The sequence below is a fragment of the Platichthys flesus genome, chromosome 4 (assembly GCF_949316205.1).
Source record: "Platichthys flesus chromosome 4, fPlaFle2.1, whole genome shotgun sequence".
Lineage (NCBI taxonomy): Eukaryota > Metazoa > Chordata > Actinopteri > Pleuronectiformes > Pleuronectidae > Platichthys > Platichthys flesus.
The window spans coordinates 27401567-27473655 of record NC_084948.1 but is presented as its reverse complement, the minus strand read 5'-3'; the positions used below and the strand labels follow the sequence as shown (position 1 = coordinate 27473655).

At 45.3% G+C, this 72089-nt stretch overlaps 2 protein-coding genes and 1 pseudogene across 2 annotated transcripts; all 3 read right to left on the bottom strand.

The window, feature by feature from the left end:
- Positions 1 to 32805: 32805 nt before the first annotated feature.
- Positions 32806 to 36635, bottom strand: LOC133951280 (nuclear factor 7, brain-like). The gene is made up of 2 exons (XM_062385125.1): positions 34829 to 36635; positions 32806 to 34741 (listed from the first exon to the last, which is right to left on the bottom strand). Exon 2 carries the CDS (start codon positions 34722 to 34724, stop codon positions 33330 to 33332), a length of 1395 nt encoding a protein of 464 aa, XP_062241109.1. The 5' UTR covers positions 34725 to 34741; positions 34829 to 36635; the 3' UTR covers positions 32806 to 33329.
- Positions 36636 to 44863: 8228 nt separating this feature from the next.
- Positions 44864 to 46624, bottom strand: LOC133951340 (nuclear factor 7, brain-like). Its single transcript, XM_062385221.1, has 2 exons — positions 46360 to 46624; positions 44864 to 46272 (listed from the first exon to the last, which is right to left on the bottom strand). Exon 2 carries the CDS (start codon positions 46253 to 46255, stop codon positions 44864 to 44866), a length of 1392 nt encoding a protein of 463 aa, XP_062241205.1. The 5' UTR covers positions 46256 to 46272; positions 46360 to 46624.
- An 8112-nt stretch (positions 46625 to 54736) lies between these two features.
- On the bottom strand, positions 54737 to 56703 carry LOC133951290 (nuclear factor 7, brain-like; annotated as a pseudogene).
- Positions 56704 to 72089: the final 15386 nt, after the last annotated feature.

Below are 72089 nucleotides of genomic sequence, written 5' to 3'. Positions count from 1 at the left end.
TTGAAAACACTTCAGGATCCCAGCGGAGGAGATGAAAGAGGAACAGGAGGTTCATCAGGAGCAGGGAGAAGAACCAGGGATCTGCTCCTCGTCACTTCAGACCTCAGACGGATGATTTCATATTCAGTTTGATATCAGAGTGTTGAAGTCGCCCGACACTCGTCCTGAAGGAGCCACAGCTGCTGTTTGCTCCTGATGCCTCTGAATGCATGTTGTCCCCGAGACGGGGAAACTTCCAGAGACCGAGAAGAAGAAGTTCCTCTAACAACCGAATGAGCAGCACGTCACGTATCATGGCTGAGCGACTCCGAAGATTCAAATTACATTTATCTTCTCCAACTTTTCACTGAGAGCTAAAGATCTTTTATCCTAAAGTTCCCTCTGAGTCTGTTCTGTTCACAATCTGCTGCATGAGGAGACAATGAAGCCTCAGTACATGGATAACTCTCATTCCACTGATTCAGGGTGGAGCCAAAATGCAGGAGAAAAGATCAGGTAACAAACAGGTGGGGGGGGGGGGGGGGGTTCACAGGGCAGGAAACAGGAAGTACATCTACAGACACACAAGGAACATCATTTCAAAATAAAACAGGAAGAGGAGAAACTCAAAGAAACCCAGGTAACAGAACCAACACAGTCCCAGTGAAATGAATATGATCCGTCTACTGAGGCTTCATTATCTCCACATGCAGCTTGAGGAGGGAACAGGAGGAGAGAGTCTCAGACTCAGACGGAACAGGAGCTCAACCATGAATAGATTTTAGTATCTGATGAAATTAAACATCTTCCTTGAAGCTCAGACACTTTCAGGACGTGGGGAAAGAAGCATCACCTCCTGTGGCTCGGACTAAACACATGTGAAATAACATTACTCTCTATGAAGTATTGTGTACACTATGTTGTGTTCTTTTGTAAATTGAGTACTTACACTTTTTCTCCCTGGGCCCATGTTCTGCTCCTTGAGTGTAAGGTTTTGATAATTGTGTAATACTTTTGATTTGAGTGTTTATGCAATTGAAAAAACTGTCATATGTTTTGCGTACATGTGTTGACAGAGATTCCAGAGACACAGCATTGTGATGTCCTGAACATGTGGTGGAATTAAAAGATGACTTTGAAATATTCAAACACAAATCACCTCTTTGCCAAAAGGCCTTTTTGAATCTGGATGAGGAGCCGGACTGGTCCACGAGGTAGAAAACCAGCTCAGCTCTGGTTTCCATGTGTTTTTGTTCTACTCACTTGTGGCTCAGATCTGTCAAACAGCAGTGGATCATCAGTCCAGCTGCCATGTGACACATGTCTGCTACATGTATGTGTGTGATGAACATATCTGGGCCCAAACCAGCCGTGATGTTCAGATGAATAATATTAAAGCCTGTATTTTACTTCTCAGACGCTCTGAGTGTGGCAGAGTAAACATTGATGAGTGGCGGGTTGCAGGTCTGCGAGTGGAGCTGAACTTCAGGAGCAGAACCATTACCCACAGAGGAAGCAGACATTTTATTGACATTGCCGAGCCGCCCCAGTCCCCGGACACACAATCAACTCCTCGTGACATTTCACTTCATAACAGAAATGGTTTATGGGGGAGCTGCGGCTGGATCTTTATTTTCTTTTCGCTCAAATGCATTTTTCCACTTTGCTGGTTTTTCGCACTAAGATAAAAATCCCATGACTCAGTTCCTTCTCTGAGAGTCGGAGGAGGAACGTGGACGGTCCCCGATGATTATGCATGAAGCAGTTCAATAAAATAGAAGATAACAACTTTAGTAAATGTTTAATGAGTCAGGAAATGCATTCAAAACATCAGAATCAGAATCAGAAAGTATTTATTGCCAAGTAGGTTTACACCTACAAGGAATTTGCTCTGGTTATTGGTGCTTACAATGAACATAAAAACATAGAAACATAAAAACACAATAAATACAACACACATAAGAAAAGCAACAAGAAGAAACAATATATATTTACTCCCTTTTTCTAATATTTATCCAAAGTAACATTTATTTAGACATAAACATATCTAAATAAAATATAGATAAAATATATAAAAAGTGAAGTAAAAAGTGAAATGAAAGATGCAAACAGTGATGTATGCAAAATCACTTTGATGTAAAGTGTTCACATTATGTGTTTTTGTGTTCAAATGAATCATCTTTATTTACAAAGACAACACGAACAATCCTTTCAATAAATAGTTGTGTTGCTCTCGCACTGGTTCCAGCCGCTGGTCTGTGGGAAGAGTTTAAATTTATCATAACATTTCATAACAGATGTTTCAGTGCCTCTCAAACCCAGTGAACCTAAAGTAAATATTGTGTTGTATAGTTTTTAATAATCATCGGTGATTTGCATTCGGTGACCAGGACTCTGCTCACGCCTCCTCAGCCTCAGCTGGAGCAGGAAGTCTCCAGGAATCTGACTCTGTCTTCATTCACGTTATAAAATAAAAATATAATTAATATATACTTATGGGAGTTTTTTACTTGCTTGTGGGTTTGAATGTGTTTTACGACTTTCTCACTTTTCGCGCTCGTGAACCTTCTGCTCTGGAAAAAAACACAAACGTTTTTCCAAAATAAGTTTGTACAACAAGTAGAAATAGAAAGTAAACGTTTCCTTCCACCTCCTCATTAAGCAGCTGCCACTTCTCTGACTCTCCAGTCTCTGAACCGCTGGATGGAAACGTCTCCGAGGACAAATATAGAAAATGAGAAGAAAGAACCAAAAAAGTGAGTCAACGTCTCGGAATCGACTGAATTATGTCTTGGAATCGTCGGAGGTGTTGATCTATTCTCAGCTTGCTCAGGGTGGGGGGTGCAGGGAGGGTGGAGGTGGTTGGCGTGCACGAAGAACCCCCCCCCCCCCCCCCCCCCCCTCCTCTCCTCCTCTTCTCCTCACAGCTGAACCCTCCAAGCTTTTGTTTTATTATTTTATTATCATCGTTTCCCCACTGATCCAGAATCTGTGTCTTTTCAAGTTTGAGCCTTGTTGTATTTGATAGAGGATCCACACACACAGACACACACAGAGATTCAGCTCACACACACAAAACACAAATACACAGATACAAACAGACAAACAAACCTCCCCACACACACACACATTCACACAAACACAGAGATACTCACAGATACACATTCACACACAAAGAATGCACAAACAGTTACTATCCATCACTTTGTTCTTTGGGAATGTGCACACACACACACACACACACAGACACACACTCTCTCTCCATCCATCACTGTGTTGTTGGGCCTTGTTCTGCAGATGGTTAAATGTCAGAGCCTATAAATAGAAAGTGATGGGTGACGGAGCAGAGACACAACCACACGTCCGTCTCTCTCTCTGCTCCGTCACTTCTTTATGTTACATTATGTTTTATCTCTGGTGTTAAGTGACATTTAAAATTAAAGTGATTTTTTGCTGCCAATCATCCTGTAAATGTCAAAAAAGAGAGAAGCTATTAAAATGTATGACTTGTTCACGGATCCACTCAGAAATGCAACAACAACGATTTTCTTTTATTTACTTTTGACTTCTCGTGGGTTTTACTTTCCTCCCTCCAGCAAAACTCTGGTCCAACTTTATTTCACTTTAAAAATCCTCACTCAGCCGCTCAGTCAGCAGCTTGAGATGTTTCACCTCCAGGCTCCAGCCTCCTCACAGACGTGTTGATTTCATTTAATGATGCATCACCGAGGAGCTGATGAACTGTTGGCCTGATGAAGAGGATGATGAAGAGTTGAGCTCCTGAAGAAAGTGTCTCCACCTTCTTCACTGTCCATGAACCCTGGTTCAGACTGAGACCTCTTGTTTACTGTGGTTCTGACAAAACAAGGAAGTACTGAAAACTTCCTAATACTTTGAACTACATCACCAGTCAGTCATCAGTACTACAGCATCAGAGGGGAAGTTGTGTTGTTCCAGAAAGATGTGTGACGACAAAATGTTGTACTATTCTGACCGACAAATGTGTGTGTGTGCTTGAACACACTTGTGTTTCTTATTGAAGTAGAATGGACCAGGAGCACACATGCTGATGGAATGAAACAGAAGTCAGGGGTCAGGGTTGGAGGAGGTGTGCGGTGAGCACAGCTGCTGATGGAGGAGGCACACGATCTCCAACAGCTCATCAGCCCGTCGTGTGGCACAGGGTCCATGACCTCCGTGAGGCTGCTCCAGATGTTCAGCACCTCTGGAGCCATGTAGACAGCTGCTCTGGAACATGTCCTCTCACGATCTGCTCGGCTGCCAGGACCCGGAGTCGTGCCACTCGAGCAGCACCAGGTTCAGGAGCCTCTTCCATCACCTGAAGGTCGTGTGAAGGTCCCTGGTTCTTCTCCTCTGGTCTCCAGGTGCTCCTCCTGAAACTTGAACTTCCATCTCCTCGCTCTTGGATTATGAATGTGTAGTTGTTGTGGTGTCATGTGAAGGTCCCTGGTTCTTCTCCTCTGGTCTCCAGGTGCTCCTCCTGAAACTTGAACTTCCATCTCCTCGCTCTTGGATTATGAATGTGTAGTTGTTGTGGTGTCATGTGAAGGTCGCTGGTTCTTCTCCTCTGGTCTCCAGGTGCTCCTCCTGAAACTTGAACTTCCATCTCCTCGCTCTTGGATTATGAATGTGTAGTTGTTGTGGTGTCATGTGAAGGTCGCTGGTTCTTCTCCTCTGGTCTCCAGCGGCTCCTCCTGAAGCTTGAACTTCCATCACCTCTGAGCAAACAGCAGATTCGGACTGGAGTGAGTCGTCCAGCATTCCATCACCTGACAGCGTCAAATCTTCAAGCCTCGGCCACTGAGATGACAACACGCTGAACTACACACTGCCCCCCCCCCCCCCCCCCCCCCGCCCTCAACCAAGTTTTTCTCTTTTATGTCACAGCTGATCTCAGATGTTTCCTGTGGAAGGGTTTTCACTCAGCGTCTCTGGTGAATGTTCAGCAGCTCTTTATAGAAACCAGAGATGAACCCGGTCGGAGAGAAGAGCTTCCCCCTGCTCGAGGAGAAACTCAGACGTGCTGATGAACAGCGAGCGAAGAGGCGCCACTCTGTTCTGTTTTCACCCTTCACCTCTGTCAGACTCACTCTGCTTCTTCTCCTGATGCCGTGTGTCTCCATGTCCCATCTCTGACATGTGGACACGCACACACACACACACACAGACACACACACGCACATGCACACACACACACACACATTTAACAGTTTCAACTCTCGGCTATTTGGGCTTTTGTGTGAGTCTCTTTATTTTCAGTCCCGTCACATTCACTCGTGTCATGACAAACTGGGCTTCACAGAGAGATCATCATTTGTTTTGCTCGTAGATTTTTTTCTAGAAAGTTATAAATTGTAATTTCTTCACTAAATACACGAAGCAGTCGGCGGCTGTTGAATCAGAAGATTTAATGATTTGTTTCTTTTCTGCAAACAAACAACAAAGATCCTTTGAACCTGACGTGTGCAGAGCTGATGAGGTTTGGACCCACGGTGTCAAACAAAGGCCTGAGACTCAAACCTGTTGTGTTGCTTTGAGATGTAAACCCATCACTTCAGAAGGTGGGACCAGAGACCAGAGTCAAACTTCTGCATCATGTGAATCTTCTCTGATCCTCAATTCCTCGTATCCAGGAGCAGATATCACACAAACTGACTCTGTGTGATGGCGCCTGATGAACCGGTCAATAATCCAGGAGATGTTTCGGTTCTTGTTGTAACTGCTGACATGTTCTTGGAGCTGAAGTTCTCAGGTGTTCGAGGTTTCTCTGCCTCGTCCCTCAGAGACAGAGTGGAAACAAAACAAGACCTCTGGGACAACATGTGTCCTCGACTCCTCAAATCACAAACCTGCTCAGACTCGACAGCAAGAATCTGCCTCATGACAGATTCATGTCATCTCACATCCACATCACCCCCCCCCCCCCCCCGACACACACACACACACACACACTCCTGTCAATTTCTGCAGCGCAGCCTTAAATAAAGACCATTCTCTCTGAGGCAGGTTCAACAGAATCAAACAGGCAGTTCTCTGACCAGTTTTTTACATAAAGGTCCCTGTGTGTGTGTGTGGGGGGGGGGGGGGGGGTGTATGTGTGTGTGTGTGCGTGCATGTGTGTGTTTGTAAAAACAAGATAACACTGTATTGATCTCTGGATGGAAATTACCGCAGCACAAGAAGAACCAGGCCACACAGAGCAGATACAGACAGATGGAGCCAGTGTGAGAATATAAAATTTGAAGAATTACAAAAATAAAACTGTTTAAACTCTGATTATATTGTTTTAATCTCCTCAGTCTATGAAATGTCTCATATTTTACACTTTCACCTTCATCGTTACATCTGTAAGATGAAAGTTTAGTGTTTGAAGGTCTAAAGTCTCTTTAAAACTTCTGTATGGGATTTGATGGTCAGTGAGTCAGACAGAGACCAGCAGTGTCCTCATGTCCTCATGCCTGAAGAGGACATGTCCTCAGACCTGAAGAGGACATGTCCTCAGACCTGAGGGGACATGTCCTCAGACCTGAAGAGGACATGTCCTCAGGCCTGAAGAGGACGGAGACACTGTGAAGACGAGAGGAGACACAGATGCTCTGGAGCTTCTCTGTCAAGCCAGTGAAGACAAAGAGATAAACAGAATGAAATCAAAATGTGTGACTGTATCTGATCGTCTTCAGAAGCGACGCCCGGCCCCAACACTCCCAATTAAAACGACAGTTCCAGTTTAGAAACAGACTTTCGGGGGCGAAGGGGAATGGAGGTTTTAATAATCTGTGCAAAATTTAAATCATAAACACGAGGGACTTTGAATAACTCAGAGCAGACACCTGCAGGTTGAGTCACTGCAGGACGAGGGTCACACGTCTCACACAAGCTCATTAAGAGAAACACACAACCGCAAAGGACACACAACGGAAACACAACTTTATCATTTCATTCTCTTATACACATATTTGTATTTATTTCTATACTGTGTGAATTTTGATTGATTGCAAGTAACTGTGTAACTGTTACGCCTCAAATACACAAGCAGCTCATTTCACCGACTGGCTTTAGAATCGACCCCAGTAAGGTACTGATTTAATGTTCAACAACTTTTGTGATTGTGTTTCCGTTCTGTGGCTTTTGTATTTGTGTGTTTTTTCAGTCATGCACACACATGACTTGTGAGTGCAGGCACACTCCAGGTTTCCTCAGCTGCAGTAGAACCGTGTTGAAGCAGGATGACCGTTTCCCTCCCACGACATCATTTTCCTTCTGTCGTGTTTTCAGCGCGTGAAAAGGAAACTGCACATCTCAGGAAACATCTGGTCTGAAGAACATCTGGACAGGTTCTCAGCAGCTCCTTCTGAAAGATGCATTTCCACAGAACATGGGAACTTTCAGAAAACGACTGTGTCAGGGTTCAGATCCTCTCAGGTCTGCCAACATGTGACCAGTGGATGGATCAATGATCCTTCTCTGATCCACGAGGGACTTTGGGTTTTACAGCAGCTCGAGTACAGGTTCAAAATACTAGATTCAAGACACAAGGGAATAAAGAATTTTAAGGACGGATTCTCAGGAGACTTGGTTGAAGGACAAGTTGTGGGTCTGGGTGGAACTCATTGAGTTGTGGATCCAGATAAAGAGAATTGTGTTTCACTTTCTTTAACATGGAGGGATGAGCAGGATCCTTGTTGAGGTGCTCTCTGAGTTATCATTAAATCCAATGGGAACAAACACACTGAACCCGTTTCTCATTTCTGTGCTTCATCATTTACGTCTGTGTTCAGCAGAATGTTGGCTGCTGTCAATCAAACACATAATTAATTATTGGGCAAACTATTTATATCTCTAGCATTGCATTAGTGTTTTTTTACAAGCTTCTTTCTCATCTTATTCTACAGAACAAAGCCATGTGCACTATCTCATGTGTGGAGACATTTCAGCCCAGTCAATGTAGAAGGAAAGGCTGTGTTCATTTGCAAATGCTGTGCAAAGACCTAGGCTAAGAACTAAGACACTAAGATGCAGACGCATATAGTCAAGTGCCCAAAGTTTCCTCAGGGCTCAAATCCTCCCATGACAAAACAAAATGTTTATATTTATCTCTGTATATGACAAATACTAACTAAATACAGTTAGTATAAATTATCCACACAGTTTCCAGTTTATTCCTGTTAATTCCCGTTAATTCCCGTTAATTCCCATGGAAAGTTTCCAGCTTTGAATACTCCCGTAATTTTGCAACCCTACACATCACAGACGACACTGAAACACTGACACAGAGACAGAAGGTGCTTCGTTAGAATCTGATCCTGCAAACGAGCATCGAACCTGTGATGAAGCTGCTCGTCAGTCCAGCTCCTGTCACAGACACACACACACAAGTGCAGTGCTGATTCCTACACAGGCTCAGTGTTGGGCAAGAGTCCCTACAGAACTAACCATGTGTAAGGATCCACACACAATGGGTCGCAAAAGCGGGGCCTTTGAGCCAAGATTAAGCCAGCTAAAGTCTCCCTCTTAGATCCAGCATGGAGATTGTATCTTCTGGTGTTAACTTAATCCCTGGGGTCTCCCCAGAAACCCCTGCTCTGCTCCTGGCCCCTCCCACTCTCCTTTGACCTCTGACACTCAATTGGCTAAAAGCCAGCATCATCCCATGACCAGCACCTCAAGGAGGCAGAACCTCTCAGGTAGAATAAAACCACTGAGACATCAATGCTCGCTGCCATTTTTACCCTGCTCTGAAGACATCATGAGGCCCCTTCGGGGCCTCCCAGCTGTTTTAGTTGCAAAAGGGGGTAACCTTAACTTCTAGTTTATCAGCCATTTTTTTCCCTGCTCTGAAGACATCATGAGGCCTCTTCGGGGCCTCCCAGCTGTTTTAGTTGCTAAAGGGGGTAACCTTAACTTCTAGTTTATCAGCCATTTTTACCCTGCTCTGAAGACGTCAACAGACCCCTCCGGGTCTTTCCAGATGATTTAGTTGCTAAAGGGGGTAACCTTAATTATTTTCTTTCATTTCTTTCATTGTCTTTTATCTCAGTCGACGTTTTTATTTTCAAAAGGACTTTTGCTGTTTTAACTTGAAAAGACCAAACAGGAAATTGCACGCGGAACAATCTCAGACTGTTTCACTTTCCCCACGGACTTTACTTTCTTTTCCCCAACAATCTACAAACGGCTTCCACAGCCGTCCCCTGCAGAAGCGCGAGATTCATTCCGCTGAGGAGCACGACCTCCACATCCCTGAAGAAGAAGGACGATGTTCATCCCGTTGAGGAGCAAGAGAATCCGCTCCTATTTCGGCCCAGCCGACGCCGCTGCGACAGAGGAACCAGCGCAACAGAGCTTGAGCGGCCACGATTATTCACTGGACTTCCGAAATATCCGCGCGACACGCGCATGCAACACCGTGAAGGTCACAGTAAGAGGCTTTATTGTCTGGGCAGATGTTAATCTAATACGTAGCGTATTGTTTTAATACTTGAATGTATTTGTTTTGTATGAGACCGCAGAGTCTCCAGTGTTTTAGCGGCTATTCGCCACTTCCGGTTTCCGGTTACGGCCTTGTGCCATAGTTTTTAAGCGCCGTGAGCAGCGTCTCCAGCTCATTGTGACCGTTTGAACAACGTTGAAGATACTTTACCGGTCAAACCTCAGCACACAACGCCACTTGGGTGCTGAGTGGTAAAGTAAATGTAACTTGTCTCTGACGGTGCTTTTAGAGAGCTTTGCTCTCTCCTTGTATTATCTCTCTCTCTCTCTCCTTCTAAACCGACCTATACACACATCCGATCTGTAGTTAAAATACAGTTCATGTGACATAGTTAAATCTATATTCAGAGAGGCTGGACACATCTGGAAGCCATGCGGCCGAACGCCAAAGCAGAGACAAAGAATTCTCTTTGTCTGAAAATCCCTTTGTGTAATTCATGTGACCACCAGTGTGAGCTCCGGCCACATGGTGTCATTAACATAGACTCCATTTTGAAGAACGCAAGTTAAACCACCATTTTGAGTCTATTATTGCCACGCCTCCTCTCTCACTCTCCTCCCATTCTGGCTCTAAATTCATAACGGCTCCGCCATCTTGTTTTATAGTCAATTCGCCATTTTGAGAGTTTTTAGGCCTTGGTTCCACGAATCATGATCGGCCGCCATCTTAGATGTGACGTGACTTCGTCATCGCCACGCCCCCTTCTTTTCTCTCTCTCTCTCTCTCTCGCTCTCTCACACACACACACACACACAGACACAGAGACACATTGATAGACACAGACAGATACACACACACAGATACACATAGATGAATACATGTGTTTTCTAAATTGTGATAAGCGGCTGCTGTTGTTATCTTTGAAATATGGGAGTTTGTTAAAATGATGAATCATTAAATAACACTAATCGTATTTCACATGCACCCACATAGACACACACACAGAGAGACACTTTGACACAGACACACACGCATACCATGACAGACATACATAGGTAGACCGCCGGTTTTACATGTACTTTCTGACTTGTGATAAGTGCTGCTGCTGTGTTTATCTTTGAAATATCGGAGTTTGTTAAAATGATGAAACATTAAATAACACTAACTTTATTTCCCCTTTTTAATAAATGCTTTTGTAATTAAAGTATCTGCAGTCTGTGATTATTTGTGCATATGTATGTGATTGCAGCTGGATTATGATTGCCTGTGCTCGAACTTAGAAGCCTTCACTGTTAATTAAATAATTATTAATATTAAATATTGAGATTATTGATTTGACATTTATCATTATGAGACTGATATTTAAAGATTGAATTGTTGGTCCCTGTAACCAGGGTGGTGCCCCGCGACAATAAGCAATGATTACAGATTTGTATTATTCTTAATTGATAATTTTATTGTTTTCATTAATTATTTTAACTATTATTAATGGATAACCGTATCATTTCTAATTAAATGTGTTACTGTTCTTAATTAATAGCTTTATCATTTTTGATTATTTTTAATAAATAATTGTTAATTTAATAATCATATTTCATGATTATTAATAATAAGCCAACGTCAATTCTACTCCTACTATTGCACAACATCAGAGTGTGTGTTTTATTCACACAGGGTAATGTGCTCTCCTTCGAGTTAAGAATTGAAGGCTTTAGATTTAAGACTTCCTCTAACTCAAGCTGTAAATCTTGGATGAATTCTCTGAGACGGATCATTCAGCAGAGAGAGAGAGAAGCTGTGGATATTCTGAGCCTCACAGACGGAGGCAGATTTCTTCTGGAGCCACGTGGACACTTTATTCCATGTATGATTTATAGCTCCTATGCAAAGTGTGCAAACACTATAGGTGATACACTGGCGTCATCAAAAATGAAAAGGGTAAATCCATTTCATGATCCTTTCACTTACTCTCTATTATTAATACCTGCTGTGAATGATTTAATGCTGTGAATGTGTCGGTGACTTCAGTGAACAGGAAGTCAAAGGGAACAGGAAGTCAGAGTGAACAGGAAGTCAGAGACAGTCCAGATTGATTCTGTTTATACTTCAGACACCAGACATGGGAACTTTCATTCAAAAACATTGGTTCCTTGTCCCTTTAACCACATGGATCTTTGGTCAAGCTGAAATTATTTTATTGTTATTATATTATTATCAGCCTTTGAGTGTGTGTGTGTGTGTGTGTGTGTGTGTGTGCACATGGTCTGCTTATTTTTAAACATATATTCAATGGATGTGGGTCAAAGATCGTTTTTAACAAAAGGGATCAACAAGTTTCAGAAAGATAATTAGGTTTGACACAATTTCAAAAAAATAAAAGCCTTGACATGTGTGTTATGTCTTGATTGAACACACACACACACACACAAACACACACACATACACACACACACACAGTCTCACACATACACCCTTTTCTCTATAGACAAACATGAATCAGAATCTTTCTCCGGTTTGTTAATAAAGTTTTTCCAGCACAGAGTTCCCGGCCTCTGGTTTCCAGCTCCTGTCTCCGGGTCTCTGGTGAGTCTCTGGTGAGTCTCTGGTGAGTCTCTGGTGAGTCTCTGGTGGGTCTCTGGTGAGTCTCTGGTGGGTCTCTGGTGAGTCTCTGGTGAGTCTCTGGTGAGTCTCTGGTGAGTCTCTGGTGACTCTCTGGTGAGTCTCTGGTGAGTCTCTGGTGGGTCTCTGGTTGGTCTCTGGTGACTCTCTGGTGAGTCTCTGGTGAGTCTCTGGTGGGTCTCTGGTGAGTCTCTTGTGGGTCTCTGGTGACTCTCTGGTGACTCTCTGGTGGGTCTCTGGTGGGTCTCTGGTGGGTCTCTGGTGACTCTCTGGTGACTCTCTGGTGAGTCTCTGGTGGGTCTCTGGTGACTCTCTGGTGAGTCTCTGGTGAGTCTCTGGTGGGTCTCTGGTGGGTCTCTGGTGAGTCTCTGGTGAGTCTCTGGTGACTCTCTGGTGAGTCTCTGGTGAGTCTCTGGTGGGTCTCTGGTGAGTCTCTGGTGAGTCTCTGGTGAGTCTCTGGTGACTCTCTGGTGAGTCTCTGGTGAGTCTCTGGTGACTCTCTGGTGAGTCTCTGGTGACTCTCTGGTGAGTCTCTGGTGAGTCTCTGGTGAGTCTCTGGTGGGTCTCTGGTGAGTCTCTGGTGAGTCTCTGGTGACTCTCTGGTGAGTCTCTGGTGGGTCTCTGGTGGGTCTCTGGTGGGTCTCTGGTGAGTCTCTGGTGAGTCTCTGGTGAGTCTCTGGTGACTCTCTGGTGAGTCTCTGGTGAGTCTCTGGTGGGTCTCTGGTGAGTCTCTGGTGGGTCTCTGGTGGGTCTCTGGTGGGTCTCTGGTGAGTCTCTGGTGACTCTCTGGTGACTCTCTGGTGAGTCTCTGGTGAGTCTCTGGTGAGTCTCTGGTGAGTCTCTGGTGGGTCTCTGGTGACTCTCTGGTGACTCTCTGGTGAGTCTCTGGTGGGTCTCTGGTGACTCTCTGGTGAGTCTCTGGTGAGTCTCTGGTGGGTCTCTGGTGGGTCTCTGGTGAGTCTCTGGTGAGTCTCTGGTGAGTCTCTGGTGACTCTCTGGTGAGTCTCTGGTGAGTCTCTGGTGGGTCTCTGGTGAGTCTCTGGTGAGTCTCTGGTGAGTCTCTGGTGAGTCTCTGGTGAGTCTCTGGTGACTCTCTGGTGAGTCTCTGGTGAGTCTCTGGTGAGTCTCTGGTGGGTCTCTGGTGAGTCTCTGGTGACTCTCTGGTGAGTCTCTGGTGGGTCTCTGGTGGGTCTCTGGTGAGTCTCTGGTGAGTCTCTGGTGAGTCTCTGGTGGGTCTCTGGTGAGTCTCTGGTGAGTCTCTGGTGAGTCTCTGGTGAGTCTCTGGTGAGTCTCTGGTGAGTCGGAGCTGCCTCGGCCTCGTGAAGCTTTGGTCGGTCAGCGATTCCTCTCTGTGTGGTTGGGCTGTGACCCTGAGCTGCTCCTGCTCGGCGTCACCTTGGAACAGAGAGGATTATTCAGCCTCGCTCTCTGATGCCATGTTGTCAGAGTCTCTCCGGAGGACGAGCGTCTGTCCCCGTCGCCTCTCAGCTCGGATGTGACACCTCTTTGTTCTGCGGTTTCATTCCGGTGTGAACATTTAACTTCATCATCTGACTTCTGCAGTTTTCAGAGCGTGTGTGACGAGAAGAAGATTCAACTCTCAAGTTCTCAAAAGGCCCAAAAACTACATTTACAAACATGTTTATGTCTTTGAAGAAAGAGACAAATTTGTCAATTTTTGCAGATCTGAGCTGATTTGAATCAGTTGAAGTTTTTACCTTGCTGACTACAGATCAAGCTCTGATGATGGGGAGGTGATGTGTGTTCTCAGCCTTTTCTGACAGTGATATCCCCAAAGTTAGCAGATGGTAGTTTCCAGCATCAACCTACTGGTTATCTTTATTAGAAATAACCTGAAAAACAGTCAAACAAGCAAAGATCAAGACTCAAATACAGGTTGAACGTACAGATCTGAATCGGAGGCGTGAAACTATGTTTTAATGTTGTTTCCATTTTCCACAACCAGAAACATCATCACCACATGTTGCTGTGAGGCTTCGTTCACCATGAAATGAATCTCACACCAACACACCTGAGAACACAGGAAGTGGAACAGCCAAGGTGAAAAGTAAGAGCAGGGATTTCTGTTCAAGAAGCATCCGGGCGAGGAGACGAGGACAGAAGACGAGCAGGAAGGAGGGGACGAGGAGCTGAGGAGTGAAGGATCCGAGCGAGGAGACGAGGACAGAAGACGAGCAGGAGGAGAAATGAGAGGAGGAGGACACAAGGACAGAAGACGAGCAGGAAGGAGAGGAGTCAGAACCACGTGGGGACAGAAAACAGGTCCGTCCTCAGCACCGGGGAGGGACAGCCGGGGGACGTTTGGCTTCACTTGCCGTCCAACGCCCTCCCTGCCGCCGAAAAGAGGATGAAGAGCTTTGGTGAAGGAGGAGCCAGGAGACGCCCGTGTTGTCCCTCACACGCTGCCTGGTTCCTCCTGCTGGCTCCTCTCTGTTCACACATGACTCTGAGACAATGAGACGCTCTCACTCGGAGGAGAGTGTCCAGGAACCTCATCCAGCCTTTTCAAAATAAACCTAACGAGCTGATTTCTGGATCAGAACTTGGTGATTTTAAATTTCTGATTTGAAACCTGAAGGACTGTGGGAGTAAGAGCCTCTTAGATTCAAAGTTCTGCTTCTGGAGAACTTACGCCCATCATGTTTTTACTAAACTTATTCAAACCTTTCACTTCACAGATGAACTCTGCAGCAGTGGAATAGTTTCACACGGTGGTTTGTCTAAATGAATCGTTGGAGGTGAAATAACTTGTGCAGAATTCAATGATCCCTTTAAGACTGTCATATAACTGTGGCTATAGAATATAGAGCAAAGCATTGTGGTTCCAGGAGTAAAATCCAATTTATTTTCTGGAAAGAGATTTTAATAATCAGCCATAAAATTATAAACCACATATCAGATGGTTGGAAATATGTGAACATCACTTATCCACATGCACTCGATCCTTTCACATTGATCGGCCATTTTCTTTATCCAGTTTCTATCAAACCAGCAGCTGCTGTGGTCATAATGGTCGAGTGTAAATCTGTGAAATATTGATTTTGAGTGACCGACAGGCGAGTGGTCCAATCAGCTGAGGCTTAACCCTCGACTTGTCTTCCTCTCAGGCCCCGGGGGGGCTTTGTATCGAGTGATTACTGGTGCTCTGGACGTCCGGTGGGTATCAAACCTGTGATCAGAGGATTAGAGCAGCCGGCGCACGGCGTGTTCACCCTCTGATCCCCCTCGCCCAATCAGGTTCCAGTGGAGTGGAACGGCATTATGGGAGAATTTGACCTACTTGTCCTGAGAGGAGGAAATGGAATAAGTGTGCAGTGCTAAGTTGTGTTACACGTTGGAAAAAAAACACACAAATAAAACCAGATTTAATGTAATGAGTTAACAACCGAGCCCGAGATGCTGTTTAGTGAACAAACACATTCTGCACGCTCTCGTGATGTGGAGGCTCATTCCAGTGAAACTCATTGTTTGAAATAATCACCAATAATCAGAGGCTCACAGCAGGAAAGTGTGTTTGTTCAGATCTGCATCGTAAATCACTAAATTGTGTTTTTCTCCTGTCGCCGACTGAATGTGTCATAAACAGAGAAACACATAAAAGAGGCTGTTTAATTATTTAACCACCTCGATGGAAGCCAGAGGCCGACAGACAATAAAACCAGTCCCCTGCAATTTGTGCCCCGGCGCTGAGTGGCCTTTAATGGACGAGGGTCTGTGGGGGGGGGGGGGAGAGAGAGAGCATTTGTTCCTGCTCTCCTGCATATTGGTCTCATCTGCTCAGTGATGACATGGTGAAGATCAAAGCTAACATGGTAAGTTAGGGGCCGTTTATGAAAAGGTTTAATAGAAAGAACTCAGCTCATTGGTTGTTTATCCACATGGTGAGCCAATCAGCTGCTGGACACTGGACTCAGATGTTGTCTCAATGTGATGTTCAAGCTCCAGAATCTTCACCTGCCTGTTAAACCCTGAGGATCAACCCACTGTCACCTGCTGACGGATCCTCTGCTGAAGGTGAAGGTTCTCTCACAGCTCCACAACAATAAATCATAAATCTGCTCCTGTGTGAAGATACAACATCATCGTCTCTGTATTCAGAGCCACTGAGTGGGAGATGGTGATGAATGCTGCCCCATGTGGCCAACAAGGGGAGGACACCATCACCACAGGATACACAAAAAAAATCTCTTCTGCACGTTGCTTCCAAGCTGCACAAGGATTCATGTGTTTCCATGTGGTGAGGTGCCGGTAGAGAAGGTGCAGAAGGAGCAGCTAGACTCAAGAGATGAAGAGGAGGAGGAGGAGAAGGTATCACCTGATCTCTTTCTGATCTGAACCAATCGAAACCCTTCATCTGATCATATTCATTCACTTCTCAGACAGAAGCCAGATGGTCGTGGGTTTTTAGGCCAAACACAAGAGTCACTTAATTGTGGGGGAAACACACACACACACACACACACACACACCTCGCTGTGAGGGACTGAATCGCACACTCACTTATTAATTCATCACACACTCACAGAATGAGTCACTCGGCTTCTCCCTCATTGGAATCAGTTTAAAATACAGAGACCAGCCTCGGGCCACGGAGACGAGAGAAATGCTAAACAGGAGCAAAAAGACTTTATTATTATTATTATTATTTTATAATTAAAAGTGAACTCTTCACATTGCTATACATTCTTAAAAAGGTTTATTCATTTCAGACTCATCAAGTATTCTAATGCTTATAGAGACTTTTTATTAAAGAGAGGAAACGTGCTTCTGCATAAATTGTATATACATTTTAAAAAGAATAAAAGATTTCTGACATGTTAAATAAATAAGTAACTTCCACTATAACCACGCAAGGATAATTAATACCACAACTTTTCCGTACATATTTATTTTATTTACATTTTATTCATATTATTTTGTTATTTTGTTTGCATTGCCAATGAGAATATTAATTGAAATAAGCCTCCTTCCTTTAAATGTAAATTCTGCAGGAGAAAGAATTACACGCAGCTTCTTCACCTCGATGACAACTGTCGTGGATTTCTCAGGATTAAGAAGAGGATTAACTTTACAAAACTGTTTCCAGTAAACAACACACAACTCTGATATTTAAATAAACAGAGCTGCTAACCTCAGTTACCCCCCCCCCCCCCACACACACACACACACATACATACACACCCAAGAAAAACTAAACCTGGAAAACAAACTAAACTGACAAACTGGTCTTTGAGTTTTGAAAGGTAACCGAGGGAAATCTTTCAAAAAGACAGAATAACAGGAAGAAGGGACCTGAACCCAGAGACAGTGGAGACGCAGAGGAGGACGCAAACAAGAAGGGACAAATGACAAACTCTAAAGAAACACAAAACCAACAACACAAACCCAGAGAAGCAACTGAAGGTGTGGAGCCTCTGACATCCAACAAGCAAGTGAACCAGGAAACCAAACCTACTTATAACCCCCGCGGACACACACACACACACACACACACACACACACACACACACATCATAGTTAGTTGATCTTCTCTTCCACACCGGATGATGCTCTTCCTCCCATTGAGCTGCTCCTCCCAGTTAAAGACGTGACGTATTGATTTGCCATCGGTCACAGTGACACGTGGCTGAACGTCCACTTCACCAGTCCATCAGTTTCACTGGCAGCGTTGGTCCCACTGGTTTGTTACAGGTCCCAGAGGAGACATGAGCTGAGTGGTGATTGGTCCTCTGGGAATCCACTGGTTCAGTTCCACACGATGAAGCGTCAGATCAAGAGGACGGCTGTCAATCACGATCAGGGTCATTAGTGCTGCAGCAGGTGGAGGTTAAAGGCCGTGTTAACCTTTGTTAACCTTTCATATTAAAGCGACACTGTGTAACTGTCACTGAGCAGCAGCGCCCCCTGCAGCCACACAAGGGGATCACATCTCAGTCTGACTCTGAGTCACTTATTTTTCATCTTTAAACAGTTAAATCCCACATTTCATGAAAACTAAATTCAAAAAATCTAAAGCAAACACACTAATAAATGTCGTTCTGAATTATTATATATAAATAATCTGTTGAAAAAACATCTGCAGCAGAGCTTGTGGAGGCAGGAGATCAGCGGCTCATATTCACGACTGAGTCTAATGTGGCTAAACGATGGTTCAGAGACTTCATTAGATTTTGATGTGAGCTCAGTAACTGAGTCATGATAACAAGGTCAGATTCAATCACTCAGCCGACGATCAATTCTCTCTCTGAAAGTTTGGTTCCTCTGACTAACAACTTTGAACAACCTCCAAAAACGTCAAAGAGCTCTTGATCGCCACCGGCTGCAACACACACACCCACACACACACACATACACACACACACACACACACACACACACACACACACACACACACACACACCCACACACACACACATACACACAACTCTCTGGTGTAAAGCTGCCTCAGTCTCTCTCTCTCTCTCTCTCTCTCTCTCTGTTCTGGTTACACCCTGAAACGTGGGTGACTCAGCAAAAAGCATCAACTCACTCATCAAAGTTTGTTCTTTTTGAGGAGACGAGGACAGAAGACGAGGAGGAGGAATGAGAGGAAGAGGAGCTGTGGAGTGAAGCATCCGGAGGAGGAGACGAGGACAGAAGACGAGGAGGAGGAGGAATGAGAGGAAGAGGAGCTGTGGAGTGAAGCATCCGGAGGAGGAGACGAGGACAGAAGACGAGGAGGAGGAATGAGAGGAAGAGGAGCTGAGGAGTGAAGCATCCGGGTGAGGAGACGAGGACAGAAGACGAGGAGGAGGAATGAGAGGAAGAGGAGCTGAGGAGTGAAGCATCCGGAGGAGGAGACGAGGACAGAAGACGAGGAGGAAGGAGAGCAGTCAGAACCACGTGGGGACAGAAAACAGGTCCATCGTCTGCACAGGGGAGGGACAGCTGGGATAAAAACCTGTGTCTCCTGCAGAGTGAAGACAAAAGCCAGATGTCAGGTGTTGCTGGGTTTTTGTGAATGTGACTTGCATGAGGTTCCAAACTGGATGAAATCTGCAGATCTGTTGTTATCTGTTGGATCAGGATCGATCCCGTCTTCATGATCCACTCGGCGTCCTGCAGCCACGAGGGCGATGTTGTGTCCTCTCCTCTCGTTCGATGGTCAGTTCTCCGAGTACCTGATTGTGCGTTTATTTTTCAGTGAGGCCTTTTGTTCCCTACATCCAGGGAGGAGGGCGGATGTCGTGTCTTGGCAGAGTTGACGTGACGGATCTCGGTTGAGATTCTCTGGAGCGGGCAGCACATCTATCAGTGACTCAGTCTGAGCATCAAAAGAAACATTCCCAGACTGAAGTGACTCACTGAGCTCCTGTCATCATCAGGATCCCGTGAAAAGCTCCGACTCTCTGATCCATTTTTTGGTTTATTCAGTTGACATCGTCTCCTGTGTAGAATGCACGAGCATCAAGAAAAACAACTGTCTCTTAAAATGAAGTTTAAAATGTCAGAAATACAAAATGTGTGTGGAAGAGAGAGAGAAGCTGTGAGCCTGCATGGATTTTCAGGAGCTGCAGCCATGATGCTCATGCATAATGCACACCAGGAAGTAGATAGAGCTTTTACAACACACAAGGGTGTTTAATCTGTTAAACAAGAGAAGGTTCGAGTCCGGATGTGGCCCCAGGCATCCGAATAATAAGTTCCTGCTCGGGGGCCCCGCTGGCAAAGTGAGGGCCCCTTGATTATACAGGTTAAGTTTTTATTTAGTAGCCATTATTATTTCCTTCATTGAGATAAAACACACAGTCACCACTTTGTTAAGAGAACCTGCAGAATGTGAACACAACAGCTCAGCAGTAAAGAGACACACAACGCTTCAGCCCCTCCTCCTGATGATGTGAACAATTAGGAAGCTCCTCCCCAAAGTGTGTTTAACGTGTGTTTGATTGTGTAGTTTGAACTAAGTCCCATCTGCTAACATGGAGCAGGCTTTATGAACTATACCACATTTTTACAGATTCATGATAATCACATGTATCAGATAATCACACAGAGGCAGATATAAAGAAAATGTGTGTCGGTGCTGAACCAGCGTCTGTGTGCAGTAGCATTCACTGTGACTTTCAGATTCCTGTGTGTGTTCATGTGTGTGTTGTTTCAGATCAGTAGTTGTGTCCCCGAGTGGTGTGTGTCTTCCTGAGATGAGACGGATCCTCGCTCTGTGAGGCTGAGAGGGAACTGAGAGAGTCGGGAGGAATGCTCGTTCCAAGTCTGAGCCAATTGTTCACTGTGTCCTTGTGTGCTCTGTGTGAGCATTTAAAGAGAAGACTCACACTGAGAGTTCAGCTGTGTTCAGCACACAGACACACACACACACACAGACACACACACACACAGCTGAAGATGCAGCGGGAAGAAATGAGGAAAAGATGGCGCAGATAAAATATTGATTTAAAAAAGGGAAATGTCCCGGCCAGTGATAACAGACGTTCTGCAGAGGTGATGAGGGAGCGTCTGCAAAATGATAAAATGAACTGAGGTAAATAAAAGAGGGCAGAGAGTGAGAGAGGGAGAGAGAGAGAGGGAGAGAGAGAGAGAGAGAGGGAGAGAGAGAGAGGGAGAGAGAGGGAGAGAGAGAGAGGGAGAGAGAGAGAGAGAGAGGGAGAGAACATACAGACGAGTGCAACAGGCAACCAACTTTTGATTTGTTGAGTTTGTTTGGTTCAGATTTTCAGCCTCTTGAGTTTAGTCTGAAGTTAAATATCCAGCTCACCAGGTCTAGACCGACCAGGAAGTGGTCTGGGTCTGGATCCAACTGAACCATGGTTCTGATCCCAGACGTTTGGACCAATCACAGGAAGAAGAGACAACATTAAACAATAGAAGAAGAATGGAAAGTTGTTCATCTACACAATCTGTGAATCTGTACACACGCAGTGGCTTGTGTGTTATAGATATGAACATTGTGTTTTCTCATCTGAGATCTGGACTAATGAGGCCAATTTGTTTCCCTCGCCGACACGATCAGAAGCATTCATTGTGTCGTGTGTTTGTGTTGTGATGTCTGCTGTGCAGCCGGGTCTCACACATCACGGCTCCGGTGTAACAGCTCGAGCAATAAAGGTTTTTTATGGCGTCTCTCAGGCGGGAGTCGAACCTTCACTGCAGCTGGAATGGCCTCATTAACCTTGGCCTGCCCAGACGCTCTGTATTAACATGGAGATTTAATTAACTGTCAAAACGTTACAGTACGAGACGTCTCCACACCAGTGTGAGTGTGAGTGTGTGTGTCTGTGAGTGTGTGTGTGTGTGCGTGTGAGCGTGTTTGTGTTTGTGTGAGTGAGAGTGTGTGTGTGTGTGTGAGTGAGAGTGGAAGAGGGAAAGAAGTGTGCGTTTGTCAGCTGTTTATATAAGTGTACACGTGTGTGTTTGTGTGTCTTGTGTTGTGTTGTGTGTGTTGTGTTGTGTTGTGTTGTGTGTGTGTGTGTGTGTTGTGTGTGTGTGTGTGTTGTGTTGTGTAAGGCCAGACATCAGGATGCTGGACGTCATCCTCGTCTCATTAGAGCATCAATCAGGAACAGGTTGCTTCCTTGCTTCCTTTTCCTCCCTCACTTTCCATCCTTCATCCTTTTCCATGCTTCCTCTCTCCTTTAGTTCATTTCCTCACCTGTCACCTTCCTCTGAGATGCCTCGGCCCCTCCCTCCCTCCTTCCATCCGGTCAGAGGTCAAACTTAGATCCTGGAGTTTGTTTAATTCTCATTGGTTCTGTTCAGATGAAATTCATGAATCACTTCCTGGTTAATTCTTACTTGTGATCACCACATCGGAGAATAACTTGTGATATAAATGTCTGTCTATAAACACACACACACAGAGCGGCTGCTCTGTTTGAGTGCTGCTGCTCTGCCAGAGTCACATGGTGTCTGTCATCGCTCCCGTTAGCTCCGTGATGAAGTGAGCGGGGAAACAATAAAACTGGAAAAGGTTCTTATTTATCGTGGCCTCGGTAGGTTTTCAGTTCAGTGATGTTTTCAAGCAGTTTGTCATTTACCAGCAGATGAGATTTATTCTCCACTGCTCGACAAAGTCCTCACGACGACACACAACACACAACTTGTGGAAACTTGTGTCTTTTACTGTCCACTTCTGGAACACACTTTAAACACAAATACACACGTCCTGTCTGGGAGTGATGAGTCAACAAGCAGCAGCTGAGTCGATCATCTCACCTGCAGCTGATCCCAGCTCAGTTTTCATCTCCTTCATTAAAGTATGTTGAGAACATATAAAAGACGATAGAACCTTACATCTTCAAAACCTTTCCTCTAATACACATTTGACTCAATAAATCACCTTAACCAAGGTTTATGTGTATTTTCTTGTTGTTTATGAATAAATTGTTTCTTTTCTGAGGTTGTGTTTGTTTCTAGGTCACAAACACAACCACAGACCTCAGACCGACCAACCAGCTGAGTTGTGAGCACAGACGTCCCTTCATTAGTCGGCTGAAGAGAAGCTGTGCAGGGTTTAAAACCTTTAAACCATCACTACCAGTGATCATATCAGATAATACCAGTAATGTCTCCTCATGCGTCTCTCAGAACTTCCTGCTTCACCAGTGAATCAGCTGAATGGATCTGAAATGTGGTTCTTCAGCAACACAACATGTGTGTGTCTGCTGTGTGTGTAAACTCTGGACTCATCAGTTATTCATCGCTGCTTCAACGCTGCTGTTCTTCTATCTTTCTTTAACTGAACAGCCCCCCCCCTGTTCTAAAGCAATCTGGACCCCCTCACTCTCTAACTTCTCTTTTTATCTCCAGAAGGTTATTGTGTCTGGACCGATGCTTATTGAGAGTTATTATTAGTTATTGTGATAACTCTCAGTCTGGTTCCAGCTGATCCAGAGACAGTGTTAAGGTAACAGACGAGCTCAGTGCAGATAACAGTGAGAGCTCCGTTCTCCTCCTGCTGGACACGAGCAGACCACTCCATCCTGAACCCCGGGTCCGTCTCTCCTCTTAATTCAACTCTCTTATCTGCTAATAACCATAAACAAGAACTGGGAATAAATCAGGACGCAGCCGCGATAAGCCTTTGAAAATAAATGAGGTTTGAGAAGAGATTTAAAACACAGAGTTTACTGAGGGAACCTCCAGAGGGAGATCGTCTCAGAAACATCAAGTACAGATTATGATTCAACTTTACTCCAGGTTAGAGCTGCACAGAAGTTTGACCTGTCGATACGTCACTGGTTCCCATTCAGACTCATTCTGTTATAAACTGGTTCCCATTCAGACTCATTCTGTTATAAACTCATCTTTAAGAGAACTCGTTCACACGAAGAGGCTGGACTCGAAAACCAATCTATAGTTGATCATTAGTAATGAACAAGCAACAAAATACCAATGCATGGTGGTCAATAGCACACACACACAGACACACACACACACAGACACACACACACACACACACACACACACTTCCAAACATCAACAAACAGTCTTGGCTGTAGAGTTATAAATATTCAGAATCCTGCTGTAATTTGCCCTCTAATAAAAAGATGGAATCTGTTGCTGAATCTGAAGCAGTGACCTGGACAAACACACACACACACATACAGTCCGACACACACACACACACACACACACACACACACACACGTATTTCCAGGCGTCACCGCTCCGCTGAGCGACCTCGGGTGTCGCTGTGGTGTCTGGTTATTAAAACGCCTGGAAACAGCTGTAATGAAATAGTTGTGGATTAAAGTTTGGAGCGAGTGCAGGAAGGAAGCATGACCGCTCCTTCATAATGGAACAAGGCCCAGAAGGCCCAGCAGGTTAGTGGCTTTTATTTGGAGTTGTACATCAGCAGCAGAACAACATGGTGTTTGGTAGCTTCAGTGTTTTTAGCTGATTTTTACCTTTTCTGCATTTGAAGAGACAAGTTTTAAAGTAAAGTCCTTCACCACAAAATGAATATATATGGAAGTCAGAGGAGGCCTGTGCTCTGTCCTCTTGTGCACATGATGCAGAAACTCTTGAGAAGTCAGATCATCTACAGCAGTGGTCAACAGCCTCAGCCAGCTGATGGAGGATCAACCCCAGAACCTCCTGTAGGAGATGTGATTAAAACAATTTAAATCTTCTCTCAATCAAACCAATAACAAAAGACCTAGTTTAACATCTGGATGAAGCAGCGTTGCATCATGGGAGTTGTTGTCCTCTTGGTTTCACTGATAAGGTAATGGAGTTAAATACATTTTGTTATTGAAGGACTCAACTGATTTAATGAAAGTGGAACTTGTGTGATAACTATCTGTCCTCCTCAAATCCCCGGAGCGCTCAGCTGAGGGTCGGTGCAGCAGCCGCAGGCAGGAAGTGTAACTTCTGCAGAGATCACACATTTGTGTCCAAAGCAAATACACAACGGCCCTCATCACCCAATACTGTTGTTGTCTCTCTAAGTTCACGTCTTCCGTGTGTTGGCCTCTCTTTTTAATCTACTTGTGTTCCTATGGTTTATTTATAATATGTTTTTGCACATTTGCTGTTTCAGTGTCGTATGGAATTGTAATTTCCTGAAACATTGATGCATGATCTTCATCAGCCATTAAGTTACCTGAGAAAGAACCAGGTCGTTAACCTTTGACCTGATTAACATTGGACACAAACAGGGGTTTGAATCTACGCTGTGTAGAGAACACGATGAAGATCGAGTCTCAAACCAGAGAATAACCAACGGGCTAAATGAAAAGTCGAAAACGCTTTTCAGGGGGCGGACAGTTCTGACGTTATAATTCTACAGTCGACTTCAAAATAAACTTGGTCTGAGGATCTCAGCAGAAATCTGAAACATGAATTATCCGAGTATCATCAGACACAGTGTTGATGAACTGCTGACAAGTAATCACAGCTTTCTGTCACCTACCCCCCCCCATCCTTTGTTTTTAATGTCAGACTCCAGCAGAATGAATATGATTCCAGTAAAGAGTTATTAAAAGTTATTTTTGATCCAAATTAAAGTTCACAGCTCAGAAATTTTCCTTTTTTAAAGTTTCTGACTCGTTCATTAATCTCTGTTTATTTCTGATTCCTCTTCAGTGTCGTTCCCTCTCCAGCTTCACTTCGGGTTGGCTTTCATTTGCATCTCATTAATACACACCAGTGAGTCAGCACTGCTCCTGCACACACACACACACACACGCACACACACACGCACACACACACACACACACACACAAACACACACGTCATGCAGTGGTAGGATGTCAGCCAGACCGCTGAGTTAACTTCTATGAATAATTAAGAAGCTACAATATTTTATTTTGGTCGACTCTCTGGGGAAATCAGTGGACGGGATGGAGCTCTCTCTCTCTCTCTCTCTCTCTCTCTCTCTCTCTCTCTCTCTCTCTCTCTCACTGAGGTTAATTGGAGTTTAGTTGCTTTCAACGGTATTTTCTCTTCTTTGCTTCTGTGTTTACTTCAGCCTCTGTCCCTGACGCTTCTGTGACACCATCTGATCGGCTTGGTTTCGACCACCCGGGAATCGAACCCCTACCGACGGATGCCAGTGTGTTTTATTAACTGACAGTTTGCTGAAGGATTAGTTCAAACCAATCCCCGACCAGCAGCTGCCCCATTGCTCCCAGCGATCCAGAAACTGGGAGCTGCCACAGTGAGACTCACACAAAGCTCAGAGCGTATTCACAGATCTTACACTCAGGGTTGGGGGGGAGGGGGGGGTGTTATGGTCTAGTTGGCTCGCAGCTCGTCTGAACTTAAAGTTAAACATCTTTGAAGAGAAACTCGTCGTGTTTTTGTTGCCCCCTAGTGGTTCAATCCGTGCTACAGCAATGCACTGGTGCACTTCAGCTCTGACATCACTGGGTGGGAGGAGCTTAAGTTCCATTTACTGAGTCTGAGTCCAGACAGTGAAGCCGTATAGCTGTAAGTAATGAACGATTTATGTGAATTAGTGAATTTTCTAACAATGATAACGAGTCAGAAATGTGACGAGTGAGGCAACGATTCTGAATTTGGGGAATCGACTCGTGACTCAAATTAAACGAGATCCTGATGTGACCTGTCAGAAATTCAACAAGTGCTCAGGAGCATCTCATCGTTCTTCATTCCTTCAGAAGTCTGCACGACCGACATGAAGCTGGAATTGAGTCTAAATCTCATGAACAAATTGGGATTAAATCTCATGAACATCTGGGCTTCATTGACCCATGAACCTACAAGAGAGGAGAAAACTAAATGTGTTGAGACTTCACACATTATCCATCCTCAAGAACCACAATGAAACTTCTTCTGCTGCTTCTGTGAAACTGTTGTTTTCCTTTCAGAGCAGAACATGAACCATGATGATGATGTTGTTGTTTTCTTTGAGTCTCGGCTGCAGCTCTGCCAGAGGGAAGCGTTTCCACAGGACGCACAGATCTAACCTTAGTACCTGAAATGTCTTTAGAGCCGAGCCAATCATTGTGATTCCTCTGCCAGGTCCTGTGTGTGTATGTAAATGTGTCACCAACTGTTTACCAGCAGAGCCAAGCTTTTCACATTAGCACTGATATGGTCCTCAGCGTTCTTTACGACCGTGCCAACCGCTGCCGAGGACCGAGCCGGCATGTCTGTGTAAATCTTATCAGCGTCTGCCACCGGGCCAAACGCTGCACATTAGTGTTGATGCTCCACAACAACAGCATCCAGGGCTGCACTGGTTCCCAACACTGCAAATCAGAGAGCAGTGGGAGCGTGACGGAGGGGGGGGGGGGACAAACAAGAGGGAGGAAGAGCAGAACATGAAACGAGTGAGCAGGGCAAGACAGAGGGAGGAAGAGGTGGAGAGGACGGTGCGACAGGAGGAGAGAGAGAGAGAGAGAGAGAGAGAGAGAGAGAGAGAGAGATGGAGAGAGGGGTGGAGCATGTCCTGGTTCTGTCCCGGCTCCAGACCGGCCAAGTTTCCTCATTAACACTGAAACCAGAGCTTAGCACCATCGTGCTGCTCCACCCGGAGCCAGACAGCAGCTCTGCAGCCAACAGGCCTCTGGGAATAGAACATTATCCATCACAATAACAGGGCCAGGTGGTGAAAGCTCACATTTTGGGCCTGGATCAACTGGGACCAGTGCAGTTATTACCACAGCTATTACATCAACACCAGACTGACGCCTGTCACTGTCCGATATGGAATTTAAAAACGTTTCATGCACCAGAATCAACCTTTTTAAATCCAAAACCCAGACGTTTATTCAAATATGCACAAAGTTAATTTAAAATGAACTGTGGAAAATATCAGATCATAAAAACAAGCGACCGAAATGAGTTTCCTCCGTCTGCTTCACTCACTGGCTCAGGAGGGGAGTGTGGAGTGGAAGTGTTTCCTCCAGAACCAGAACTCCTTGCAGGGACTACATATCCCATCAGGCTTTGGGGTTAACCAGGAAGAGCTGAAAGACACCGCTGGGGACAGGGACGACCACCCGAGCCCAGAGTTCACTGCACACACATGCACACACATGCACATCTGGATATACACAGCATGCTCTCTTTGAATCAAAGGACAAACCTCCATCCCAGAGGGACACACACTGGTCCTGTGAGGTCGGCCCATTAGAACCTGGCAGTCGGGACGTGGTGCTCTTCATGTGTCGATGGAGGAGAAGAGGAGCAGCACAGGGAGCAGATGGAAAACTGTGTTGTGTAACTGTTACAGGTGATCGGTGCAGAGGAGGACCAACACAAACAGTGCAACACACACCATTAAACCCAGCGTCCAGGAGTTATTCTCTTGTTCTGATGTTATAACATGTTACTGGTTTTCACCAACTTTCCACATCAGCCAGAAAAACAACTTTTAAATATAATATATAAAAAACCTAATGGGATTTCAAGTGATGTTTTTACAAGTGTGCGATTGTTTTGCTCGTCTAAGAATAAACTGCAAACAACTGTTATGTAAAAAAACATTTCAACAATACAAATGGTTTCAAATGTTTGTCCCTTTTGTCACAGTTAGATTTATTCCTCTGTTGTTGTGTCTCCTCTCGTTGGACAGAGACTTGACTTCAGTCCTTTAGAGACAGTCAGGTCCTCAGAGGTCGTCTCAGCTCAGTTTGACTTCAGTCCCCATGAGGACGATCGGTCCTCATAAGGGTGGTACTTACACATGAACAGATTCCAATGTGTGCACAAACACATGTTCAGCAGGAACTATCGATCCACAAACACACACACTACTTGTTAATGATTTTCTGGAGCCACACACAAACGCACAGGAATGTAAAGCAGGACAGAGCCACACTTGTAGCCTATAGTAGAGGCACAGACACACACACAGAGATACAGACACACAGACACGCACAGACACACACAGAGAGACACACAAACACACACACAGACACACACAGAATGAGCACATGTTACATGCTGAGGTCAGAGGAGCTGAGGTGTAAATGCAGCCTCACACTCTCCACAGACCTTTCTCTGATATTACAATGAATTATTTATACAGCAGAGGCTGGGGGGGGGGGGGGGAAGTGTGTGTGTGTGCATGTGTATTGTCTGTACGTGTGTGTGTGCATGTGTGAATTTGTACCTTTCCCCCCTCGGTGGGTTAGCAGGTGTGAGTCTGAGCCCTCCATCCATGATTCATGGACTGAATCCTAACCAGAGAATAGGAGGGAGGACGGGACGGGGGGGGGGGGGGGGGACTGGTGTCCACTGAGCGATCGTCTTGCAGAGAGAATATAGAGCGGCCATTTTACTCTAGACTCCTCCTCCCATTTCGACATGGACACATCCTACGAGAACTGGATGTCTCTCGATGTTCTTGAATTGAATCCCAGTCAAACCAGTGTTAGTTCCTCCTCCAGTATCCGTCCCCCTCTGTCCTCTGTCCCCTCCGTCCTCTGGAAACCAGTACAACATGGTTTTCCAATAACACACATTTCTTTTCATCATCAGTAAACAGACGCTCTGTTAGGAGGAGACGTTGATGTGGTGAACATTTCCCTTTTCCAGTCGTGCTGCGTTCAAGGTCAACTCTGTTCATCATGTATTCCACTTGAATGGAGAGGAAGTAAAGTGGACAGGCCTGTTGCATCATGGGTGATCTCTAGGCTCAATGTTGACCGACTGTCTCTCGTCCATCTGTCTTCGTCCCAGTTGAAGCTACAGTCACTTCTACAGAAGGAGTCATTTGATGAAGCAAGTTGAAACAGAGCAGCCGTCTGGGGACACACAGAAGAGAAGAGGAGGTGTGATCACACACATTAGATTGTGTTGTTTAGTCCGACTTTGTTTTGCTCTGTGCGATCTATTAACACTGTGTGAGAACAAACACACAACAAACCGCTGGGGGACAAATTCAACCTGTGTGAAGACAATTATTTGTTTCAGAGTGAAAAACAGCAACAAGCTCACGTGAACTCAACTCGTTAAGTTTCTCCTCCAAACCAGTTCTGGTGCCACTGTGTGTGTGTGTGTTTGTGTGTAGCTTTCAGGAGTCGTGCACAAATATGGACCAAACAAACTCAGAGCACTAACACAAGGTTTGTCCTTTTCCGTATCGAACGTTAATCATAATTGAGCCTAAACTAAAGGAGCTGAATCTTCCAGCGGAAGAAAAGGAGACGTTCAGGAAGCAACACTGCAAAATCCCTGCCTGTAGTTTGTACTGGCTTAACTGGGACCAGGAGAACAGGAACTGGTGGAACTACATGTGAGGATGGAGGGAGACTGAAGTTAGAAAGAATGAGAGAAATAAAACAAGTTGATAAAGAAATGGTGACGGGGGGGGGGGGGCGGATCAAAGGAGTAAACAACCAATAAGATGGAGATGTTTACAGTAAGAAAGATAAAGGGAAGTTTGTGTAATGAGCTGAATATGAATATCATCAGCTGACTCTCTGATTGGACGCTTCATTATAAATGTGCCGTGGAAACGTGGAGACGAGTTTCCTGCGAGATTCATTCTCTGTGGATTCCTGGAGTTCTAATAAAATCACATTCTGTCAGTGCAGGAGAATCACACACAGCTCTGGGGGGGGGGGGGGGGGGTCATCAGCATCTGTGCTCGTGTGCAATTGTGTGTGCATATGTCTGTGTGTCGTGTTCCACTACTATTATAAATTCCATTCAGTAAATCCTATTTAATCTCCCTCAGTAATTAGCTTCGACTTTTTTGTGATTCAAGTGATTAACAAGTTTTTGCAAATATTTCTAAAAGGATCATTTTCATACAAATTTTAGAACAGAGCAGAAAGTTTAGAAGTTTGTGTGAATCGTGGATTTCGTGATTCATCATTCATCCAGATGAATGAGAGTTTAAGATGTAATTGCTTAAGGTTAAAGATATAAAGAGTGTATATAAATTAATTTAATCATACTGGTTTATTGATTTGCAAAGGACGGAGGAAACGTTCACATGAACAAACCAGAACTTCCAGTTCAGAAACCTTTTTAATGGTCTGCACCCAGTTCCTCAAACAAGGGAAGTGGCTTCGTTCCTGTGTGAAGAGTTATTCCCCACGGACGTTTACAAGTCCAAGAAATTCACAGCTTCACACAGAGCGGAAGGAAACTCTCAGGGGGCCAGTGTGTGTGTGTGTGTGTGTGTGTGTGTGTGTGTGTGTGTGTGTGTGTGTGTGCGGACATGTTTGCATCCAAAGCAGATTGTGTGTGTTGCACTTTTCATATACATCATGTACGTGCTGTGTCTATATGTGTGAAGAAATTACTGCCCCTTCCCTGGTGGCTAAACTTTGTGTGTCTGTGTGTGTCTGTGTGAGTGTGTGGGTGTGTGTGTGTGGGTTTGTGTGTGTGTGTGGGTGTGTGTGTGTGTGTTTGTGTGTTTGTGTGAGTGTGTTGAATTATACTTCAACAAGAACAAAACTTCAATTACTCTCTGAACTGCAGTTCTGTCAGACAACTCACGTTTGATCATGTAATATATTTATTACAACAGATTTAGTGTTTGGCGTCTAGGCTCCAACTTAATCACTCCCCATATGATTACAAAGGAATGATGGGAGTGATGAGCAAATACTTGTAACCCCCGTTGGAGCCTACAGGTGGATGCTGGGCCTACAGGTGGATGCTGGGGTGGTGGAGGGACTGAAGCAACAGGTAGCAATACTGCAGCAGCAGTGCGAGCAAGAGGGGTTGATGGGAAATGTCTCTCTGGTTAAATAGACCACCTGATAAGGTGGGTGTGTATTATAGATGGTTGTGGAGATTGAGGTATGTCACATGATGTATGTCACGTGATTGGCGCAGCGCAGCTCGAGTTGCCTGCCAGAACTAGCTCGCAGGCGTCGCCATATTACTGAAATGTATGCATAGCAGTCAGATTGCTTGTGTGTGTGTGTGTGTGTGTGTGTGGTATCCTCTTTTCATCCCCGCCGGTCAGATGTGTGTATCGTATGTTCTCCTTCGTTCTCTGGATTTATCCTCATGTGGCCTCGTTTGTCTCTTGTGGGTTTTTCCTGCTGTGATCCTGCAAATCACATGATCTCATGATCTACATGAGAAACGTCATCAGGATACTTCCTGTTTCATTTTTCATATCTATATTTATAAAACATGATTTCTTAATTACACTGCATACCACTCGGGGCTGAACTTAAATTTGTCTCAATCAAGACGAATGAGTGATGAACACCTGAATGAATAGTTCATTGGTTCACAAAGAAGAAATTCAAAACAGAGTTTTCGCCGTTTGAAATGTTTATATAACGTGATTATAAGAGGATCTGACTACTCCACAGTCAGATCCTCTCTTTTATTCTTTATACTCTTATTCTGTAGTTTCTAATAAGAGTCGTCCTTTCTCCCTCTGAACTGTCGTCTTCCTCCTCCTCCTCCTCCTCCTCTTTGCTCTCAGGTTAGGAGATAAACCACAGAGTGATAATCTGAGCTAAATAGACGACTGATCCTTTAAAAAGCCGAGCGACTGAGGGGAGGAGAGTGTTTACATGGCCTCCAGCTAACGAGCTGCACTACTGGGAAATTAATTAGCCAGCCCAACACTTCCAATCCTCCCCGTTTCACCTCCTCTTCTCCCGGAGACTCTGAGTCTCTGTCTGTCGCTCTGTGATGACTTGAATCTGATGAATTCAGAAAGGAGGAGGAGGTTCTCCACACTGTTGAAGTTTGAGTTGTTATTGATGGAGATGATGTGAACACTGATGGAGGAGAGTCACAGTTTGTCCATTTAGTTCTGCAAATAACTGAAGAGCAGCTTTGGACTTTATGAAAAGTTTATGCCAGAAATTTATAAAATATTCATGAGTCTTCAACAAGTCCTGTGTCTCCAGTGGTTGGTGCAGTCGAGCTTCAGCAGAGTCCGTGTGATGGGTGTGTTCACACTTTCAAATCAGTTATTAAAACTAATGATGATAATAAACACTTTTCTTAACAAATCTACAAACTCTGGTGATCCTGAACTTTGTGTTTTAAATCAAGGCTCATCTTCAGTTTTCAGTTTCATTTTCATGTGAAACCAGTCGTCTCTGTGCACGGTGGGTCCTGGTGGGCTTCAGACCCTGACCCAGGTGGAACCAGCTCACAGGTCTACATGGGTTTCTGCTGCTTGTGTGAGAGTCACATGGTGCAGGCGAGTCCGAGCGTCCCAGAGAATAACATGAAGAATAGATTCATGTTACTGTATGACTGAAAACACTTTTACAGACACAATCATTTCGGCTTCATATTTACATTTCAACTTAAAAAAGAACAAAACTCTGTTTCTGTTTCATAGTTTTTATTATTTTGATCACAATATTAAAATCACATCACTCGGCTGCTGTTGAATAAATACTTTTACAGAAAGAATCATTTTGGCTTCATTACATCAAACAGACAAATGTTCATATATGTTGGATTATTTCACATGTGAACAGACTTTATGTGATTAAACATGAATCATGTCTCAAGTGTGAGTTTTAATAAAGTTTGTTGAATGTGAACAATGATCAGCTGTTATTGATAAATGTGTTTTTATGTGGATCTTCATCAGTTTGCTCGACTTCATGGATCCACACAAAATCTAAATGATAGAAAACATTTTCCATGAAAGTAAAAAACAAACCAAAGATAAAGATCAGAAAATAATCAAATCTTTTTACACACGTGGAAAAGTCGACATGAGAAATAAAAATGAGTGAGAAGTAAAATGAGAAATAAACAAAGCTTTAGAATAACAAGTTTAACTTTTAAATTCAGAAGATTTCTCTTGAAGAAATAAACATGATGAATAAAATCTTTATCTCTAACGGCTCTGATCCAGAGTCACAGAGACTTTCACAGGTAACAGCTTCAATTGGTGATGATGATCATCTCCAGTGTTAAAGCATGGAAACATCTTCTGAGTGAAAGTGTGCATTAAGGTGTGAATGTGTTTGTTAGTATCAGGATCAAAGAACGACAGTTCTCCTCTGTTCCAGTCCAGATTCACTCTGACCCTCTGGATCTTCTGCACAGAGAGAACAGATGATCCTGATGGTGACACTGCTGAGTATTTACCTCCACAGAACCCTATTCCCCGTAATCCACTCAGATCCCCTCCCTTCCTCTGGACAGACTCTGCTGACACACCTAGGTACCAGATTGTACTGTCTCCAACCAGGACGTCCCAGCTATGAGTCCCTGAGTTAAAACCCTCAGATCCCAGGACTGAGGCGAGAGTATCAAACCTCTCTGGATTGTCAGGAAGCTTCTGTTCCTCTCCTAGTCTCAAACTGGTCAGATCTTCAGACAGGACGAGGTCTGTACTAGCAGAGTTAGGGTCCAGAACCACAGGACTGTAGGACACCAAGTCCTTCATCTTGTTCCAGATGTTGAAGCTCAGGTTGCCCAGATGTTTGGCCTTGTCTATCAGAGCTCCTGAGGCCAGCTGTGGATCACCCAGCAGGGGGCGCTGCTGGACTCGTTCCACTGCAGCCTTGTAGTTGAGCAGGAACGAGAAGTCTTCAGCTCTCAGCTTGTCCTCTGTGGTTCTGATTGTGTCTGAAAGAGACGTTATGTCTCTGCTCAGAGACTCAATCTTCTCCTTCATCATCCGACTCTTCTGCTCCTCTTCCACCCTCAGTGCAGCCAGCCTGGCCTCCTCTTCCTCCTCCAGAAACTGATGAAGCTTTTTAAACTGCTCCTTGATCTGCGTCTCTGTGAGTCCGGCCTGGACCTTAATGTGTTTGGCTGTTTGTTCAAACTCGACTTTAACACGTTCAAAACTCTGTAACTTCTTTTTCAAGGGCTCCAGAGTTTCCTGAAGCTGCTTCTTGTGTTGTTGTGCAGCTTTATCATTGGGTCTGAATCTGTGGCCGGTGTGTTTTTCTGAATCTCTGCAGACGAGACACACTGGCTGCTGATGGTCCAGACAGAAGAGTCTGAGTTTCTCTGAGTGCAGACTGCAGAGAGCAGGTGAAGAGCTCTGATCTCTCTCCTGTAAGAAGGTCTCACACAGTTTCTTCAACGCCAGGTTAACAGGTGGTAATGACTTTGAAGATCTTCTCTTACAAAGTGGACACTCTTTTTCTTCTTTGTCTTTCCACCAGCTCTTCAAACAGTCTCTACAGAAGCTGTGGCTACATGCCAGAAGAACAGGATCTCTGAAGACATCATGGCAGACAGGACAGCAGAGATCCTCTTCTAATCTGGAAGCCATTGAGTCTCCAGGTGAAGCTGAAAACAGACAGTCAGTCAGTCACAGCTCCATGAACTTCACTGAGGTTCACTTCCCCTCTGAGTCGAGGTGTTTGTTAAACTCACGGTCAGTGTGTGGAGCGTCGGCAGGTTGTAGTTTGACTCTTCTCTCCTGTAGCTGGACTCACTCAGGACGTTTGGTCTGGTTTGGTTCAGTTTGGTTTGGAAGGTGAATGTGATCGTCTGTTTTTCAGCCTGCGTCTCTTCAGGGAGGAACAGATGCTTCCTGGTTTCTCTGGTGTGTCAGGAGAGGGTGGAGCTGGAGATGCTGGATGATAAAACCTGTAAAACCTGAAACAAATGTAAAGCAGCTCTGCTGCCAGTGAAAAACTATGCCACTCCCTTATGGACTGCACTCTAACACTTTAACCCTGAACTGTGCCTGATTCATCTGCCTGTGCGATACAATCACTACACATATTCTCACACTGCACATATCTTTATTGTTTATACAAAAGTAAAGATAATTTATGTTAAACACATCAGCCTCCAGGTGAGCTTCCCTCGGACCAGCACACGTTTATAGATTTTGTGATGAAATGTTTTCCAATGCTGCAGTAATGCGGTTGGTTTTATCTCAATGTGCGTACACACACACACACACACACACACACACACACACACACACACACACACACACACACACACACACACACAGACACACACACTCACCTGTGACCTTTTCCCAACAGCAGTCTGGTTTGTCTTTAATGGTCGTTGATGGTCACTGACTTTTCTCCCATACCGACAGCTGCACTGTCTCACTTTACTTCTTGAAACTCACATTTAACTGATGATTTACAAACTGTACAAGTTGTCAACTCTTCATTAAACCAACAATCTCCAGTAAATTACAGCCTCGTCTCCTGATATGGTCTCACACTCATGTCTGATCCTCTCAGGGTCAAGTTCTTAGAAACATCAACTCTTCAATGCAACAAATAACCAAGTTTCACTGTCGATGATGAAGCGGAGCTCAGCCCTCGACTGCACAGAGAGAGAAATGGACGTGAGAGCAGTAAGGGCAGCGAGCAGCTCCACAGTGATGAGGGAACCATATTGTTTATAACACACGGAAGCTCTTTGCAGTTCAGGAGTGAACATGTTGGGTGGAGCCACCTCCTCTCAGTCCCTGTGAGCCAGAGGCTGATTCACAGAGAGGAAACACAAGACACTGATTCAAAGAAAGTGTCATAAACTATCTTTAAAATCAAAGTTATTATTAATCACAGGTTTAAAGAGGAGAGAAGTTGATGTGTGTGTTTGATTCTGAGAGATTAAAGTAACAAAGACAGATAATTACTTAGTGACTAAAAGACCATCATGCTTTTCATACTTTAGAACATTATACAACAAGATATGAAAACAGAGATGTGATATCAATGAATATGAGGTGACGTGAACTCACTAAACAACATTAATACATACACACACACACACACACACACACACACACACACACACACACACAAATAAACACACATGCACACACACACACACACACTTACATACAAACCAGGAGAGATTTAAAGAGAAACAAACACAAATGAGTAAATTAGAATGAAATAACATCTAAAGTGAGCAGAGGAATAGTCAGCAGCAGGAAGTGAACACCGTGGAAACAGTCCCATGATCAGGTGCTTTGAACAGAAGGAGCTTACACACTGAGGTGATGATGATGAGCGTCGGCAGGTTGTAGTTTGACTCTTCTCTCCTGTAGCTGGACTCACTCAGGACGTCTGGTCTGGTTTGGTTCAGTTTGGTTTGGAAGGTGAATGTGATCGTCTGGTTTTCAGCCTGCGTCTCTTCAGGGAGGAACAGATGCTTCCTGGTTTCTCAGGTGTGTCAGGAGAGGGTGGAGCTTGAGATGCTGGATGATAAAACCTGTAAAACCTGAAACAAATGTAAAGCAGCTCTGCTGCCACTGAAAACTCTTCACCTCCCTTTTGGACTGCACTCTAACACTTGCCTGATTCATCTGCCTTTTGCAATATCAACAGTTCATGTGTGATACATTCACTGTTCATATTCTCACACTGCACATATCTTTACTGTATATCAATTATTTTAATTACATTCACCTATTTCCATATTCCTATATTCCTTACAACTTAAGTATAACATGTTTCTTATAACCTGCTGATGTATTTTTTACTCTTGCTGCTGTAGTACTACAAATTCTCACATCTTTCGTCAGCTCATAGAATTTTCATTTTCTGTTATCTGATTTTTCATGTACTAATTCTCAGGTCGTTTCAGAATTTAGCCACTCCCCCCTGCTCTGCATCACCCCTTCCCACAGATCCCATTACCTGCCCCAGCCCCAGACCCACCTGCTTTCCATCAGTCATCAGTCACCCAGTATATATACCGTCCCATTTCCTCTGTTCTTTTCCAGATCATCTAGTGCAGGGGTCTTCAATGTTTTTCAGGCAATGGACACTCAAACTGATAGAGAGGGAGCAGGGACCCCCTTCCATATATATTGTAAACAAATGTGTTTTATATTAAACTTGGCCTAGTGCCATATATAAACATAGCTACCCTGCTATTGTGCATTCAATACTAAGAACCAGGAATATCTTACAAAAGTGATTGCAAACAGATTCATGGGTGAACTAAATGTCATTGTTTTTGAATTTGTTATTTATACTCAAGGTCGCCGTACAACAGTCAACAATACAGTTAATAAAAAAATTTAAAATGCACAAAGCAGAGCAGCAGCAGGAACATAACAAGTTATATGCCTGCCTAAACAGGTGGGTTTTGATGGTAGATTTAAAAAGAGTTTGAATTTGGGTCAATGTTCCTGATGTGAGGGGGGAGGGAGTTCCAGAGGTGAGGGGCAGAGTGGCTGAAGGCTCTAGATCCCATGGTGGACAGATGGACTCGGGGGACGGTCAGGCTGGTGGAGAAAGCAGACCTGAGCGACCGGGTTGGGGCATTGGTATGGAGGAGGGCAGAAAGGTATGGAGGAGCGAGGTTATGGATGGCCTTAAATGTATGGAGGAGGATTTTATAGTCAATGCGGTTTTTAATAGGAAGCCAGTGGAGTTGATGTAGAACAGGGGTGATGTGACTGATGGATGGTGTTCTAGTGACGATATGGGCAGCAGCATTCTGTGCCAGTTGAAGTTTATGGAGGAGTTTGTGTGGGACACCAAAGAGAAGGGAATTGCAGTAATCCAGGCGGGAAGTGACAAGGGAGTGAACCAGGATCGCGGCGGTGTTGGGAGTGAGTGAGGGGCGGAGGCGGTTGATATTGCGGATGTGGAAGTAGGCAGACCGGATAGTGTTGTTGATGTGGGTATGGAATGATAGGGTGCTGTCGAGGACGACACCAAGGCTCTTAACCTGAGGAGAGGGGGAAACCAAGGAGTTGTCTATGGTGAGGGTGAAACTGGGCTGTTTGGTGAGGGTGTGCTTGGAGCCAATGAGGACTGCCTCCGTTTTTTCACTGTTTAGTTTGAGGAAATTGGAGGAAAACCAGGATTTGATTTCCTGTAAACAGGCACAGAGGGAGGAGGGTGGGAAGGTGGAAGTGGGTTTGGAGGAAACGTAGAGCTGGGTGTCGTCCGCGTAACAGTGGAAATGAATGTTGAATTTACGGAAGATCAGTCCAAGTGGGAGGAGGTAGATGATGAATAGGATAGGGCCAAGGACAGAGCCCTGGGGAACACCAGAGGAGAAGGGGGATGGGTGAGATCTGAATGATTTTAACTGGATGAACTGAGTACGGCCATAGAGATATAAGCGGAACCAGTCTAGGGGTATGTCAGTTATGCCAATGGAGGCTAGTCTGTCAAGGAGGGTGGAGTGGGATATGGTGTCAAAAGCCGTGCTCAGGTCAAGGAGGATGAAGATGGATAATAGTCCGGAGTCAGCTGCCATCAGGAGGTCATTTGTGATTTTGAGGAGGGCTGTTTCTGTGCTGTGGCGGGGGTGAAAACCGGATTGGAACTGTTCATAGAGGTTATTGTTGGAGAGATGAGCATGGACCTGTGATGCCACTTCCTTTTCCAGGATTTTTGAGAGAAATGGCAGTTTGGAGATGGGACAAAGGTTATTGAAGTTGTTGGGGTCTGAACCAGGTTTTTTCAGCGTCGGTGTCACTGCAGCAGATTTAAGAGAAGATGGGACAGAACCAGAGGTCATGGAAGAATGGATAATGGCAGTTATCGGGGGCAGTAGAGAGGGGAGGGAGGCTATAACCAGAGAGGATGGCAGGGGGTCAAGTTGGCAGGTGGATGATTTGGATTTCCGGATGGCATCTGATAATTCGGCGGGAGAGGGGAGTTGGAAGCATGAAAGTGGTACAGAGAGGGGGGAGTGGAGAACTAGAGGGGGTGGACAACTAGACATGTGAGGGGTCAGTTGCTGGTGGATAGTAGCTATTTTTGTATTAAAAAATGACATCAGGGCGTTACAGTGGTCAGTGGAGTAGAAGTGTGGGGGAAGGGAATCTGGGGGGCGCAGTGTGTTGTTGACCACTGAGAACAGGGCACTTGTGTTCCCAGCACCAGCAGTGATTTTTTCTGTAAAGTGTTGGGATTTGGCTGAGGAGAGGGCTTCTTTGTATTTGATGATGTGGGCATGATACATCTGTTTGTGGATAGTGAGTCCAGATCTTCTGGAAAGCCGCTCCAGCTGACGTCCTTTGGCTTTCAGCTGACGTAGGTGAGAGGAGAACCAAGGTGCAGGGTGGGTGAATGAGAGTTTTGAGGCGAGCAAGTGAGTTCAGCAGAGTTTGGAGACCATTATTGTAGAGAGAAACCAGATGATCCGGGGTGCATGGGTAACTGATGGTGGGGAAATTGTCAATGCCTGTTCTAAAATCAGCTAAATTAATGTTTTTTATGTTACGGAAGGACATAACCTTTGACTGTTTGGTTTTGGATAGTGTTAGAGTCAATTTAAACGAAACAAGCATGTGATCAGAGATGGGGAGATCGACAGCAGAACAGTTAAAAGGAGTGGCACCTGAGCAACAGACCAAGTCCAAAATATGACCTTTAGAGTGGGTAGGGAAATCAATATATTGTTGGAGGCCAAAACTGTCCAGGCAAGAAGTGAACTCCTTAGTGAAAGCATTGTTAATGTTGTCCATGCGAATATTGAGATCACCCAGAACAATTATATTGGATGAGAGTGAGCAGATGTGGGTGAGAAATGTGGTGAATTCATCAATGAAATCCTTATTAGATTTAGGTGGACGGTAAATGTTGACTAAGACAGTTGGAGTGGGTCCATTCAATTGTAGAGCGACAGATTCAAATGACTGGAACACTGGCACAGTGACAGGCGAAACCTTCCAGGTCTCCTAGTGAATTATCGCGAGACCAACTCCTCTGCCGGTGAGACGGGGTTGAGAAGTGTAAACAACCCAGGTGGGGTAGACTCATTCAGTTGAGAAAAGTCATTGGGTTGCTGCCACGTCTCCGTTAGACAAAGAAAGTCATACTTGCGGTCGAGGAGGAGGTCCTGTAGTAGTTGTCCCTTGCCAGTAAGGGAGCGGATGTTAAATAATCCAAGATTGATGTCACTGTGTTCGTTGGAGAAGCCAGCGTTAGCCGACCTGGCTAGGCTAGCTAACGCGTTGTGGTCCACCTTTCTGGGGGCATTTCTCGGAGGTCAGCAGCGGGATGAGGACCAGAAGGAGCCGATGGCAGTGGAGTCATCGATGTGGTAGCTTCGTCCGGATCCACGGTGGGAGTACCTCCGACAGGGAAGGCGAGCAATGTCCGGGAAGTGGTGTAGCACCGGCAGGGAAGCGGACCGGAGGGACCGAAATTGGAGGAGCTCCGCATTCGTGTATTGGATCAGGGTCAACGCCAGTCCCATTAGGAAGGACAGGACAGTCCAGAAGAGCACAAAGCCCAAAGAGAGTCCGCAGATCCACACGATGAATGGGCAGATGCCACGTTCACCGAGCAGCAGGAGCAGTGGCCAGGCGAGAAGAAGCCAACACGCTACAGGTACATTTGAACAGACTAAAGCAGGATACTGACAAAACCGATCGTATTGACAGTAGGATCGGGATAAAATCAACAGTACCACGTTCGCCGAGAGTAAATGGTCTGCTGCAAACTGTGCTCCCTATTGGATTTGTTTGCTACCTCTGACTGTCTGCCTGTTTTTTTACCTCTGATAATCCAATAAACCAGAACTCTTGCTACTCCCATAACCACTCAAGTGTCGTGTCAGCCTTCTCTGATGGTCTCCGGAAGGTTTTTGACGATCCTACCCCAAGCCGAGAGGCTGTTCGTGAAATTTTCAACCTGATCCAGGGGAGTCGGCGAGTGGTGGATTATTCTATTGATTGCCGGACCCTCGCTGCTTACATCATCAAGGATGAGCTGGCGGCACGGGATCCTCTTTCTGATTTGGACACACTCATAGCTACGGCTAACCGCACCGACGGACGTCTCCAGGAACAGAGGCGAGAGAGGGCGGTGACAAGTAGTCATTCTAGTTTTCTACCATCTTCAACTCCGGACACCTCGTTTGCATCAAACATGAGCTGTCCAACAGGGGGGCCACTATGTGTCATCTTGTCTCGTAAAAGACCGGGCTCTATTCCGAGGGTGCTGGTGAGCCACATCACAAGTTCTGAAATGCCCTCTCGTCCCCTGCTCCACGCCCAGCTCTTCTGCAAATGACAGTCTAACACAGTCTCGGTCTTTATTGACTCTGGGGCCGACACCAACTTCCTGCACTGTAAACTTTCTGTTCAGCTTGGTGTTGATCAGGAACTTTGGATTCAGTCCATTAAACCCACTGCCCTGGATGAGCGCCTCCTCTGCACAGTAACCCACCACACCATCCCTCTCCGTCTGGTCATGTCAGGTAACCACACAGAGTTTATCACGTTTCAGCTGATTCATGCACCACAACAACTGGTTATTCTAGGGCACCTATGGTTACGAAGACATAATCCTCTCATTGACTGAGTTACCGGTTCCATTTTACAATGGAGTAACCAGTGTCATGCTGTCTGCCTAAAATCTGCTTCATCATTTCCCTCCAGCCCCTCTGCTCTTAATGAGTTTCCAGATCTTTCAGGAGTTCCATCTGAGTATCAGAACTTAAAGGACGTGTTTAACAAACCCATTTCAGTGATTGAGTCGTGTGGAGTAACTGAACCGAAACCGTTGGCTGCTTTTCCTCTGAGCTCTCTGCGCACACACACACAAACACACACACACACACAAATAAACACACACACATAAACACACACACACTTACCTACAAACCAGAAGAGATTCATAGAGAAACAAATACAAATGAGTAAATTAAAATGAAATAACATCTAAAGTGAGCAGAGGAATAGTCAGCAGCAGGAAGTGAACACTGTGGAAACAGTCCATGAATCAGGTGCTTTGAACAGAAGGAGCTTCCACACTGAGGTGATGATGATGATGATGATGAAGGAGCCTGAAGATGGGGCCCCATTGAGTCCAGTGTAAACCCAGGATGGTTCACCTACAATCTGAGATAACATTTTTCCATCTGTTAGAAAACTGCTGAAAGAAGAAGTAAATAAAATCTTCCGGAGACTCTTTCATGTTTCATGAAAATGTTCTCTCTTTTAATTTGTAGTTGTGACATTCTTATTCACCCTCATATGAAATGTTTTGTTTGTTTATTTATATAGTTATAAATTTACCACATCCTGGGTCCCAGCACCAGATTAATCATTTTTCACATCTTTCACCGTATCCAAACCCACTAGAGCCACTGGTAACACAGCATTTAAAATATATGAAAATTATATTTAGAGATTTTGAAGAAAACTTAGTGAAACAAAGCACAAAACTTAAACTCTGTATTTCAGATTGTTGTTGGTCTGCGTCTTAGCTCGAGTTGTGTTGATGTTGAACTCGTCCCCAGAAGAAGTCAACCGAACCTAAAGAATGTGGCTTCTCACAAACTGAACATCGTTTGAATCTGAATCTGGTCCAATTATAAATAAACATTAAACCAGAGTCAGAGTCTGAATAAGGAAAAAATCACCAGAATTCTCTAAAATCTCGAATCAGCTCATGATTTGTTCTCTCAAAACGTATTAAATCCAGATTTCAGATCATCAAACACAGACACTTCACCCGAGAGTCTGACTCACGCTGCGTCCTGGAGCTTCACTTCCTCTTCATCTGCCTGATTTGAATGTGTTTGACTCGGGGGGGGGGGGGGGGGGGGGGGGGGGGGTTCGGAGGAGAATCATTTAAAAAGTGTGTTTTGGTGTGAAGTTTTATCTCGACTTTAAAATCAATAATATAAACCAGGTTCTGGAGGAGGAGTCAGCAGCAACTAGGTTAGGAGGAGAAAAACTGAATTAATATCTGAGTGTGTGTGTGTGTGGACATGTAGATTGTGTGCATTGAACTTTTCATATACATGTGTGCCGTGTACGTGCTGTGTCTACATGTATGAAGAAATTACCGCCCCTTCCCTTGTGGCTGAACTTTGACTGTCTGTCTGTAAGTGTGTGTGTGTGTGTGTGCGTGTGTGTGTGTGTGCGTTTGTGTGAGTGTGTTGAATTATACTTCAACAAGAACAAAACTCTCTGAACTGCAGTACTGAAATGTATGCATAGCAGTCAGATTGCATGTGTGTGTGTGTGTGTGTGTGTGTGTGTGTGTGTGTGTCTGGATTTATCCTCATGTGGCCTCGTTTGTCTCTTGTGGGTTTTTCCTGCTGTGATCCTGCAAATCTCATGATCTCATGATCTACATGAGAAACGTCATCACGATACTTCCTGTTTCATTTTTCATATTTATATTTCATAAAACACGTTTTCTTAATTACACTGCATACAACTCTGGGCGGAATTTATATTTTTCTTGGAAAATATATTTTAGAGAGGAATCTTGAATCGAGACGAATGAGTGATGAAACCTGAAACCTTTCAGAAAATGTGTGAACTTGTTGCAGTCGAGTTTTTCAGTCTCATTTAGGTTCACTGTTGTGAATCCTAGGGGGGCAGTGTAGTGAATAGTTCAATGGTTCACAAAGAAGAAACTTAAAACAGAGTTTTTGCCGTTTTAAATGTTTATATAACGTGATTTCTTTATTATTTTACAACAGATATTTAAAAGCCTCCATGTCGTTTTGGGTTTTATTTACATGCCACCGAGCTCCTGTGGAACCAGCCGTATTCTTTATGTTCTGATAACAATGTTTTTAACGTTTTAATTAAATCTCTGCTGAGACCTTATACAGAAATCCACTATCCCTCATATACTGAGTGCCTTCCATGTGTGTTTATGATGCTCCTGTTTATTATCATAATTAGTTTCTCACAAAATAACTGGACCCCTGTCAAAAGCAAACAATGTGTTTGTTAAGCAGCCTCACGTTTATGAATCAGTGAACATTTCTCCTCAGATTGTTGTGTGTCATGATTCACTCGCTGGTTTTAACAGAGACAAAACAAACAAACAGCTCTAATTCACTGATGTTACAGCAGCACACGCCTCAGAGTGACAGGCTCCCCCCCCCCACTGCTGGAACACAGCACATCGCCCACAGTGCTCATTCCACCCGAGGAACCAGACGCCACTCAGGACACGGTCGCTGCTGCGAATCCTGCAGCTCTCACATTAGCTCCAGGTCTTTTTAAACAGAGGGTGTGAGATATTTAATCTCTTCAGGTATTAACTTTGATAACTATGATGAAATAGAGAATATTTCACAGCCACAAACCCACAAAGTCATCTTGTTCAGGACAACGTCGGATTTTAAAGACAATCCAAACTCCCCGAAGATCGTGAAGCCCCACATCCTCCTGTCGATCTTAAAATAGACCTGAAATAGATTCAATGTCTGTCCCACTTCCCCCAGTAACGAGGTCCAACATGGACCAGTTCTCCCAATTCCTCACACACTAACAAGAACTCGTTATACAAATCAGAACCCAGTGGCAACATATTCCAAATTCAGCTTGAATCCAAATCCAGCAGCGTCTAAATCAAACCTTCCTATAGTCAGTGTGTGTGTGTGTGTGTGTGTGTGTGTGTGTGTGTGTGTGTGTGTGTGTGTGTGTGTGTGTCTGTGTGTGTGTGTGTGTGTGTGTGTCTGTGTCTGTGCATTGATCCATCTCTAACGGCTCTGATCCAGAGTCACAGAGACTTTCACAGGAAACAGCTTCAATGGGTGATGATCATCATCTACAGTGCTAAAGATTGGAAACATCTTCTGAGTGAAAGTCTCTGTGAAGGTGTGAATGTGTTTGTTAGTATCAGGATCAGAGAACGACAGTTCTCCTCTGTTCCAGTCCAGTTTCACTCTGATCCTCTGGATCTTCTGCACAAAGAGAACAGAGAATCCTGATGGTGACTCTGTTGAGTATTCACCTTCATAGAACCCTATTCCCCATAATCCAGACAGTTTGTCTCCCTTCCTCTGGACAGGCTCTGCTGACACACCCAGTAACCAGTTTGTACTGTCTCCAACCAGGACGTCCCAGCTGTGAGTCCCTGAGTTAAATCCCTCAGATCCCAGGACTGAGTGGTATTGATCAATCCTCTCTGGATTGTCAGGAAGCTTCTGTCTCTCTCCTCGTCTCAAACTGGTCAGATCTTCAGACAGGAAGAGTACTGGATGAGCAGAGTTTGGGTCCAGAACCACAGGACTGTAGGAGACCACTTCCTTCATCTTGTTCCAGATTTTGAATCTCAGGTTGCCCAGATGTTTGGCCTTGTCCATCAGAGCTCCTGAGGCCAGCTGTGGATCATCCAGCAGGGGGCGCTGCTGGACCCGTTCCACTGCAGCCTTGTAGTTGAGCAGGAACGAGACGTCTTCAGCTCTCAGCTCGTCCTCTGTGGTTCTGATTGTGTCTGAAAGAGACGTTATGTCTCTGCTCAGAGACTCAATCTTCTCCTTCATCATCAGACTCTTCTGCTCCTCTTCCTCCCTCAGTGCAGCCATCCTGGCCTCCTCTTCCTCCTCCAGAAACTGATGAAGCTTTTTAAACTGCTCCTTGATCTGCGTCTCTGTGAGTCCGGCCTGGACCTTAATGTGTTCTGCTGTTTGTTCAAACTCGACTTTAACGCGTTCAAAACTCTGTAACTTCTTCTTCAAGGGTTCCAGAGTTTCCTGAAGCTGCTTCTTGTGTTGTTGTGCAGCTTCATCGATGGGTCTGAATCTGTGGTCGGTGTGTTTCTCTGAATCTCTGCAGATGACACACACTGGCTGCTGATGGTCCAGACAGAAGAGTCTGAGTTTCTTTGAGTGCAGACTGCAGAGAGCAGGTGAAGAGCTCTGATCTCTCTCCTGTAAGAAGGTCTCACACAGGTTCTTCAACGCCAGGTTAGATGGTAATTCCTTTGAATGTCTTCTCTTACAAAGTGGACACTCTTTTACTTCTTTGTCTTTCCACCAGGTCTCCACACAGTCTCTACAGAAGTTGTGGCTACATGACAGAATGACAGGATCTCTGAAGACATCATGGCAGACGGGACAGCAGAGATCCTCTTCTAATCTGGAAGCCATTGAGTCTCCAGGTGAAGCTGAAAACAGACAGTCAGTCAGTCACAGCTCCATGAACTTCACTGAGGTTCACTTCCCCTCTGAGTCGAGGTGTTTGTTAAACTCACGGTCAGTGTGTGGAGTGTCGGCAGGTTGTAGTTTGACTCTTCTCTCCTGTAGCTGGACTCACTCAGGACGTCTGGTCTGGTTTGGTTCAGTTTGGTTTGGAAGGTGAATGTGATCGTCTGGTTTTCAGCCTGCGTCTCTTCAGGGAGGAACAGATGCTTCCTGGTTTCTCTGGTGTGTCAGGAGAGGGTGGAGCTTGAGATGCTGGATGATAAAACCTGTAAAACCTGAAACAAATGTACAAGCAGCTCTGCTGCCAGTGAAAACTATGCCCCCCCCCCTATGGAATGCACTCTAACACTTTAACCCTTAACTGTGCCTGATTCATCTGCCTGTGCAATATCAACGGTTCATGTGCAATACAGTCACTGTTCATATTCTCACACTGCACATATCTTTAATGTCTATACATTATTTCAATTACATTCACATATTTCCATGTTTCTATATTCCTCACAACTTTAGTATTACATGTTTCTTATTACCTGCTGATGTCTTTTTGACTCTTGCTGCTGTAATACTACAAATTATCACAACTTCAGTCAGCTCATCGAATTTTCCTTTTCTGTTATCTGTTTTTTCATGTACTAATTCTCAGGTCGTTTCAGAATTTAGCCACTCCCCCCTGCTCTGCATCACCCCTTCCCACAGATCCCATTACCTGCCCCAGCCATAGACCCACCTGCTTTCCATCAGTCATCAGTCACCCAGTATATATACTTCAATAGTCTTCAATCTTTTTCAGGCCAAGGACACTCAAACTGATAGAGATGGAGCAGGAACCCCCTTCTCTATATACTGTAAACAAATGTGTTTTATATTAAACTGGGCCTAGTGCCATATATAAACATAGCTACCATGTTATTGTGCATTCAATACTAAGAAACAGGAATATCTTACAAAAGTGATTGCAAACAGATTCATGGGTGAACTAAATGTCATTGTTTTTGAATTTGTTATTTGTTCTACAAAGGTGTCAAATTTTTGTTTAAGCTTTCCAGCGTTATCCTTTGTTTCACTGCTCTGCCTGATCACCTCTGACTTGCCATCTGGACCCTGGATTCTCTTTTTGTCTGCTCCCTATCGGATTTGTTTGCTACCTCTGACTGTCTGCCTGGTTTTTGACCTCTGATCATCCAATAAACCAGAACTCGTGTCATGTCAGCCTTCTCTGATGGTTACCGGAAGGTTTTGACGATGCTACAGAGACGCTGCTCGTGGAAATTTCAACCTGGTCCAGGGTAGTTGGCGAGTGGTGGATTATTCTATTGATTGCCGGACCCTCGCTGCTTAGAGCGATTGGAATTCTGCCCCGCTGAAGGATGCTTTCTACAATGGTCTCTCTGACGTCATCAAGGATGAACTGGCGGCACGTGATCCTCCGTCTGATTTGGACACACTCATGGCTATGGCTATCTGCATTGACAGACGTCTCCAGGAACGCCTCGTTGGCATCGAACATGAGCTGTCCGACAGGGGGGCCACTATGTGTCATCTTGTCTCGTAAAAGATCGGGCTCTTATCCGAGGGTGCTGGTGAGCCACATCACAAGTTCTGAAATGCCCTCTCGTCCCCTGCTCCACGCCCAGCTCTTCTGCAAAGGACAGTCTAACACAGTCTCGGTCTTTATTGACTCTGGGGCCGAAACCATCTCCCCCCCGTTACCTCACCACCAGGGGGCGACTCTTCTCCCTGTCTACTCCTGAGAACAAGGCCATGGAGAGGGACATAAATGACTCGCTGGCTGCCGGCATTATCCGTCCTTCTTCATCTTCTGCTGGAGCTTGGTTCTTTTTTGTGGATAAAAAGGAGAAGACCCTCAGACCCTGCATTGATAACCGAGGTCTGAACAACATCACCATTAAAAACAGGAACCCCCTCCCACTAATCTGTTCTGCATTCAAACTGTTGCAAGGGGCTTCAGTGTTCACCAAGCTTACCTCCGAAACGCCTATCACCTTGTTCGGATCAGGGAGGGGGATGAATGGAAGACTGCATTCAACACCCCTAGTGGTCATTATGAGTATCTGGTTATGCCTTTTTGACTTACTAATGCTCCTGCTGTCTTCCAGACTATGGTGAATGATGTTCTCCAGACTAAGTCTGAACTGGAGCATGTTCAGCAAGTTCTCAGTGTTCTCCAGAGGCTCCTGGAGAATCAGCTTTTCATGAAAGTGGAGAAATGTGAATTTCATGCCACTGAGGTAACGTTTTTGGGGTTTATCATCAGGGCTGGTCGTATCCTGATGGACCCCACCAAGGTCAAAGCAGTGGCTGATTGGCCTAACCCCCCCACTCAGAAGAGGCTTCAGCAGTTCTAGGGGTTTGCCAATCTCTACCGTCATTTCATCCACATTAAAGCTCTGTGGCGGCTCCTGTAACGGATCTCACCTCCCAGAAACTCACCTTCCAGTGGTCCTCTGCTGCTGAACGAGCATTCACTGAGTTGAAGTCCAGGTTCTCGTCTCGTCCCATCCTTGTCTTTCCAGACCCAGAGCACCAGTTTATGGTGGAGGTGGACGAATGGGACTCCGGGGTGGGAGCAATCCTCTCCCAGCAGTCAGCTGAGGATCAGAAGATGCATCCATGTGCTCATCCGTGTGCTCTTTTCTCCCGCAAATTGTCACCAGCCGAACAACATTATGATATTGGGAATGGAGAGTTGTTGGCTGTCAAGATGGCCCTGGAGGAGTGAAGGCACTGGTTAGAGGGGGCGGAGCAGTCGATGTGGTTTGGACCTTCTGTTTTGAATCGATGCTCTCGGTCCTGTTCATTTCCCCCCTCATCTCATTTTCGTCCGCTTATTCGGGGTCGGGTCGCGGGGGGAGCAGCTCAAGCAGGGGGCCCCAGACTTCCCTTTCCCGGGCCACATTGACCAACTCTGACGGGGGGATCCCGAGGCGTTCCCAGGCCAGTGTTGAGATATAATCTCTCCACCTAGTCCTGGGTCTTCCCCGAGGTCTCCTCCCCACTGGACGTGCCTGAAACACCTCCCAAGGAAGGCGCCCAGTGGGCATCCTTACCAGATGCCCGAACCACCTCAGCTGACTCCTTTCTAAGTAAAGGAGCAGCGGCTCTAATCCGAGTTCCTCACGGATGGCTGAGCTTCTCACCCTATCCCTAAGGGAGACACCAGCCACCCTTCTGAGAAAACTCATCTCGGCCGCTTGTACCCGCGATCCCTTCTTTTCGGTCATCACCCAGCCCTCATGACCATAGGTGAGGATAGGAACGAAGATCGACCGGTAGGTCGAGAGCTTTGCCTTGCGGCTCAGCTCTCTTTTCGTTACAACGGTGCGGTAAAGCGAACGCAATACCGCCCCCGCTGCTCCGATTCTCCGGCCAATCTCACGCTCCATAGTACCCTCACTCGCGAACAAGACCCCAAGGTACTTGAACTCCTTCACTTGGGCTAAGGACTAATTTCCTACCCGGAGTAAGCAATCCATCGGTTTCCTGCTAAGAGTCATGGCCTCAGATTTAGCGGTGCTGATTCTCATCCCAGCCGCTTCACACTCGGCGACAGCCGATCCAGTGAGTGCTGAAGGTCACAGGCCGATGATCCAATGAGGACCACGTCATCCGCAAAAAGCAGTGACGAGATCCTCAGACCACCGAACTGCAACCCCTCCCCACCACGACTACGCCTCGATATCCTGTCCATGTATATCACAAACAGGATTGGTGACAAGGCGCAGCCCTGGCGGAGACCAGCATCCACTGAGAACGAAACTGACTGGCTGCCGAGGACGCGAACACAGCTCTCGCTTTGGGAGTACAGGGATTGGATGACCCTGAGGATAAACCCCCTTACCCCATACTCCCGCAGCACCTCCCACAGTTTATCCCGGGGGACCCGGTCATATGCCTTCTCCAGATCCACAAAACACATGTAGACCGGATGGGCATACTCCCAGGCCCCCTCCAGGATCCTTGCGAGAGTGAAGAGCTGGTCCGTAGTTCCACGTCCAGGGCGAAAACCGCATTGTTCCTCTTCAATCTGAGGTTCGACGATCGGCCGAACCCTCCCAACCCTACTTTACCAGGGAGGCTGAGAAGTGTGATGCCCCGGTAATTGGCACACACTCTCTGGTCCCCCTTTTTGAACAGGGGAACCACCACCCCGGTTTGCCACTCCTTTGGCACTGTACCCGACTCCCACGCGATGTTGAATAGGCGTGTCAACCATGACAGCCCCTCAACACCCAGAGCCTTTAGCATTTCTGGCTGGATCTCATCAATCCCTGGGGCCTTGCCACTGCGGAGATGTTTGACCACCTCAGTGACCTCCACCAGGGAAATTGACGATGAAACACCATCAACCTCGAGCTCTTCCTCCAACATAGAGGGCGTGTTATTCGGATTCAGGAGTTCCTCAAAGTGTTCCTTCCAACGTCCGACAACCTCCTCAGTTGAGGTCAACAGAGTCCCATCCTTACTGTACACAGCTTGGATGGTTCCCCGTTTCCATCTCCTGAGGTGCCGGATAGTCTTCCAGAAACACTTTGGTGCCGACCGAAAGTCCTTCTCCATGGCCTCTCCGAACTTCTCCCACACCCGCTGCTCAGCCTCCGACACGGCAGCAGCTGCAGCCCTTCGGGCCTGTCGGTACCCTGCAACCGAGTCAGGGGTCCTCCAGGATATCATATCCCGGAAGGCCTCCTTCTTCAATCGGACGGCTTCCCTGACCACCGGTGTCCACCACGGTGTCCTTTGGGTTACCGCCCCTTGAGGAGCCTAAGACCCTGAGGCCACAGCTAGCCGCCGCAGCTTCAGCAAAGGAGGCTTTGAACACCGCCCACTCCGGCTCAATACCCCAAACCTCCACAGGAATGCCAGAAAAACTCCGCCGGAGGTGTGAGTTGAAGATACCTAGGACGGGAGCCTCCTCCAGACGTTCCCAGTTCACCCGCACTACTCGTTTGGGCTTACCAGGTCTATCCGGAAATTTCCCCCATTCCCTGATCCAACTCACAACCAGATGGTGATCGGTTGACAGTTCCGCCCCTCTCTTTACACGAGTGTCCAAAACATGCGGCCTCAGATCAGGTGACACGATCACAAAATCGATCATTGATCTTTGGCCTAGGGTACTCTGGTACCAGGTACACTTATGAGCACCCTTATGTTCGAACATGGTGTTTGTTATGGATAATCCATGACTAGCACAGAAGTCCAATAACAAACGACCGCTCGGGTTTAGATCAGGGAGGCCGTTCCTCCCCACCACGCCTCTCCAGGTGTCTCCATCGTTGCCCACGTGGGCGTTGAAGTCACCCAGCAGAACTACGGAGTCCCCTACTGGAGCCCCATACAGGACTCCATTCAGGGTCTCCAAGAAGGCCGAGTACTCTGAGCTGCTGTTTGGTGCATAAGCACAAACAACAGTCAGAGTTTTCCCCCCTACAACCCTTAGGCGCAGGAAGGCGACCCTCTCGTCTACCGGGGTAAACTCCAACACCGCGGCACTCAGCCGGGGATTTATGAGTATCCCCACACCCGCCCGGCGCCTCACGCCCTTGGCAACTCCGGAGAAGAATAGAGTCCAACCCTTATCCAGGAGTACGGTACCAGAGCTGAGACTGTGCGTGGAGGTAAGCCCCACCAGATCTAACTGATAGCGCTCCACCTCCCTCACAAGCTCCGGTTCCTTTCCCCACAGCGAGGTGACGTTCCACGTCCCCAGAGCCAGCTTCTGCCGCCCGGGTCTGGTCCGTCGAGACCCCTGACCTTCGCTGCCACCCATGTGACTGCGCACCCGACCCCAACGGGTCTTCCCACAGGTGGTGAGCCCATGAGATAAAGAGAGGGGGGGTGCCACGTAGTTTGTTCGGGCTATGCCCGACCGGGCTCTGTGGCAAACCCGGCCACCAGACGCTCGCCATCGAGCCCTCCGTCTGGGCCTAGCTCCAGACGGGGGCCCCGGGCTTCCTCCGGGCCGGGTCCCATCTCCTCTTTTTTCGATATTCATTGAGTTTGTTTTTTTTTAACCATTCTTAGTCTGGCCCCTCACCTGAGACCACTCTGCCATGAGAGACCCTACCAGGAGCACAAGGCTCCAGACAACACAGCCCTCAGGTTCACAGGGACACGCAAACCTCTCCACCACGATAAGGTGACGGTTCCAGGAGAGAACCGTCACCTTATGGTCTTTTAGTTACTAAGTAATTATCTGTTTCTGTTATGTTAATCTCTCAGAATCAAAGACACTTCAAACACAAACATACAAATACATGTATAACACACAGTACATTAGAATCAACATAATACTGTCGTATTCTTATTCATCATCCTCAATGTAGCCCAGTAGCTGTGGAGCTTTTCTTTACTGAAGCTAAATGTGAAGATGTAAAATAACAAAACAGTAAAATAAAAGTGTACCAGGTGAAAATAGATGATTATTCACAAATAACAATGATCTACAGATGTAACACTGGTGTTGGTGGGAAACAGAGATTTAAGTGAAGTGAACAGGACCAATTTTCTCCTGGTACACTTCCAGGTTTCATCCTTTAGAACATTATACAGCAAGATATGAAAACAGTGATGTGATATTAATGAATATGAGGTGACGTGAACTCACTAAACAACATTAACACAGCAGAGACTGGCTCATAGGTTCTATATCTGTATCAGTGAATCAGTGCAGAGAGGTGACTTTTAATACACACACACACACACACACACACACACACAAATAAACACACACACACATTTACATACAAACCAGAACCAGAAGAGATTTATGAAGTAACAAATACAAACGAGTAAATGAGAATAAAATAACATCTAAAGTGAGCAGAGGAATAGTCAGCAGCAGGAAGTGAACTCCGTGGAAACAGTCCTTGAATCAGGTGCTTTGAACAGAAGTAGCTTACACACTGAGGTGATGATGATGATGATGAAGGAGCCTGAAGATGGGACGTCTGATGAAGGCCTCTGATTGGATGCTGAAAATGTGTGAGAGAGAAAGAACTGATGTGATGTGTATATTCCTCTGAGTGTGTGTGACCCAGAGGAAACTCTTCACTGTGTCCTCTCATCACAGCCTCTACGGTTCAGGAATGTGGTTTGAAATCAGACGTATGTCTTCAGACTGCAGCTTCACATTCCTCCACAGGACCTGGGAGATCTGGATGTTCTTCATGATTTCCCTCTCAGCTCCCTGTTGGACGAAGCTGTGAAGTCTTCATATGATTTGTTTGGCTCAAATTCTCTCAAGGCTCCTGAGACACAAAGGTTATTTTGTCCTCGTAGACGTCCCTGTACATGAAGGAGCTTCTTATCCTCCAGTGTCCTAATAGATAAACAACGTTCTGGTGTGAATGTTCTTTAACGTGGAGTTTTGTCATATTTGTTCACAAGGCCTTTCTGTGTGGACTTTAATTCATGAATGTGGGATCAGATGAATGTTTGGCCTGGTGAGATAACGACGCTGTAGCCGACCTCTGTCCTGAAGACAATTGGATAAGAAGGAGTCTCTCCACCTCGGGTGTAAAGACGACCCTCACATGAGATGATGAGAACCAGGATCTACAAACATGGATCTCAGCAGGTTTGTTGAAAGTCACATTTTGTGGATTGAAGCTGTTCCAACACATCAGCCTCCAGGTGAGCTTCCCTCGGACCCGCACACGTTCAAACTGCTGTTTAATCACTGTCATGATGTTTTTCACAGATTCTACGTGATGAGAAATGTAAAAGGAACATGTGATGATCTGTGAAACCAGTCGTCTCTGTGCACAGTGGGTCCTGGTGGGCTTCAGACCCTGACCCAGGTGGAACCAGCTGACCGGTCTACATGGGTTTCTGCTGCTTGTGTGAGAGTCACATGGTGCAGACGAGGCCGAGCGTCCCAGAGAGTAACATGAAGAATAGATTCATTTTACTGTATGAATGAAAACACTTTTACAGACACAATCATTTTGGCTTCATATTTACATTTCAACTTAAAAAAGATCAAAACTCTGTTTCTGTTTCATAGTTTTTAATATTTTGATCACAATATTAAAATCACATCACTCGGCTGCTGTTGAATAAACACTTTTACAGACAGAATCATTTTGGCTTCATCACATCAAAAAGACAAATGTTCATATATGCTGGATTATTTCATATGTGAACAGACTTTATGTTATTTAACATGAATCAGGTCTCATGTGTGAGTTTTAATAAAGTTTGTTGAATGTGAACAATGATCAGCTGTTATTGATAAATGTGTTTTTATGTGGATCTTCATCAGTTTGCTCGACTTCATGGATCCACACAAAATCTAAATGATAGAAAACATTTTCCATGAAAGTAAAAAACAAACTAAAGATAAAGATCAGAAAATAATCAAATCTTTTTACAAACATGGAAAAGTCGACAGGAGAAATAAAAATGATTGAGAAGTAAAATGAGAAATAAACAATGCTTTAGAATAACAAGTTTAACTTTTAAATTCAGCAGGTTTCTCTTGAAGAAATAAAGATGATGAATAAAATCTTTATCTCTAACGGCTCTGATCCAGAGTCACAGAGACTTTCACAGGTAACAGCTTCAAGGGAGCTGCAATGCTAAAGATTGGAAACATCTTCTGAGTGAAAGTGTGTCTCAAGGTGTGAATGTGTTTGTTAGTATCAGGATCAGAGAACGACAGTTCTCCTCTGTTCCAGTCCAGTTTCACTCTGATCCTCTGGATCTTCTGCACAGAGAGAACAGATGATCCTGATGGTGACGATGCTGAGTATTCACCTTCATCGAACAATATTCCCCATAATCCAGATTCTTCTTTTCCCTTCCTCTGGACAGACTCTGCTCTTACACCCAGGAACCAGTAAGTACTGTCTCCAACCAGGACGTCCCAGCTGTGAGTCCCTGAGTTTAAACCCTCAGATCCCAGGACTGACTCGTAATAATCAAACCTCTCTGGATTGTCAGGAAGCTTCGGTTTCTCTCCATGTCTCAAACTGGTCAGATCTTCAGACAGGACGAGTACTGGATGAGCAGAGTTTGGGTCCAGAACCACCTGACTGTAGGAGACCACGTCCTTCATCTTGTTCCATATGTTGAAGCTCAGGTTGCCCAGATGTTTGGCCTTATATATCAGAGCGCCTGAGGCCAGCTGTGGATCATCCAGCAGGGGGCGCTGCTGGACTCGTTCCACTGCAGCCTTGTAGTTGAGCAGGAACGAGACGTCTTCAGCTCTCAGCTCGTCCTCTGTGGTTCTGATTGTGTCTGAAAGAGACGTTATGTCTCTGCTCAGAGACTCAATCTTCTCCTTCATCATCTGACTCTTCTGCTCCTCTTCCTCCCTCAGTGCAGCCATCCTGGCCTCCTCTTCCTCCTCCAGAAACTGATGAAGCTTTTTAAACTGCTCCTTGATCTGCGTCTCTGTGAGTCCGGCCTGGACCTTAATGTGTTCTGCTGTTTGTTCAAACTCGACTTTAACACGTTCAAAACTCAGTTACTTCTTCTTCAAGGGCTCCAGAGTTTCCTGAAGCTGCTTCTTGTGTTGTGGTGCAGCTTCATCGATGGGTCTGAATCTGTGGCCGGTGTGTTTCTCTGAATCTCTGCAGATGACACACACTGGCTGCTGATGGTCCAGACAGAAGAGTCTGAGTTTCTTTGAGTGCAGACTGCAGAGAGCAGGTGAAGAGCTCTGATCTCTCTCCTGTAAGAAGGTCTCACACAGGTTCTTCAACGCCAGGTTAGATGGTAATTCCTTTGAATGTCTTCTCTTACAAAGTGGACACTCTTTTACTTCTTTGTCTTTCCACCAGCTCTTCACACAGTCTTTACAGAAGCTGTGGCTACATGACAGAAGAACAGGATCTCTGAAGACATCTTTGCAGACGGGACAGCAGAGATCCTCTTCTAATCTGGAAGCCATTGAGTCTCCAGGTGAAGCTGAAAACAGACAGTCAGTCAGTCACAGCTCCATGAACTTCACTGAGGTTCACTTCCCCTCTGAGTCAAGGTGTTTGTTAAACTCACGGTCAGTGTGTGGAGCGTCGGCAGGTTGTAGTTTGACTCTTCTCTCCTGTAGCTGGACTCGCTCAGGACGTTTGGTCTGGTTTGGTTCAGTTTGGTTTGGAAGGTGAATGTGATCGTCTGGTTTTCAGCCTGCGTCTCTTCAGGGAGGAACAGATGCTTCCTGGTTTCTCTGGTGTGTCAGGACACGATTGTAAAAAGTAATTCAAGCCTTGGATTTGATAACTGGTCAAAAGTCATTTGGCAGCAACAAGTTCACACAGACAAGAGACTTGGTTGTGAAATAGCTGCTTGAATATGATCGTGAACTGATCAGTGTTCAAAGTTCAGAGGTCGTTCTGCAAGAGTAAAGATAAGTTATGATAAAATATTATCTTTGTCAAGAACAAGATTGTGTCAGATCCTTAAGACAAAGGTCAGGTAGTGCAGGGGGGAGGAGTCTGTGACGTAACTGCAGAGCTGAAGTCTTATTAAAGAGACAGAAGCAAAGTCATAAGTTTGACGAAAATAAATTCATCAAACTTATGAACATATTTTCTCTTCTCATGAGACTTGTGATGAATATTCATGTGAAGTGCTGCAGGTGATGGAAGTCGCGCTTCAGGGAAACCATGTTTAAAATAACACATGAGATGAGATGATGAGAACCAGGATCTACAAACATGGATCTCAGCAGGTTTGTTGAATGAACACACACAAACACACACATACACACACACAAATAAATACACACACACTTACATACAAACAAGAAGAGATTTATAGAGAAACAAATACAATTTAGTAAATGAGAATGAAACAACATCTAAAGTGAGCAGAGGAATAGTCGGCAGCAGGAAGTGAACACTGTGGAAACAGTCCATGAATCAGGTGCTTTGAACAGAAGGAGCTTCCACACTGAGGTGATGATGATGTAATGATGATGATGATGATGATGATGATGATGATGATGATGATGATAATGGTGATGATGATGAGGAGGAGGAGGAGGAGGATGGTGATGATGATGATGAGGAAGATGATGATGAGGAGGAGGAGGAGGAGGATGGTGATGATGATGATGAGGAAGATGATGATGATGAGGAAGAAGATGAAGATAGGGCCTCATTGAGTCCAGTGTAAACCCAAGATGGTTCACCCACAATCTGAGATAAAAATTTTCAATCTGTTAGAAAACTGCTGAAAGAAGAAGTAAATAAAATCTTCCGGAGAGTCTTTCATGTCACAGCAGACTTCATTATTCTCTCTGTGTTTATCTCTGCTGTTCTGCATTATGATTAATTTATTCCCTCTTGTCACATTCTTCTTCCCACTCAACTTGTACGCAGGTGTTAAACAGAGCCATTAGTCATGTCAGAGCATCCTGGGTTTTTTTCTATTGTTGTAAAATGTTCTCTCTTTTAATTTGTAGTTGTGAGATTCTTATTCACCCTCATATGAAATGTTAGATAATTCGTTTCTTTATTTATTTAGTTATAAATTTACCACATCCTGGGTCCAAGCACCAGATTAATCATCTTTCACATCTTTCACCGAATCCAAACCCACTAGAGTCGCTGGTAACACAGCATTTAATATATAAGAAAATTATATTTAGAGATTTTGAAGAAAACTTAGTGAAACAAATCACAAAACTTAAACTCTGTATTTCAGATTGTTGTTGGTCTGCGTCTCAGCTCGAGTTGTGTTGATGTTGAATTCAGCCCAAGAAGAAGTCGACCGACCCTATAGAATGTGTCTTCTCACAAACTGAACATCATGTGAATCTGACTTTGGTCCAATTATAAATAAACATTAAACCAGAGTCAGAGTCTGAATAAGGAAAAAATCACCAGAATTCTCTTAAATCTCGAATCAGCTCATGATTTGTTTTCTCAAAACGTATTAAATCCAGATTTCCCTGATCACTAAACGCAGACACTTCACCCGAGAGTCTGACTCACTCTCCGTCCGAGCGACGTCCTGGAGCTTCACTTCCTCTTCATCTGCCTGATTTGAATGTGTTTGACTGGGGGGGGGGGGGGTTCGGAGGAGAATCATTTTAAGAGTGTGTTTTGGTGTGAAGCCTCAGACGCAGCTCTCCGGTGGAGCAGTGTGACAGTCGGGCTCGGCTCAGAGGGGAAATCTGTCTCCTGAGAGTCAGTTCATTTCTTCGGAACGCTCGGCTCATTTGTCGGGATTTGTAAATTTTTTCAGTTATATCTCGACTCAGAGTGAAAAGTGTTTAACAGACCTGCTGCAGGCAAATGTGAAGGAACAGTAGAAGTGAGATATAGGTTTAAAATCAATAATATGAACCAGTTTCTGGAGGAGGAGCCGGCAGCAACTGGGTTAGGAGGAGAAAAACTGAATTAATATGTGTGTGTGTGTGAGTGTGTGTGTGTGTGTGTGTGTGTGTGTGTGTGTGTGTGTGTGTGTGTGTGTGTATGTGTGTGCGTTCGACCCCCCCCAAGCGTTCTTCCAAAACTTTTCAAAAGGACACATCTTCTTTATGCCTTGGAGGAAAGTGCACTCATCACTTATTGCATGTAGGCCAGTCTATCTTCACGAGGCTGTGACTCATGTTTATTTTATAAGTGAACGTTCTTTACGTCTGTTACACATTCGGATTTCAGCTGATGATGTTCCTGTGAATGGGATGCAGAGAAAGCAACTGGAGGAAGTTGTGTCTCTCCACATCTCACCCTGACACACAACTCACCCCGACACACACATCTCACCCCGACCCACATCTCACCCTGACACACATCTCACCCCGACCCACATCTCACTCCGACACACGTCTCACCCCGAACCACATCTCACCCTGACACACATCTCACCCTGACACACATCTCACCCCGACACACATCTCACCCCTTGCAGCATCTCCACACCCAGATGTTTGCAGGTCTTTCTCCTCAGCAGCTCCTCGGCTCTGGAACAACCTTCAGATTCTGATGAAGCTCCTCCCACCACATTTATTTGAATGGATTTGAAACAATGCTTCTGTTGAGCCAAAGGTACAAGACTGTGAATCAGAGGGAGGGAACCAACAACCCATAAACCTTTGTGAACAATACCTCTCTAATAATTCCCAGCTGCTCCGTTTTATTCAACCTTATCATTTTAAACTTTTCATAGATTTCCTGATCTCTAGAAGCTGCAGCCGGTCAGAAGGAGAAACCAACGTGACACAGAACCATCTGATCTTCAGGGTAACAGTGAGCTCCACCAATCAGAGACATTGTCATTACACCCCGAGGATTGTGGGTAGTGTCGTACGTCTCCTTGACATTGTGAGTTAAACACATTTTGTCTAACACAGTTGATTTCTTGCCGACTTGAGGCTTCTACACGAGAACATACGATGGTTAGTCTCCCTCGGATGAAACAATAATATAACTGATAATAAAATGAATGGGATTTTTTACATCTGGAACCAAACTGTTGATGAACCAATGTTCGGAATCATACAAGAGGAAAGTGACATGAGCTCATCTTCTAATTCTCCTCATGAGCACATGCAGCTGTAGAGGCCTGAGGCTGAAGGAGCAACACACACTTCTCATCACCTGTAAAACCCAGGTTCATCTGGATTCATCTGGATTCATCTGGATCCTCCTCATTATCTGAAGCTGCAGCTCCTGTCTCTGTGTTTTCTGATGAGCAGGTAACAAACCTGGACTCTTATCAGTGTGTTAGCTGAAAACAGCGCCTCCTGCTGGATCTGAAGTGAAAGGCCAATCGTCATCATCAGAAACTCCTCATTCATCAGAGAGACGAGTGATGCAGCTCCTCCCCCTGAAGGGTTTCATTAAAGTGTTAAACACACAGTACTGCATCATAGTCATAACCTTCATTTGTAATGTTGAGTGTATTTATTTAAAGACACTTTAATGAGCTCTGTGATCTTGAATATTTCCCCCATCGTTATCAGCACACTGTTTATTTCCTAAGTGGCTGCAGAGAGAGAGCCATGACTCTACTGTAAATCTGCAAATCGATAAACATTAACATTTAGTGTTTTCCTAATTAAGCATTTAGTGTTTATAATCAATGCCGGAAGAGAAATGAGCTTAAACATCCCGTTGCAGCTGCAGCTCTGAATAATGATTGTGTTATTAGCTGCTGCTGCCGTCGCTCTGCCGTCGCTCTGCCGTCGCTCTGCCGTCGCTCTGCCGTCGCTCTGCCGTCGCTCTGCCGTCGCTCTGCCGTCGCTCTGCCGTCGCTCTGCCGTCGCTCTGCCGTCGCTCTGCCGTCGCTCTGCCGTCGCTCTGTCTCTCGCTGAGACTTCAATCCATCGTTAGAGTTCGGCTCCATGAACCCGAGGATACGTTCAACCTCACCGCACTGAATTCTGGGTAATAAAGAAGCACCATACAGGTTCAGGTGAATAACTAATTTGTATATGAAAACTTTTCACTGAGTTTTCCTCTGTATTTTGAAGGTTGTTCCCAAAAGTGAAGCCTTAACATCTCACTCGCCCCCTGGTGGTTGTTTAATTTAATTCTCACAGAATCGTTCATGAATCTCGATGAAAACTGTTTAGAAGACTGATATTTACTGAGTATTGTAATTTTGGTGCAGATCCAAATCATCTGGATTTTAAAAATTAAAATGTGGCTCGACATGAGACAAGGTTTGCGCTCTAATGAGTGACATCATAGTGAGTTATCTGACTTGATTGACAGCTGAGACTGGGTTGTGATTGGTCAAAGGGGCGTGTTTTTCCAGCACAGCTTCAGCTCTGGATCGTGGGAGGTGGAGACGCGTCGGCCATCTTTATTTACCCTCTGGTTTTTGGTCTGATTCACTGATGCTGCTTTGCTGCTTTGTACAATCGACTGTAGCTGTTTACAGTCAGTGACAGACGGTCAGTGATCTTCAGTCAGTTGTCAGGGTTCCATGATAACATTATGTGACATCAAATCTCACAGCGATACCGTTAAACACCAGTTATAAATATCTATTAGTATGTATGAAAATGAGTTGCAAATTAAAATGAGATGGGCTGCACTGGTTAATTCATCTGTGATATTGCTCTGATGAATATTTAATAAAGCTTCACATTAGTGAAGGTTTCCTTTCTGCCTCCTCCACCCTGACATTTACCTGCAGCTTCATCTCAGAGGGAAACTGGGTCTCATATTATAATAAGAAAAAAACATTTTAACTTTAGATTATTTATAGTTTCCACTTTCCGACAAATAATTAATAACAAATTTAAATTTACTCCCGCTTTACAGACTAAATTTATTATGAATTTCTTTATTTCTATGTAAATTTCTTGAGCACATTGAATGAATCTATTATGTAGACTCGACTTCATTATTACACTTGAACTTCATATTAATCCACTCACTTGTTTTCTCGTCCAGATTGAAATACAAGTAGTTTTTTCTCAGTTTCACCTTCTTCTGTTCTGGAAACTACAACGTGGAGTTCAGAGAAGTTTGATATTTCAGACGTGACATGAACCAAGTCGACTTAAACTCATGAGCTGATCTTCTTCACTGGAAACATGTTCATGTGCTGATATGACAAATGATAGGGTCCAACAGGGAGAGACCACTTTCCTCAGTGAATCAAAAAGTGACTGTTTGTATAGGGTAGAAATGTGTGTGTGTGTGTGTGTGTGTGTGTGTGTGTGTGTGTGTGTGTGTGATACTGGGGCTGAACTAAAGTGCCTCCAGCTGTGTGTTGGTCTTTTCTCTGCAGTGAAGATGTGACTCAGCTGACAACAGATCATCAGAGCAGCTCAGGTGAAGCTTCAGTTCCTCCACTCGACAAAACCCTGCAGCTCAAAGACACACTGCACCGCACAGGACGGGCACTGCAGAGGGTGTGTGTGTGTGTCTGTGTGTGTGAGGAGTGGCACTTCAATGGCTGTTAAGACTTTGTTGCACTGTTGTTTGGTTTATTTTCCTCAGCGCTACAAACATGGCTGCTGCTCGTCTTCCTCGCTCCTTCATCTCCTCTCTGCTGAATGCTGCCTCCGTCCTCTCTGGGTTGTTTCACAGTGTCACTGACTGAAGGCTTCACTGACACAAAACACACACACCTTCTGATCTGCAGGCAGCTGAAGTGTGTGTTGTTAGTCTCATCTCCTCCACGGCTGAACACGTTTTCTGTAACAAGACTTGTCTCTTCAGCTTCACGCGACGTGTCTGTGAGATCATCTGGCAGCAGGTTGTCTCAGATCCAAGCAGCAGTGAGCTCCTCTGTCACTGCTCAGACAAGCTTCTCACACGGGTTCTCCTGCAACCAGGAAAACCAGGAGGCTGGACTCGGCTTTTTGATCAGCACTGTGTCTCCACCCTTTGTTTCTCAGAGGAGGTTCTGTTTACGTAAAGAGAGGGATGGATACTTTATTGATCCTACAGTGCAGATCCTTTAGGTATCAGGTATGTGGGGGGGGGGGGGGGGGGCAGTGAGCCTAACCTTAACCCTAACCGACCCCCTCATCCTCTATAGAGTCCGTCCTGACGGGTCCACAGGACTGTTTGATGAATCCACACACCAGCACATGTCAGGTGTGTTTTAAAAAGAAAAGAGTACAACTAAAAGAAAGATCGGATAAGGTCTCATCACCTTCTTCTCATTTCTGAGCCTCGCTCCTCTTCATCGCCTCGTCCCTTGTCTTCTTTCTCTGTCCCTCTGTTCTTACTTCCTCTGTTTGCTCTTTACAGTTTGTCCTCTCGTGTGTGTCCCTGTCTCCTCTGGTTTCCTCCTGCCTCCCGTCCTCTTCACATTTACCTGTGAACAAACACATGAATATTTCAGATCCGAGCGGCTGAAACACGGAAGCCGCCCGACGGCTCCTGTGTGTGTTCGCACGTCAACATCTTAACGGTTGAGTTCAAGCCCGGCTGAGTTCGAGTGCCTCCTCAGAGAGCTGCTGCTGCGGCTGGAGACGTGAACATGTTATTTCTTCATTGATTTACAGTGAAATATTTAATGAGAGCAGCGGTTGAGCCTCTTTCAGGAGAATGTCAGCGGCCGTCCTTCCTCTCCGGTGCCTCCGTGTCTGAGACGTGTGGGTCGCTCACCTGCATATGATGCTGTTAATATTTCATGAAGCTGGAATGTAAAATGTCCCCCTGGGTACCTGTGATATAGTCTCCTCATTACATGCGTGTTCCGAGGCAGGCACTTGAATAAAGTGGTTCTCAAGTCCCAGAATGCCGTTCACCTCAGCACGCTCAGGTTTGTCACTGTTTGTCACTTTTACTCTTTTCAAAAAATCCACAACCCTCTAGATTCAGCCAGAACATTGAAGTTGTGTTACAGTTGTGTTACAGCTTTAAATCGTCCAACCAAACAGTTGACCTATAATTTTATACGTTTTCTTGTAGCGTCTTCTTTGCACAGAATATTAATGACCACTGTGATTGGTTAAAGAAAGTAAATAAGTATTTCCCCCCTGTAGCAGAATAATAATGGAGCAGTCAGACCCATCCTCAGGGCTGTGTGTGTGTGTGTGGGGGGGGGGGGGGGTATCGATATGATGATAATGGCCACAGAGAGACTTCAGGGATCAGGAACCAGCGCGACATCTGAAGTGTCACTGATTGTGTCACTTTGTGTCACAGCTTTGTGAGGAGGCCAAGAAAAGAGAAGATAATTAATTGCAGGTCAATGGATCAAGCTGTTTTCTGCATGAGCTGCACAAACACACACACGAGTCACAGCAACACAATAAAATGAGAAGCTGTTGTGAAATTTATTTAATGTACCACCATCAGCGTTAGTTCTACAACATAAAAGCCCAATGCAACAGTAATCCAGACCTACACACACACACACACACACACAGGCAGGATTTATGGACATGTTGACATTTTATTATGCTCATCTTGGGCAATGGAAATCACCTCTGTGGTACAATCGACACACAATTGTCTGCACCCCCACATGTGATGAAACTTGTTTATCAGGAGCCATAAAAGTCATTACTGTGATTAGTGTGGCACACACACAAAAGGACACACACCTTACTCACACATGGACTCACTTCTTTTCAGCTCATCAGTGGTTATGAAAGCTATAGACATAAATTATGAAACTAAACAATATAAACACACATTAGCATAAACATGTCCATAACTCAAACACACACTCGAATTGAGTGGGATAGAAGGACACACACAAAGGAACACAAACACACACAGACTCCTCTGAGCAGGGTGAGGGCGTCTGATTGTTCTGCATGAAATGAATAACCTCAGATTTATTAATCTCTGTATTGTTTTGTCACAGAGCTCATGATGAGTGTGAAGATTAATGAAAAGTTCTGATGAAGAAAAGTAGCTGACTCTGGGAAACAGGGGTCTCGTGCTGTGAGAAGCAGAATCATCAGGTTCATTTATTCAGTAAACACACGTGTGACATATTACTCATCATTAAAAAAAAGATCATCTCTGAAATATCAGAGAACGATGTTTTATATTCAAACCTTTCTTTTCTCTCCAGAGCAGGAAAGAAGATCCTCACGTCTCCTCACAGGTTTACATTCATGTGAAGTGGATGTAAAGTAAACGTCCTGACTCCGAGGCTGCTGGGAGCTTCAGGGTGGAATCGACTCCGAGTGTCTCCAGGGACTCGTTTAAAACCCTGCATGTCCCCTGAGGTCCAGTTCTACTTCATGTGAGAGGAGAACGGTTTGAGGTCCGTGCACGTTCACTGTGAGTTTCACCAGCAGGAGGCCGAGGTAATAAAATGATCGTTTAAGAGGAAGACGATAAAGAAGATGAGAGTTAAAGCAAACAGAGCAGAGTCGTATCTGTCGCTCTGAGCAAGTGGGTTTGCTCTTCAGAACGTGTGCTGGTGTGTCCTGCAGCCCAGAGGGGGGACGTCTCCAATAAAAAAAAACATGTGATCTCAGAGACAGTATCTGCCGTCCCTCTGACATGTCCTCTACTGTCCCTGACCGGTGGTGTGAATCCCCACGGAGCCAAGAACACAAACCAGAGAGTCTCCTCCTCGTGCTCTCAACAGAGTTCAGATTTATGGGCTGAACTTGAAGCCTGAAAATCTTCCAGAGATATTCAGAGAACCCCACAGATCGAATTCCTTTGATGATGATGGACCAACGATGGAAAACCAGAAATCAGTGAGTCGTTTATCGTCTGCAGCAGAAGTCGATGGACGTGACCTCGTTGACCTTTTCATCTCAGACCCACGGCCTCAAATTAAAGGGGCAACACCAACTAAACAGCGACAGCAGTGTAATTATAAAGTTATAGTGATTTATGAAACTCGTCGCTTTGGTCATTACACAATCTCTACACAGAAGAACATTAATACCAGTTATCTGTTTTGTCATGCTGGTTTCACAGTCGCCCTCTTGAAGGTAAAGTCTCATCTCTCCCACCATGATGATGGTTTCCAGTTTGTTCTTGTCCTCGAGCCTTCACCACTCAGCTTCAGCTCTAATGGACACACTCATGGGACGGCTTCGTGTTTGGTGAAGTTGTTGATATTCAGCACTCTGTCGCCTCCACTCTCTCTGTTAATGGATCCTGTTGTCGGGACTCAAATCCCAAAGCTAAGAGTGTTCCAGTCAGGTTTTCAGGACGAGTTGAAAGTGAATTGTAAGTACTCTTTTGATTTGTAAAAGCTGCATTGTAATGCAAGAGGCGTCCAAAAATCAAAATGTGATTTGAACTTAGCACTCCCACTTAGAAGTGTTCTCCATCACGAGGGGATTGTTGTGTGAGTGGAAAGCAGATCCACAGATGTGCTAACAGTCATTTGTAATTCTGATCAGCTCGACAAGAGATGAAGAGCAGCAAAGTTGTGTTTCCACTTTGCTTCCATGTGTCGTGTTCAGGTGAGACAACCTCCGGGGAACACGGGGGGGGGGGGGGGGTCGAATAAAAGAGAAGCTGGAGACCAGAGAGGATGAGCTCGTCTCACATCCTGCATGTTACCACACATGTGATGGACATGTGATGCACACGCTTACCTGGTTAACTTGGAAGCTGGTGGATGGAAGTATGTCTGACTGATCACCTGATCCCCTGATGTAGATTCTTCCTCTCGGTGTAATCAAACTGTCTGGATGAGGTCAGACTGGAGCAGCAGCAGCATCTAGTGAGACTCTGAGAGGATTTGATAACAAGCACGAAACAGATAAACACTTCAGCCTGAGAGCGAGAGAGAGAAACACTGGAAGGTCTTCAGCTCACGGAGAGAAAAGAAAGAACTGATCATCTGGAGGGAAAGAGGGGGGGGGAGAGAGGGAGGGAGGGAGGGAGAGAGAAACACTGGAAGGTCTTCAGATCACGGCTTGATCACGAGAAAGAGCACTGAGGTTATCTTTCATCTCGTGGAGAGAACTGATCATGAGGAGGGAGAGAGGGAGAGGGGGGAGAGATGGAGAGATGGAGAGATGGAGAGATGGAGAGAGGGAGAAACAGAGGGAAAGAGGGGAGAGGGAAAGAGGGGAGAGGGAGAGAGGGAGAAACAGAGGGAGGGAGAGAGGGAAAGAGGGGGGAGAGAAGGAGAGACGGAGGGAGGGAGAGAGGTGGAGGGGGGAGCGATGAAGGGAAAGAGAGAGGGAGACACCGAGGGAGGGAGAGAGGGAAAGAGGGAGAGATGGAGAGAGGGAGAGAGGGAGAGATGGAGAGAGGGAGAGAGGGAGAGAGGGAGAGAGGGAGAGATAGAGAAAGGGAGGGAGGAATGGAGAGAGGGAGAGAGGGAGAGATGGAGAGATGGAGAGAGGGAGAAACAGAGGGAGGGAGAGAGGGAAAGAGGGGAGAGGGAAAGAGGGAGAAACAGAGGGAGGGAGAGAGGGAGAGATGGAGAGACTGAGGGAGGGAGAGAGGAAGAGACGGAGGGAGAGATGGAGAGAGGTAGAGAGGGAAAGAGAGAGGGAGGAGTGGAGGTTAGAGTTTCCAACACCAGCTCAAAGAGCTGTTTGAAGTTCAGAGGCTCAGATTCATTATTGATGTGGAGCCTCTTGAATCAGTCCAGTTCTCATTTGATTACAAATCTCATTAGTGCTTAAAAAAACATTTGCTTCAATAACAAAATCCATCAACATAATCTGTGAGTGAGGAGATGGAGCAGATACTCAGAGCAGGTCTGATCCTGGAGTCTCTCTTCACACTCACATCTACAAAGCTCCTCAGACAGAGACACATCAGGAGATATAAATATATGTCACATGATTATTAGAGATTCAAACCTTTGGAACCTTCTTGGTTCTGTTCTTAGTTTATGACCATTAACCTCTGTCTCCTTGTGTTTGGCTGTTGTTTCATTGTGTTTTCCATTTCCTGTTTTATTTTGGTATTATTCTCCTTGTGTCTGTACCTTAACTTCCTGTCCTTGTCCTGTCCCCTGTGATTGACAGCCCCTGTTCCTCTTGTGTCTCACCTGTGTTCATCATCCTGCCTCCTAGTGTTCAGAGTTCAGTACTGCACTCTGCCCTGGTTCATCTTGACGTGTTTCTATTGGTTGTTGGATCGAGCTTTGATTTGGTTTCTTCAGTCTTTTGTTATTTTACTGGCTCCTGGTTTTGGATCCTGCTTTTCCACAACCTGTGACATGAAGTTCTAATTTGATGTCAGTACCTTGAGTCATGAACGTGAGGAGGCAGCAGCGTGCGGACCACCAGTGCCAGTGGAGCACGTCCCAGTACCACCAGTGTTCCTCCAGTGTACCGCAGCCACACCAGTAAGAGAAGGAGAGATTTCAGGAGACAGACCGGCTACTCCTCCCAAAGTCTTCCCTTAACGTCATATCTTCTTCGTGTCATTGGGAGTAGAAACAGTAAACTGTCCTCTGAGTGACCTTGAACACAGACTAGTGAAATGTTCACCTGTTGAAAAACCATGTAAAACAACTGAAGGAGGACGCTGGGTTTTTATTTCTCCACATATTTAGAAGTGAGATGTGTGCAGAGATCCCACAAGATGTGTGAATGCAGCCTGACAGCACCGGAGCATCCAGGGCCGACTTCAGTGAGGAGGAAACCTCGCTGGAGCTTTTAGCTTCATCACAGCTTTACAACATCTCCTCTGAGGACCATCACACGTGGAGCTGAACCACAGGCGGGTTCACACCAGCTCAGAGGATTCACATGGAGTTTGAACGCTTCAGTGAACAGAAAGTTTCTTCTTCTCCTGTGTCGACGCGCTGCAGCGAGATTCAGGTCCGGTCAGGATTTGATCAGATGCATTTTCAGTCTTAATAAGTTTCTTTAACATGTGATTGAAGATATGATCAAAGATTTAAGATGGAACAATTCTTCATTAAAATGTCTAAAAGCAGCTGGACCTACGTATCATGAATATAATTTGCGACCGACTGGCTGTCACTTGGAATCTGTCGCGTTCAGATTGAGAGACCCCCGGTGGACGAACTTATATATTATTAATTTAAACCTCTATCAAATATTGTGTTGGGTGTTTATTGAACTTTTTGCCTCAAATGTCTGAGCCATCTGTCGACTAACGATCTAGAGATTCAGTCTAAGACACCGGAGCTGCTCTGAGTGACTGGATCTTCTGTTGAGTCTCTCACTTATTTACCAGTGGAGGTTCAGCCACAGTGTTGTTGTGTGAGTTGTGACTGATGCAGCTCAGGAAGTCGTTTGAACTAAGCGGCGGTTCACATCAGCGACTCGGGGAAACGTAACGAGGAGCTGTGGCAGGTTTCTGCTCGAGGTTAAATTCAGGTGAAGTGATTCCAGACACGAGCAGGTTTTTAATGATGATGTTGATTCTGCACACCGAGCAGCAGAAGCACTCTCGCTCTCTAGTTCCTGGATTTTGTTCAAACCTGAGCTTCTGACAGAGGAACACATCTGCATAGACACTGGCAGGAAACACATACACTGGATCTGCACATCTGGGTTATATCAGCTCAGGAAGTCTGAGCAGAGCCACCAAACTCTCCTGTTAATTAAAGGTCACAACAATTAGTTACTCGTCACTATTCCAGACTCAGGTCAGTCGGGTCCAGGTCTTTGCAGATGTTGAGTTGCAGCAGCTCCTGTCTCCGTCCACCTTTGGGATTATCTGTTTTGTGTTGTAGAATGAAACCGTTTCTCAGATCATGATTCTTGTGTTAATGGTTGAAGGTTCTCTGACCACAGACTTGTCTCCACCAGAGGTCCTGGTTTTGTCCTGAGATGTTCTCCTGAATCAGCTCTGGGTCACGTTCACTCTCCTCCGTGTTCATGTTGTGTTGCAGATTCCCTCCTTGCATCAGGGTCATGTGACAGAAAACCAGAGTGTCACCTAAATGACGACTCATGTTTTTCTATCATCTTACGCAGCTCCACTTTCTTTCCTGTGTGAAGCAGAAATCATCTGTTTCAGATTCTCCTCCTTCTCCTTCCTCTTGCTCCGGAGACGTTAAATGTCTCTTTATTATCTTTATTGGTATTTTTCCCTCTCGCTGCCTCTTCCTTTCTGTTTCTATGTTTGTTTATTCTCCTCTCCTGGAAATGGAAATGTTCTTTTAATGCAAACTGCTCGTCTCCTTTTCTCCCGATCTCTCATATCATGATTTGTCTTATTTTAATGTCAGAATCTCTCTCTCTCTTTTCTCCAGGTACGTAAATGTTCTTTTAATGTGTTTGTCTCTCCATCGTTTGTAGAAATTACATTTTAATGTTTAAAAATGTCTCTTTCTGAAGTTGGTTATCTGGATCTCCACCTCTCTCCTTCTTCTCCTCCTTCCTCCACTCGTTTCCTCCTCCCTCCTTTTCTTTAATCATCTGTACTTTAGTGTTTCTCTCCTCATTACCTCTGCTCACCTCATCTCTCCTTTCCTTTAACTCTCATTCATCACTTCTCCCTCCAGCCCTCCGGACCTTTCTCTTTTCCCTCCTCGCCTCAGCATCACCTCTCTCCTCTTCTCTTCTTCTCCTCTTCTCCTCTTCTCCTCTTCTCCTCTCCTCCTCTTCTCCTCTTCTTCTCCTCTTCTCCTCTTCTTCTTCTCTTCTCCTCTTCTCCTCTTCTGCTCCTCTTCTCCTCTTCTCCTCTTCTCCTCTTCTTCTCCTCTTCTTCTTTTCTCCTCTTCTCCTCTTCTCCTCTTCTCCTCTTCTCCTCTCCTCCTCTTCTCCTCTTCTTCTCCTCTTCTCCTCTTCTGCTCCTCTTCTCCTCTTCTCCTCTTCTCCTCTTCTTCTCCTCTTCTCCTCTTCTCCTCTTCTTCTCCTCTTCTTCTCCTCCTCTTCTCCTCTTCTCCTCTTCTCCTCTTCTTCTTTTCTCCTCTTCTCCTCTTCTCCTTGCTCACAAACCTAAATGTGAGTGAGTGTGTTTGACTTTTCCCATTTGGCTCTTTAACAATTATTTGTTCTTTACAGTTTTTCATTTCGTTACCAGGGAGTTCATCTCAGGTCCAAACAGGACGTTGGTTTTATGTCTGTATGAAAAGTCTTTTGTCCATAAAACCTTTGAGACACCAGGTTTGTAACGTGGACTGTAAAAAGTCAAGGCTCACAACCCGATGGGGTGAAGTCAGGGCTGATCTTCCTCCCATTGTTCCATCTGATTTCCTCCTCTTCCTCACTCTCGTCCTCACTTTACCTTTCACATTGTCCTCCTCCCCGTCTTAATCTCCTTTTCTGTCTCTCTCTTCTTTTATCCGCCCACCATCTCTGAAAATGGAACGTGTCGTGGCTCCGCTCCCGGGTTCGATTCCCAGCAGCTGAACTGAGAGGTTCAGCTAATTATCGGCCCTTTGTGGCGTTTTCCTGCCTCGTCACGAGGAACCAGGGCAGAGACAAAGGAACCCCCCCCCCCCCCCCAGGAGCACTGCTGTGTGGGTTTGTGTGTATGTGTGTGTGTTATTTGTGATTTAATGTAAACTGTTGTCAGTTTCCTCACAGGAAAGAGAAAGAGTGAAGCTGTGTACAAAATGTAAAATAGAACCTTCTTCACTTTGTATGACTTGACCATCGGAGGAAGATTTCAAACGTTTCCAGCAGTAAACGGTGAAGTGTGATGTGAGAGATGGAAACTGGACGACAACAGTTTTACTGACTCGTCAAACTCGTCAGGACGGACACAAAATACATCAGAAGACACTTGGACCTGTTTCTCTTCTCCTCTGACCCACGTCTCCACATTCAGGAGGACAGTTCTGTGCTGGCGACGGTGAAGGTGAAGAGGAAAGACCAAGACCATTGACATTACAGTGTCCTTTCTCTTATCCGTGCTCTCTCTCTCTCTCTCTCTCTCTCTCTCTCTGAATCTTCCTGTCCTCTTCCCATTCCCAATTCCTCCACAGTTAATTGATTGTCTCTAATCCAGCTCACCGTGACCCCCCCTCCTCGTCTTCCTCGTCTTTCTCTTCCTCCCACATTACCCAGCTGGTGCCTGTAGGTGGGAAGGAGGGACGCTGAGAGGAAGAGGAGGTCTCAGTCCTGGAGTCTTCTCTGACCTGCTCATGCAAACACTCATCAACGTCGTTAATGACCCGTGATGCTGCTAACCTGTAATAATCTAATCTAATAATCTTATATCTAAACATGTTTATGTGTGAGAGAGAACCGATAACAACTGATAATAAAGTGAATCATGTGTAACTGGCAGCAAAGACCCTTTAAATCAGGTCAATGACTAAACAGCTGGAGTTCAGACCTTTCATCATCAGCTGGGAGACGTCCTCAGAGACTCTGACGGATTAGTGCTGAAGTTTAATGATGTGAGTTCAGGTTTATTTTCATTATGGAGACAAAAGGTCGAGTTGACTTTATCTCTGCTGCAGATGAAAACTAGTTCCTAACAAACCACGTTTCTGCAGCTCGGTACTGGAA

Excerpts from the sequence above, each read along its gene's own strand:
- LOC133951280 (XM_062385125.1), bottom strand. The coding sequence starts at position 34,724 with ATGGCTTCCAGATTAGAAGAGGATCTCTGCTGTCCTGTCTGCCATGAT.
- LOC133951340 (XM_062385221.1), bottom strand. The coding sequence starts at position 46,255 with ATGGCTTCCAGATTAGAAGAGGATCTCTGCTGTCCCGTCTGCCATGAT.